The sequence below is a fragment of the Stegodyphus dumicola genome, chromosome 1 (assembly GCF_044657685.1).
Source record: "Stegodyphus dumicola isolate Sdum_Otavi_A_Nest chromosome 1, ASM4465768v1".
NCBI lineage: Eukaryota > Metazoa > Arthropoda > Arachnida > Araneae > Eresidae > Stegodyphus > Stegodyphus dumicola.
The window spans coordinates 54,410,707-54,482,795 of NC_140768.1; the positions used below are offsets into that span (position 1 = coordinate 54,410,707).

Here is a 72,089-nt window from a genome sequence, read left to right on the forward strand (position 1 = left end):
GCAGTTTTCTATTTTGTTTGCTTACAATAAATTTTAAGTTTTAAATACAGAACCTCCTAGATTTACTTCTCTCCTTTACACAAACACAGTTTCATTTTAGTTATGGGGTAAATTTTAAATCAAAGCAGTTTATTTTTTATTTCTAACACATTTCGAGGAATTTTGATGCTAAGCGATTTTAGGGGGCAACACACAGTAACCATTTTTCACCCTCTCACTATTACATAACTGGTAAATCTCATTAGTTTCACACTTGTGAATTCAAATTTTACACTTTTGAACACTACTTTTGCTTTTGAGAGGAAAAACATTTTACACTTTTAATACCACATTATCCTTCGGTATAGAAATGACACACCCTTTATTTTAAACACTTATTTTTTAAAATCTCTAAATTAACAATTATTTCAGAATGCCACATAAACAGTGCTTTACTCTCTTAAAACAATTTCAAAAATTACATTTGCTGTTCTGCCGAGTCAACCTTTTCACTTTTTGACATAGTTTTTTTTACACAGACACTTTTAATACCACATTCTACCTGACTGCTTTCAGTACGAATATTTATTTTTACCATACCTCATTTAAGATGGGTCACTCAGTTTAATCTCTAGCGACTTCCAATATTTTACGTATTTTTGCAAGGACACAGCTCGGGTAAATTGGCTATGATGTTCAGAAAGATAAATTCTAGGGGTCACACGTAGTCTTCAGGGTAAGTTATACCTCTATACATTGTTCCAATATGAAATCGACAGCTAATATAGCTTACGGAATACAAATCTTGCTGCGTTGACATTTCTTTACCAGGTAAATCTCCTAATATAATGGTCACACCTTCAATGTTATCACTGCTACACACCAGTCAACTTCTTATCTTTTCATAATATGTAAAACTATTATCATTCTTGAAAAACAACTCTATTAACCATTTTGCTACCTTAAACATTAAACTGTTTTGTTAAACAACTCTTTTCTTTCATAGGCTTAATTCTAAATATTTAATTTTAAAACTGAGGAGAACATACATTTACTTTTTTCTACTGTACACAGTACAACTAATTAATTCCTCTAATTTAAATCTTAGTTAAGGGGGTGGTTTAAACGAGGGGAATAACCACAATTTCACACACAACATTATCACGACCTTTTCTTTATTTTACAATTTCGCTAGTATTACTTCTCTGTACAGGACACTCATATCAATTTTCGTTTTTTGATTTATTTTCATATCAATTTTCGTTTTTTGATTTATTTTCATATCAATTTTCGTTTTTCTAGTTATTTTCAAAAAGATATTTTTCACAAATTTAGTATCAAATGTTAAAACACATCTTTCAGTACCGAAATACTATAATAATTTTTTAACGTTTTTCTGGAACTGCCCTTTTGGGTATTGGAAACACTTCTCGATTAAAGGTCTGCCTATAAAATGAAACACGAACCTTCTACCATTATTTCAATGCAGATAGGTCAGATATTAACTCTACGTAAACTCTACTAATTTTGCAATTCAACAGGAACACATAACAAGAAAACTTATACCTTGTTGCAGGGGGAGATTCGTTATCAGAAAAGTATCTTCTAAAACAATGGTCAAACCTTCACTGTCCAGGCCAACATAAAAGGGGTTCATTTTTACACAATGGAAAATATTTTCAGATGAAATCGAAGGGTCACACATTACAGTATTAAAAGTAAATAATACTTCTTACTCGTGATTCAAAGACTTAATATCAACAGTTTAACTTACTAAGCAATAGAGGAACACTAACTCTCTGCATGGTAGTTTAGGATAAATTAAAAGATTCACACCTTCACTGCTGCAATTTTTTCACTAAATTCATTATTATTAACGTATGGGAGGACCATCATTAATACTCTAGCAAAAATGAGGGGCTTTAAAATCTCTACTTATACAATCGGTCAACTTTTATTTTTAACTGTGCAGTTTTCTATTTCGTTTGCTTAAAATAAATTTTAAGTTTTAAATAGAGAACCTCCTAGATTTACTTCTCTCCTTTACACAACGCATTTTCATTTTAGTTATGGGGTAAATTTTAAATCGAAGCAGTTTACTTTTCACTACGTATCTTCTAAAATAATAATTCAACCTTCACTGTCCAAGCCAATATAAAAATGGTTCACTTTTACACAATGGAAAATATTTTCAGATGAAATCGAAGGGTCACACATTACAGTATTTAAAGTAATAATACTTTTTACTCATGATTCAAAGACTTAATAACAACAGTTTAACTTACCAAGCAATGGAGGAACACTAACTCTCTGCATGGTTGTTTAGGATAAATTAAAAGATTCACACCTTTACTGCTGCAATTTTTTTACTAAATTGACGATTATTAACGTATGGGAGGATAACGTATGGGAGGACCATCATTAATACTCTAGCAAAAATGAGGGGGCTTTAAAATGTCTACTTATACAATCGGTCAACTTTTATTTTTAACTGTGCAGTTTTCTATTTGGTTTGTTTAAAATAAATTTTCTTTTTAAGTTTTAAATAGAGAACCTCCTAGATTTACTTCTCTCCTTTACACAACACATTTTCATTTTAGTTATGGGGTAAATTTTAAATCGAAGCAGTTTATTTTTCACTACAGGAATTTTTCTTCATTCAGTGCAAGGTGATAAACTCTGGTTTCGTTTTCAATACATTGCAAACTACTAAATGCAGTTTTATTTACTCTCTTACAGTGCTTTTTTAACTCTCTTAAAACAATTTAAAAAATTACATTTGCTTTGTTCTGCCGAGTCAACCTTTTCACTTTTTGACACAGTTTTTTTACACAGAAACTTTTAATACAACGCTCAATATGCCATACATTACACAAATGCCAATTGCTTTTGAATTCCCTAATTGCTTTGTACGAATATTTATTTTAACCATACCTCATTTAAGATGGGTCAACCAGTTTAATCTCTAGAGAGTTCCAATATTTTACGTATTTTTGCAAGGACACAGCTCGGGTAAATTGGCTATTATGTTCAGAAAGATACATTCTAGGGGTCACACGTAGTCTTCAGGGTAAGTTATACCTTTATACATTGTTCCAATATGAAATCGACAGCTAATATAGCTTACGGAATACAAATCTTGCAGCGTTGACATTTCTTTACCAGGTAAATCTCATAATATAATGGTCACACCTTCAATGATATCACTGCTACACCAGTCAACTTCTTATCTTTTCATAATATGTAAAACTATTCATTCTTGAAAAACAACTCTATTAACCATTTCGCTACATTAAACACCAAACTGTTTTGTTAAACTCTTTTCTTTCATAGGCTTAATTCTAAATATTTAATTTTAAAACTGAGGAGAACATACGTTTACTTTTTTCTACTGTACACAGTACAACTAATTAATTCCTCTAATTTAAATCTTAGTTAAGGGGGTGGTTTAAACGAGGGGAATAACCACAATTTCACACACAACATTATCATGACCTTTTCTTTATTTTACAATTTCGCTAGTATTACTTCTCTGTACAGGACACTCATATCAATTTTCGTTTTTTGATTTATTTTCATATCAATTTTCGTTTTTTGATTTATTTTCATATCAATTTTCGTTTTTCTAGTTATTTTCAAAAAGATATTTTTCACAAATTTAGTATCAAATGTTAAAACACATCTTTCAGTACCGAAATACTATAATAATTTTTTAACGTTTTTCTGGAACTGCCCTTTTGGGTATTGGAAACACTTCTCGATTAAAGGTCTGCCTATAAAATGAAACACGAACCTTCTACCATTATTTCAATGCAGATAGGTCAGATATTAACTCTACGTAAACTCTACTAATTTTGCAATTCAACAGGAACACATAACAAGAAAACTTATACCTTGCTGCAGGTGAAGATTCGTTATCAGACCTTGCTGCAGGGGGAGATTCGTTATCAGAAAAGTATCTTCTAAAACAACGGTCAGGCCAACATAAAAGGGGTTCATTTTTACACAATGGAAAATATTTTCAGATGAAATCGAAGGGTCACACATTACAGTATTAAAAGTAAATAATACTTCTTACTCGTGATTCAAAGACTTAATATCAACAGTTTAACTTACTAAGCAATAGAGGAAAACTAACTCTCTGCATGGTAGTTTAGGATAAATTAAAAGATTCACACCTTCACTGCTGCAATTTTTTCACTAAATTCATGATTATTAACGTATGGGAGGACCATCATTAATACTCTAGCAAAAATGAGGGGCTTTAAAATCTCTACTTATACAATCGGTCAACTTTTATTTTTAACTGTGCAGTTTTCTATTTGGTTTGTTTAAAATAAATTTTCTTTTTAAGTTTTAAATAGAGAACCTCCTAGATTTACTTCTCTCCTTTACACAACGCATTTTCATTTTAGTTATGGGGTAAATTTTAAATCGAAGCAGTTTACTTTTCACTAGGTATCTTCTAAAATAATAATTCAACCTTCACTGTCCAAGCCAATATAAAAATGGTTCACTTTTACACAATGGAAAATATTTTCAGATGAAATCGAAGGGTCACACATTACAGTATTTAAAGTAAATAATACTTCTTACTCGTGATTCAAAGACTTAATATCAACAGTTTAACTTACTAAGCAATAGAGGAACACTAACTCTCTGCATGGTAGTTTAGGATAAATTAAAAGATTCACACCTTCACTGCTGCAATTTTTTCACTAAATTCATGATTATTAACGTATGGGAGGACCATCATTAATACTCTAGCAAAAATGAGGAGCTATAAAATCTCTACTTATACAATCGGTCAACTTTTATTTTTAACTGTGCAGTTTTCTATTTTGTTTGCTTAAAATAAATTTTAAGTTTTAAATAGAGAACCTCCTAGATTTTTTTCTCTCCTTTACACAACGCATTTTCATTTTAGTTATGGGGTAAATTTTAAATCGAAGCAGTTTACTTTTCACTACGTATCTTCTAAAATAATAATTCAACCTTCACTGTCCAAGCCAATATAAAAATGGTTCACTTTTACACAATGGAAAATATTTTCAGATGAAATCGAAGGGTCACACATTACAGTATTTAAAGTAATAATACTTTTTACTCATGATTCAAAGACTTAATAACAACAGTTTAACTTACCAAGCAATGGAGGAACACTAACTCTCTGCATGGTTGTTTAGGATAAATTAAAAGATTCACACCTTTACTGCTGCAATTTTTTTACTAAATTGACGATTATTAACGTATGGGAGGATAACGTATGGGAGGACCATCATTAATACTCTAGCAAAAATGAGGGGGCTTTAAAATGTCTACTTATACAATCGGTCAACTTTTATTTTTAACTGTGCAGTTTGTTTAAAATAAATTTTCTTTTTAAGTTTTAAATAGAGAACCTCCTAGATTTACTTCTCTCCTTTACACAACACATTTTCATTTTAGTTATGGGGTAAATTTTAAATCGAAGCAGTTTATTTTTCACTACAGGAATTTTTCTTCATTCAGTGCAAGGTGATAAACTCTGGTTTCGTTTTCAATACATTGCAAACTACTAAATGCAGTTTTATTTACTCTCTTACAGTGCTTTTTTAACTCTCTTAAAACAATTTCAAATGCAGTTTTATTTACTCTCTTACAGTGCTTTTTTAACTCTCTTAAAACAATTTAAAAAATTACATTTGCTTTGTTCTGCCGAGTCAACCTTTTCACTTTTTGACACAGTTTTTTTACACAGAAACTTTTAATACAACGCTCAATATGCCATACATTACACAAATGCCAATTGCTTTTGAATTCCCTAATTGCTTTGTAGGAATATTTATTTTAACCATACCTCATTTAAGATGGGTCAACCAGTTTAATCTCTAGAGAGTTCCAATATTTTACGTATTTTTGCAAGGACACAGCTCGGGTAAATTGGCTATTATGTTCAGAAAGATACATTCTAGGGGTCACACGTAGTCTTCAGGGTAAGTTATACCTCTATACATTGTTCCAATATGAAATCGACAGCTAATATAGCTTACGGAATACAAATCTTACAGCGTTGACATTTCTTTACCAGGTAAATCTCATAATATAATGGTCACACCTTCAATGTTATCACTACTACACCAGTCAACTTCTTATCTTTTCATAATATGTAAAACTATTCATTCTTGAAAAACAACTCTATTAACCATTTCGCTACATTAAACACCAAACTGTTTTGTTAAAAAACTCTTTTCTTTCATAGGCTTAATTCTAAATATTTAATTTTAAAACTGAGGAGAACATACGTTTACTTTTTTCTACTGTACACAGTACAACTAATTAATTCCTCTAATTTAAATCTTAGTTAAGGGGGTGGTTTAAACGAGGGGAATAACCACAATTTCACACACAACATTATCACGACCTTTTCTTTATTTTACAATTTCGCTAGTATTACTTCTCTGTACAGGACAATCATATCAATTTTCGTTTTTAGATTTATTTTCATATCAATTTTCGTTTTTCTAGTTATTTTCAAAAGGATATTTTTCACAAATTTAGTATCAAATGTTAAACACATCTTTCAGTACCGAAATACTATAATAATTTTTTAACGTTTTTCTGGAACTGCCCTTTTGGGTATTGGAAACACTTCTCGATTAAAGGTCTGCCTATAAAATGAAACACGAACCTTCTACCATTAATTCAATGCAGATAGGTCAGATATTAACTCTACGTAAACTCTACTAATTTGCAATTCAACAGGAACACATAACAAGAAAACTTATACCTTGTTGCAGGGGGAGATTCATTATCAGAAAAGTATCTTCTAAAACAATGGTCAAACCTTCACTGTCCAGGCCAACATAAAAGGGGTTCATTTTTACACAATGGAAAATATTTTCAGATGAAATCGAAGGGTCACACATTACAGTATTTAAAGTAAATAATACTTCTTACTCATGATTCAAAGACTTAATAAGCAATGGAGGAACACTAACTCTCTGCATGGTGGTTTAGGGTAAATTAAAAGATTCACACCTTCACTGCTGCAATTTTTTCACTAAATTCATGATTATTAACGTATGGGAGGACAATCATTAATACTCTAGCAAAAATGAGGAGCTTTAAAATCTCTACTTATACAATCGGTCAACTTTTATTTTTAACTGTGCAGTTTTCTATTTTGTTTGCTTACAATAAATTTTAAGTTTTAAATACAGAACCTCCTAGATTTACTTCTCTCCTTTACACAAACACAGTTTCATTTTAGTTATGGGGTAAATTTTAAATCAAAGCAGTTTATTTTTTATTTCTAACACATTTCGAGGAATTTTGATGCTAAGCGATTTTAGGGGGCAACACACAGTAACCATTTTTCACCCTCTCACTATTACATAACTGGTAAATCTCATTAGTTTCACACTTGTGAATTCAAATTTTACACTTTTGAACACTACTTTTGCTTTTGAGAGGAAAAACATTTTACACTTTTAATACCACATTATCCTTCGGTATAGAAATGACACACCCTTTATTTTAAACACTTATTTTTTAAAATCTCTAAATTAACAATTATTTCAGAATGCCACATAAACAGTGCTTTACTCTCTTAAAACAATTTCAAAAATTACATTTGCTGTTCTGCCGAGTCAACCTTTTCACTTTTTGACATAGTTTTTTTTACACAGACACTTTTAATACCACATTCTACCTGACTGCTTTCAGTACGAATATTTATTTTTACCATACCTCATTTAAGATGGGTCACTCAGTTTAATCTCTAGCGACTTCCAATATTTTACGTATTTTTGCAAGGACACAGCTCGGGTAAATTGGCTATGATGTTCAGAAAGATAAATTCTAGGGGTCACACGTAGTCTTCAGGGTAAGTTATACCTCTATACATTGTTCCTATATGAAATCGACAGCTAATATAGCTTACGGAATACAAATCTTGCTGCGTTGACATTTCTTTACCAGGTAAATCTCCTAATATAATGGTCACACCTTCAATGTTATCACTGCTACACCAGTCAACTTCTTATCTTTTCATAATATGTAAAACTATTATCATTCTTGAAAAAAAACTCTATTAACCATTTTGCTACCTTAAACACCAAACTGTTTTGTTAAAAAACTCTTTTCTTTCATAGGCTTAATTCTAAATATTTAATTTTAAAACTGAGGAGAACATACATTTACTTTTTTCTACTGTACACAGTACAACTAATTAATTCCTCTAATTTAAATCTTAGTTAAGGGGGTGGTTTAAACGAGGGGAATAACCACAATTTCACACACAACATTATCACGACCTTTTCTTTATTTTACAATTTCGCTAGTATTACTTCTCTGTACAGGACACTCATATCAATTTTCGTTTTTTGATTTATTTTCATATCAATTTTCGTTTTTTGATTTATTTTCATATCAATTTTCGTTTTTCTAGTTATTTTCAAAAAGATATTTTTCACAAATTTAGTATCAAATGTTAAAACACATCTTTCAGTACCGAAATACTATAATAATTTTTTAACGTTTTTCTGGAACTGCCCTTTTGGGTATTGGAAACACTTCTCGATTAAAGGTCTGCCTATAAAATGAAACACGAACCTTCTACCATTATTTCAATGCAGATAGGTCAGATATTAACTCTACGTAAACTCTACTAATTTTGCAATTCAACAGGAACACATAACAAGAAAACTTATACCTTGCTGCAGGTGAAGATTCGTTATCAGACCTTGCTGCAGGGGGAGATTCGTTATCAGAAAAGTATCTTCTAAAACAACGGTCAGGCCAACATAAAAGGGGTTCATTTTTACACAATGGAAAATATTTTCAGATGAAATCGAAGGGTCACACATTACAGTATTAAAAGTAAATAATACTTCTTACTCGTGATTCAAAGACTTAATATCAACAGTTTAACTTACTAAGCAATAGAGGAAAACTAACTCTCTGCATGGTAGTTTAGGATAAATTAAAAGATTCACACCTTCACTGCTGCAATTTTTTCACTAAATTCATGATTATTAACGTATGGGAGGACCATCATTAATACTCTAGCAAAAATGAGGGGCTTTAAAATCTCTACTTATACAATCGGTCAACTTTTATTTTTAACTGTGCAGTTTTCTATTTGGTTTGTTTAAAATAAATTTTCTTTTTAAGTTTTAAATAGAGAACCTCCTAGATTTACTTCTCTCCTTTACACAACGCATTTTCATTTTAGTTATGGGGTAAATTTTAAATCGAAGCAGTTTACTTTTCACTACGTATCTTCTAAAATAATAATTCAACCTTCACTGTCCAAGCCAATATAAAAATGGTTCACTTTTACACAATGGAAAATATTTTCAGATGAAATCGAAGGGTCACACATTACAGTATTTAAAGTAATAATACTTTTTACTCATGATTCAAAGACTTAATAACAACAGTTTAACTTACCAAGCAATGGAGGAACACTAACTCTCTGCATGGTTGTTTAGGATAAATTAAAAGATTCACACCTTTACTGCTGCAATTTTTTTACTAAATTGACGATTATTAACGTATGGGAGGATAACGTATTGGAGGACCATCATTAATACTCTAGCAAAAATGAGGGGGCTTTAAAATGTCTACTTATACAATCGGTCAACTTTTATTTTTAACTGTGCAGTTTTCTATTTGGTTTGTTTAAAATAAATTTTCTTTTTAAGTTTTAAATAGAGAACCTCCTAGATTTACTTCTCTCCTTTACACAACACATTTTCATTTTAGTTATGGGGTAAATTTTAAATCGAAGCAGTTTATTTTTCACTACAGGAATTTTTCTTCATTCAGTGCAAGGTGATAAACTCTGGTTTCGTTTTCAATACATTGCAAACTACTAAATGCAGTTTTATTTACTCTCTTACAGTGCTTTTTTAACTCTCTTAAAACAATTTCAAATGCAGTTTTATTTACTCTCTTACAGTGCTTTTTTAACTCTCTTAAAACAATTTAAAAAATTACATTTGCTTTGTTCTGCCGAGTCAACCTTTTCACTTTTTGACACAGTTTTTTTACACAGAAACTTTTAATACAACGCTCAATATGCCATACATTACACAAATGCCAATTGCTTTTGAATTCCCTAATTGCTTTGTAGGAATATTTATTTTAACCATACCTCATTTAAGATGGGTCAACCAGTTTAATCTCTAGAGAGTTCCAATATTTTACGTATTTTTGCAAGGACACAGCTCGGGTAAATTGGCTATTATGTTCAGAAAGATACATTCTAGGGGTCACACGTAGTCTTCAGGGTAAGTTATACCTCTATACATTGTTCCAATATGAAATCGACAGCTAATATAGCTTACGGAATACAAATCTTACAGCGTTGACATTTCTTTACCAGGTAAATCTCATAATATAATGGTCACACCTTCAATGTTATCACTGCTACACCAGTCAACTTCTTATCTTTTCATAATATGTAAAACTATTCATTCTTGAAAAACAACTCTATTAACCATTTCGCTACATTAAACACCAAACTGTTTTGTTAAAAAACTCTTTTCTTTCATAGGCTTAATTCTAAATATTTAATTTTAAAACTGAGGAGAACATACGTTTACTTTTTTCTACTGTACACAGTACAACTAATTAATTCCTCTAATTTAAATCTTAGTTAAGGGGGTGGTTTAAACGAGGGGAATAACCACAATTTCACACACAACATTATCACGACCTTTTCTTTATTTTACAATTTCGCTAGTATTACTTCTCTGTACAGGACAATCATATCAATTTTCGTTTTTAGATTTATTTTCATATCAATTTTCGTTTTTCTAGTTATTTTCAAAAGGATATTTTTCACAAATTTAGTATCAAATGTTAAACACATCTTTCAGTACCGAAATACTATAATAATTTTTTAACGTTTTTCTGGAACTGCCCTTTTGGGTATTGGAAACACTTCTCGATTAAAGGTCTGCCTATAAAATGAAACACGAACCTTCTACCATTAATTCAATGCAGATAGGTCAGATATTAACTCTACGTAAACTCTACTAATTTGCAATTCAACAGGAACACATAACAAGAAAACTTATACCTTGTTGCAGGGGGAGATTCATTATCAGAAAAGTATCTTCTAAAACAATGGTCAAACCTTCACTGTCCAGGCCAACATAAAAGGGGTTCATTTTTACACAATGGAAAATATTTTCAGATGAAATCGAAGGGTCACACATTACAGTATTTAAAGTAAATAATACTTCTTACTCATGATTCAAAGACTTAATAAGCAATGGAGGAACACTAACTCTCTGCATGGTGGTTTAGGGTAAATTAAAAGATTCACACCTTCACTGCTGCAATTTTTTCACTAAATTCATGATTATTAACGTATGGGAGGACAATCATTAATACTCTAGCAAAAATGAGGAGCTTTAAAATCTCTACTTATACAATCGGTCAACTTTTATTTTTAACTGTGCAGTTTTCTATTTTGTTTGCTTACAATAAATTTTAAGTTTTAAATACAGAACCTCCTAGATTTACTTCTCTCCTTTACACAAACACAGTTTCATTTTAGTTATGGGGTAAATTTTAAATCAAAGCAGTTTATTTTTTATTTCTAACACATTTCGAGGAATTTTGATGCTAAGCGATTTTAGGGGGCAACACACAGTAACCATTTTTCACCCTCTCACTATTACATAACTGGTAAATCTCATTAGTTTCACACTTGTGAATTCAAATTTTACACTTTTGAACACTACTTTTGCTTTTGAGAGGAAAAACATTTTACACTTTTAATACCACATTATCCTTCGGTATAGAAATGACACACCCTTTATTTTAAACACTTATTTTTTAAAATCTCTAAATTAACAATTATTTCAGAATGCCACATAAACAGTGCTTTACTCTCTTAAAACAATTTCAAAAATTACATTTGCTGTTCTGCCGAGTCAACCTTTTCACTTTTTGACATAGTTTTTTTTACACAGACACTTTTAATACCACATTCTACCTGACTGCTTTCAGTACGAATATTTATTTTTACCATACCTCATTTAAGATGGGTCACTCAGTTTAATCTCTAGCGACTTCCAATATTTTACGTATTTTTGCAAGGACACAGCTCGGGTAAATTGGCTATGATGTTCAGAAAGATAAATTCTAGGGGTCACACGTAGTCTTCAGGGTAAGTTATACCTCTATACATTGTTCCAATATGAAATCGACAGCTAATATAGCTTACGGAATACAAATCTTGCTGCGTTGACATTTCTTTACCAGGTAAATCTCCTAATATAATGGTCACACCTTCAATGTTATCACTGCTACACACCAGTCAACTTCTTATCTTTTCATAATATGTAAAACTATTATCATTCTTGAAAAACAACTCTATTAACCATTTTGCTACCTTAAACATTAAACTGTTTTGTTAAACAACTCTTTTCTTTCATAGGCTTAATTCTAAATATTTAATTTTAAAACTGAGGAGAACATACATTTACTTTTTTCTACTGTACACAGTACAACTAATTAATTCCTCTAATTTAAATCTTAGTTAAGGGGGTGGTTTAAACGAGGGGAATAACCACAATTTCACACACAACATTATCACGACCTTTTCTTTATTTTACAATTTCGCTAGTATTACTTCTCTGTACAGGACACTCATATCAATTTTCGTTTTTTGATTTATTTTCATATCAATTTTCGTTTTTTGATTTATTTTCATATCAATTTTCGTTTTTCTAGTTATTTTCAAAAAGATATTTTTCACAAATTTAGTATCAAATGTTAAAACACATCTTTCAGTACCGAAATACTATAATAATTTTTTAACGTTTTTCTGGAACTGCCCTTTTGGGTATTGGAAACACTTCTCGATTAAAGGTCTGCCTATAAAATGAAACACGAACCTTCTACCATTATTTCAATGCAGATAGGTCAGATATTAACTCTACGTAAACTCTACTAATTTTGCAATTCAACAGGAACACATAACAAGAAAACTTATACCTTGTTGCAGGGGGAGATTCGTTATCAGAAAAGTATCTTCTAAAACAATGGTCAAACCTTCACTGTCCAGGCCAACATAAAAGGGGTTCATTTTTACACAATGGAAAATATTTTCAGATGAAATCGAAGGGTCACACATTACAGTATTAAAAGTAAATAATACTTCTTACTCGTGATTCAAAGACTTAATATCAACAGTTTAACTTACTAAGCAATAGAGGAACACTAACTCTCTGCATGGTAGTTTAGGATAAATTAAAAGATTCACACCTTCACTGCTGCAATTTTTTCACTAAATTCATTATTATTAACGTATGGGAGGACCATCATTAATACTCTAGCAAAAATGAGGGGCTTTAAAATCTCTACTTATACAATCGGTCAACTTTTATTTTTAACTGTGCAGTTTTCTATTTCGTTTGCTTAAAATAAATTTTAAGTTTTAAATAGAGAACCTCCTAGATTTACTTCTCTCCTTTACACAACGCATTTTCATTTTAGTTATGGGGTAAATTTTAAATCGAAGCAGTTTACTTTTCACTACGTATCTTCTAAAATAATAATTCAACCTTCACTGTCCAAGCCAATATAAAAATGGTTCACTTTTACACAATGGAAAATATTTTCAGATGAAATCGAAGGGTCACACATTACAGTATTTAAAGTAATAATACTTTTTACTCATGATTCAAAGACTTAATAACAACAGTTTAACTTACCAAGCAATGGAGGAACACTAACTCTCTGCATGGTTGTTTAGGATAAATTAAAAGATTCACACCTTTACTGCTGCAATTTTTTTACTAAATTGACGATTATTAACGTATGGGAGGATAACGTATGGGAGGACCATCATTAATACTCTAGCAAAAATGAGGGGGCTTTAAAATGTCTACTTATACAATCGGTCAACTTTTATTTTTAACTGTGCAGTTTTCTATTTGGTTTGTTTAAAATAAATTTTCTTTTTAAGTTTTAAATAGAGAACCTCCTAGATTTACTTCTCTCCTTTACACAACACATTTTCATTTTAGTTATGGGGTAAATTTTAAATCGAAGCAGTTTATTTTTCACTACAGGAATTTTTCTTCATTCAGTGCAAGGTGATAAACTCTGGTTTCGTTTTCAATACATTGCAAACTACTAAATGCAGTTTTATTTACTCTCTTACAGTGCTTTTTTAACTCTCTTAAAACAATTTAAAAAATTACATTTGCTTTGTTCTGCCGAGTCAACCTTTTCACTTTTTGACACAGTTTTTTTACACAGAAACTTTTAATACAACGCTCAATATGCCATACATTACACAAATGCCAATTGCTTTTGAATTCCCTAATTGCTTTGTACGAATATTTATTTTAACCATACCTCATTTAAGATGGGTCAACCAGTTTAATCTCTAGAGAGTTCCAATATTTTACGTATTTTTGCAAGGACACAGCTCGGGTAAATTGGCTATTATGTTCAGAAAGATACATTCTAGGGGTCACACGTAGTCTTCAGGGTAAGTTATACCTTTATACATTGTTCCAATATGAAATCGACAGCTAATATAGCTTACGGAATACAAATCTTGCAGCGTTGACATTTCTTTACCAGGTAAATCTCATAATATAATGGTCACACCTTCAATGATATCACTGCTACACCAGTCAACTTCTTATCTTTTCATAATATGTAAAACTATTCATTCTTGAAAAACAACTCTATTAACCATTTCGCTACATTAAACACCAAACTGTTTTGTTAAACTCTTTTCTTTCATAGGCTTAATTCTAAATATTTAATTTTAAAACTGAGGAGAACATACGTTTACTTTTTTCTACTGTACACAGTACAACTAATTAATTCCTCTAATTTAAATCTTAGTTAAGGGGGTGGTTTAAACGAGGGGAATAACCACAATTTCACACACAACATTATCATGACCTTTTCTTTATTTTACAATTTCGCTAGTATTACTTCTCTGTACAGGACACTCATATCAATTTTCGTTTTTTGATTTATTTTCATATCAATTTTCGTTTTTTGATTTATTTTCATATCAATTTTCGTTTTTCTAGTTATTTTCAAAAAGATATTTTTCACAAATTTAGTATCAAATGTTAAAACACATCTTTCAGTACCGAAATACTATAATAATTTTTTAACGTTTTTCTGGAACTGCCCTTTTGGGTATTGGAAACACTTCTCGATTAAAGGTCTGCCTATAAAATGAAACACGAACCTTCTACCATTATTTCAATGCAGATAGGTCAGATATTAACTCTACGTAAACTCTACTAATTTTGCAATTCAACAGGAACACATAACAAGAAAACTTATACCTTGCTGCAGGTGAAGATTCGTTATCAGACCTTGCTGCAGGGGGAGATTCGTTATCAGAAAAGTATCTTCTAAAACAACGGTCAGGCCAACATAAAAGGGGTTCATTTTTACACAATGGAAAATATTTTCAGATGAAATCGAAGGGTCACACATTACAGTATTAAAAGTAAATAATACTTCTTACTCGTGATTCAAAGACTTAATATCAACAGTTTAACTTACTAAGCAATAGAGGAAAACTAACTCTCTGCATGGTAGTTTAGGATAAATTAAAAGATTCACACCTTCACTGCTGCAATTTTTTCACTAAATTCATGATTATTAACGTATGGGAGGACCATCATTACTACTCTAGCAAAAATGAGGGGCTTTAAAATCTCTACTTATACAATCGGTCAACTTTTATTTTTAACTGTGCAGTTTTCTATTTGGTTTGTTTAAAATAAATTTTCTTTTTAAGTTTTAAATAGAGAACCTCCTAGATTTACTTCTCTCCTTTACACAACGCATTTTCATTTTAGTTATGGGGTAAATTTTAAATCGAAGCAGTTTACTTTTCACTACGTATCTTCTAAAATAATAATTCAACCTTCACTGTCCAAGCCAATATAAAAATGGTTCACTTTTACACAATGGAAAATATTTTCAGATGAAATCGAAGGGTCACACATTACAGTATTTAAAGTAATAATACTTTTTACTCATGATTCAAAGACTTAATAACAACAGTTTAACTTACCAAGCAATGGAGGAACACTAACTCTCTGCATGGTTGTTTAGGATAAATTAAAAGATTCACACCTTTACTGCTGCAATTTTTTTACTAAATTGACGATTATTAACGTATGGGAGGATAACGTATTGGAGGACCATCATTAATACTCTAGCAAAAATGAGGGGGCTTTAAAATGTCTACTTATACAATCGGTCAACTTTTATTTTTAACTGTGCAGTTTTCTATTTGGTTTGTTTAAAATAAATTTTCTTTTTAAGTTTTAAATAGAGAACCTCCTAGATTTACTTCTCTCCTTTACACAACACATTTTCATTTTAGTTATGGGGTAAATTTTAAATCGAAGCAGTTTATTTTTCACTACAGGAATTTTTCTTCATTCAGTGCAAGGTGATAAACTCTGGTTTCGTTTTCAATACATTGCAAACTACTAAATGCAGTTTTATTTACTCTCTTACAGTGCTTTTTTAACTCTCTTAAAACAATTTAAAAAATTACATTTGCTTTGTTCTGCCGAGTCAACCTTTTCACTTTTTGACACAGTTTTTTTACACAGAAACTTTTAATACAACGCTCAATATGCCATACATTACACAAATGCCAATTGCTTTTGAATTCCCTAATTGCTTTGTACGAATATTTATTTTAACCATACCTCATTTAAGATGGGTCAACCAGTTTAATCTCTAGAGAGTTCCAATATTTTACGTATTTTTGCAAGGACACAGCTCGGGTAAATTGGCTATTATGTTCAGAAAGATACATTCTAGGGGTCACACGTAGTCTTCAGGGTAAGTTATACCTTTATACATTGTTCCAATATGAAATCGACAGCTAATATAGCTTACGGAATACAAATCTTGCAGCGTTGACATTTCTTTACCAGGTAAATCTCATAATATAATGGTCACACCTTCAATGATATCACTGCTACACCAGTCAACTTCTTATCTTTTCATAATATGTAAAACTATTCATTCTTGAAAAACAACTCTATTAACCATTTCGCTACATTAAACACCAAACTGTTTTGTTAAACTCTTTTCTTTCATAGGCTTAATTCTAAATATTTAATTTTAAAACTGAGGAGAACATACGTTTACTTTTTTCTACTGTACACAGTACAACTAATTAATTCCTCTAATTTAAATCTTAGTTAAGGGGGTGGTTTAAACGAGGGGAATAACCACAATTTCACACACAACATTATCATGACCTTTTCTTTATTTTACAATTTCGCTAGTATTACTTCTCTGTACAGGACACTCATATCAATTTTCGTTTTTTGATTTATTTTCATATCAATTTTCGTTTTTCTAGTTATTTTCAAAAGGATATTTTTCACAAATTTAGTATCAAATGTTAAACACATCTTTCAGTACCGAAATACTATAATAATTTTTTTAACGTTTTTCTGGAACTGCCCTTTTGGGTATTGGAAACACTTCTCGATTAAAGGTCTGCCTATAAAATGAAACACGAACCTTCTACCATTAATTCAATGCAGATAGGTCAGATATTAACTCTACGTAAACTCTACTAATTTTGCAATTCAACAGGAACACATAACAAGAAAACTTATACCTTGTTGCAGGGGGAGATTCGTTATCAGAAAAGTATCTTCTAAAACAATGGTCAAACCTTCACTGTCCAGGCCAACATAAAAGGGGTTCATTTTTACACAATGGAAAATATTTTCAGTTGAAATCGAAGGGTCACACATTACAGTATTTAAAGTAAATAATACTTCTTACTCGTGATTCAAAGACTTAATATCAACAGTTTAACTTACTAAGCAATAGAGGAACACTAACTCTCTGCATGGTAGTTTAGGATAAATTAAAAGATTCATACCTTCACTGCTGCAATTTTTTCACTAAATTCATTATTATTAACGTAAGGGAGGACCATCATTAATACTCTAGCAAAAATTAGGGGCTTTAAAATCTCTACTTATACAATCGGTCAACTTTTATTTTTAACTGTGCAGTTTTCTATTTTGTTTGCTTAAAATAAATTTTAAGTTTTAAATAGAGAACCTCCTAGATTTACTTCTCTCCTTTACACAACGCATCTTCCTTTTAGTTATGGCGTAAATTTTAAATCGAAGCAGTTTACTTTTCACTACGTATCTTCTAAAATAATAATTAAACCTTCACTGTCCAAGCCAATATAAAAATGGTTCATTTTTACACAATGGAAAATATTTTCAGATGAAATCGAAGGGTCACACATTACAGTATTAAAAGTAAATAATACTTCTTACTCGTGATTCAAAGACTTAATATCAACAGTTTAACTTACTAAGCAATAGAGGAACACTAACTCTCTGCGTAGTAGTTTAGGATAAATTAAAAGATTCACACCTTTACTGCTGCAATTTTTTTACTAAATTGACGATTATTAACGTATGGGAGGATAACGTATGTGAGGACCATCATTAATACTCTAGCAAAAATGAGGGGGCTTTAAAATGTCTACTTATACAATCGGTCAACTTTTATTTTTAACTGTGCAGTTTTCTATTTGGTTTGTTTAAAATAAATTTTCTTTTTAAGTTTTAAATAGAGAACCTCCTAGATTTACTTCTCTCCTTTACACAACACATTTTCATTTTAGTTATGGGGTAAATTTTAAATCGAAGCAGTTTATTTTTCACTACAGGAATTTTTCTTCATTCAGTGCAAGGTGATAAACTCTGGTTTCGTTTTCAATACATTGCAAACTACTAAATGCAGTTTTATTTACTCTCTTACAGTGCTTTTTTAACTCTCTTAAAACAATTTCAAATGCAGTTTTATTTACTCTCTTACAGTGCTTTTTTAACTCTCTTAAAACAATTTAAAAAATTACATTTGCTTTGTTCTGCCGAGTCAACCTTTTCACTTTTTGACACAGTTTTTTTACACAGAAACTTTTAATACAACGCTCAATATGCCATACATTACACAAATGCCAATTGCTTTTGAATTCCCTAATTGCTTTGTACGAATATTTATTTTAACCATACCTCATTTAAGATGGGTCACTCAGTTTAAACTCTAGCGACTTCCAATATTTTACGTATTTTTGCAAGGACACAGCTCGGGTAAATTGGCTATGATGTTCAGAAAGATAAATTCTAGGGGTCACACGTAGTCTTCAGGGTAAGTTATACCTCTATACATTGTTCCAATATGAAATCGACAGCTAATATAGCTTACGGAATACAAATCTTGCAGCGTTGACATTTCTTTACCAGGTAAATCTCATAATATAATGGTCACACCTTCAATGATATCACTGCTACACCAGTCAACTTCTTATCTTTTCATAATATGTAAAACTATTCATTCTTGAAAAACAACTCTATTAACCATTTCGCTACATTAAACACCAAACTGTTTTGTTAAACTCTTTTCTTTCATAGGCTTAATTCTAAATATTTAATTTTAAAACTGAGGAGAACATACGTTTACTTTTTTCTACTGTACACAGTACAACTAATTAATTCCTCTAATTTAAATCTTAGTTAAGGGGGTGGTTTAAACTAGGGTAATAACCACAATTTCACACACAACATTATCACGACCTTTTCTTTATTTTACAATTTCGCTAGTATTACTTCTCTGTACAGGACACTCATATCAATTTTCGTTTTTTGATTTATTTTCATATCAATTTTCGTTTTTCTAGTTATTTTCAAAAGGATATTTTTCACAAATTTAGTATCAAATGTTGAACACATCTTTCAGTACCGAAATACTATATTAATTTTTTAACGTTTTTCTGGAACTGCCCTTTTGGGTATTGGAAACACTTCTCGATTAAATGTCTGCCTATAAAATGAAACACGAACCTTCTACCATTATTTCAATGCAGATAGGTCAGATATTAACTCTACGTAAACTCTACTATAATTTTGCAATTCAACAGGAACACATAACAAGAAAACTTATACCTTGTTGCAGGGGGAGATTCCTTATCAGAAAAGTATCTTCTAAAACAATGGTCAAACCTTCACTGTCCAGGCCAACATAAAAGGGGTTCATTTTTACACAATGGAAAATATTTTCAGATGAAATTGAAGGGTCACACATTACAGTATTTAAAGTAAATAATACTTCTTACTCATGATTCAAAGACTTAATATCAGTTTAACTTACTAAGCAATGGAGGAACACTAACTCTCTGCATGGTGGTTTAGGGTAAATTAAAAGATTCACACCTTCACTGCTGCAATTTTTTCACTAAATTCATGATTATTAACGTATGGGAGGACCATCATTAATACTCTAGCAAAAATGAGGAGCTTTAAAATCTCTACTTATAGAATCGGTCAACTTTTATTTTTAACTGTGCAGTTTTCTATTTTGTTTGCTTACAATAAATTTTAAGTTTTAAATACAGAACCTCCTAGATTTACTTCTCTCCTTTACACAAACACAGTTTCATTTTAGTTATGGGGTAAATTTTAAATCAAAGCAGTTTATTTTTAATTTCTAACACATTTCGAGGAATTTTGATGCTAAGCGATTTTAGGGGGCAACACACAGTAACCATTTTTCACCCTCTCACTATTACATAACTGGTAAATCTCGTTAGTTTCACACTTGTGAATTCAAATTTTACACTTTTGAACACTACTTTTGCTTTTGAGAGGAAAAACATTTTACACTTTTAATACCACATTATCCTTCGGTATAGAAATGACACACCCTTTATTTTAGACACTTATTTTTTAAAATCTCTAAATTAACAATTATTTTAGAATGCCACATAAACAGTGCTTTACTCTCTTAAAACAATTTCAAAAATTACATTTGCTGTTCTGCAGAGTCAACCTTTTCACTTTTTGACATAGTTTTTTTTACACAGACACTTTTAATACCACATTCTACCAGACTGCTTTCAGTACGAATATTTATTTTTACCATACCTCATTTAAGATGGGTCACTCAGTTTAAACTCTAGCGACTTCCAATATTTTACGTATTTTTGCAAGGACACAGCTCGGGTAAATTGGCTATGATGTTCAGAAAGATAAATTCTAGGGGTCACACGTAGTCTTCAGGGTAAGTTACACCTCTATACATTGTTCCAATATGAAATCGACAGCTAATATAGTTTACGGAATACAAATCTTGCAGCGTTGACATTTCTTTACCAGGTAAATCTCATAATATAATGGTCACACCTTCAATGATATCACTGCTACACCAGTCAACTTCTTATCTTTTCATAATATGTAAAACTATTCATTCTTGAAAAACAACTCTATTAACCATTTCGCTACATTAAACACCAAACTGTTTTGTTAAACTCTTTTCTTTCATAGGCTTAATTCTAAATATTTAATTTTAAATCTGAGGAGAACATACGTTTACTTTTTTCTACTGTACACAGTACAACTAATTAATTCCTCTAATTTAAATCTTAGTTAAGGGGGTGGTTTAAACTAGGGTAATAACCACAATTTCACACACAACATTATCACGACCTTTTCTTTATTTTACAATTTCGCTAGTATTACTTCTCTGTACAGGACACTCATATATATTTTCGTTTTTTGATTTATTTTCATATCAATTTTCGTTTTTCTAGTTATTTTCAAAAGGATATTTTTCACAAATTTAGTATCAAATGTTGAACACATCTTTCAGTACCGAAATACTATATTAATTTTTTACCGTTTTTCTGGAACTGCCCTTTTGGGTATTGGAAACACTTCTCGATTAAATGTCTGCCTATAAAATGAAACACGAACCTTCTACCATTATTTCAATGCAGATAGGTCAGATATTAACTCTACGTAAACTCTACTATAATTTTGCAATTCAACAGGAACACATAACAAGAAAACTTATACCTTGCTGCAGGGGGAGATTCGTTATCAGAAAAATATCTTCTAAAACAATGGTCAAACCTTCACTGTCCAGGCCAACATAAAAGGGGTTCATTTTTACACAATGGAAAATATTTTCAGATGAAATTGAAGGGTCACACATTACAGTATTTAAAGTAAATAATACTTCTTACTCATGATTCAAAGACTTAATATCAGTTTAACTTACTAAGCAATGGAGGAACACTAACTCTCTGCATGGTGGTTTAGGATAAATTAAAAGATTCACACCTTCACTGCTGCAATTTTTTCACTAAATTCATGATTATTAACATATGGGAGGACCATCATTAATACTCTAGCAAAAATGAGGGGCTTTAAAATCTCTACTTATACAATCGGTCAACTTTTATTCTTAACTGTGCAGTTTTCCATTTGGTTTGCTTAAAATAAATTTTCTTCTTAAGTTTTAAATAGAGAACCTCCTAGATTTACTTCTCTCCTTTACACAACACAGGTTCATTTTAGTTATGGGGTAAATTTTAAATCGAAGCAGTTTATTTTTCACTATAGGAATTTTTCTTTATTCAGAGCAAAGAGATACACTCTGGTTTCGTTTTCACTACATTGCAAGCTACTAAATGCAGTTTTATTTTAAAAACTAATTTCTAACACATTTCGAGGAATTTTGATGCTAAGCGATTTTAGGAGGCAACACACAGTAACCATTTTTCACCCTCTCACTATTACATAACTCGTAAGTCTCATTAGTTTCACACTTGTGAAATCAAATTTTACACTTTTTAACACTACTTTTGCTTTTCAGAGTAAAAACATTTCACACTTTTAATACCACATTATCCTTCAGTACAGAAATGACACACCCTTTAATTTAGAGACTTATTTTCTAAAAAACTCTAAATGAAGAATTATTTTGGAATGCCACATAAACAGTGCTTTACTCTCTTAAAACAATTTGAAAAATTACATTTGCTTTGTTCTGCGGAGTCAACCTTTTCACTTTTTGACACAGTTTTTTTACACAGACACTTTTAATACCACACTCTATCTGACTGCTTTAAGTACGAATATTTATTTTTACCATACCTCATTTAAGATGGGTCACTCAGTTTAATCTCTACAGACTTCCAATACTTTACGTATTTTTCCAAGGACATAGCTCGGGTAAATTGGCTATTATGTTCAGAAGATACATTCTAGGGGTCACACACATCAGAGCCTTCAGGGTAAATAATATCTCTATGCATGGTTCGAATAGCAAATCGACGGCTAATATAGCTTACGGAATACAAATCTTACAGCGTGCAGGTTTCTTTACCAGGTAAATCTCATAATATAATGGTCACACCTTCAATGTTGTCACTGCTACACCAGACAACTTCTCATCTTTTCATAATATGTAGAACTATTATCGTTCTTTAAAAACAACTCTATTAAACATTTCGCTACCTTAAACACCAAACTGTTTTGTTAAACAACTCTTTTCTTTCATACGCTTAATTCTAAATATTTAATTTTAAAACTGAGGACAACATACGTTTTCTTTTTTCTGCTGTACACAGTACAACTAATTAATTCCTCTAAATTAAATCTTAGTTAAGGGGGTGGTTTATACGAGGGGAATAACCACAATTTCACACACAAAATTATCATAACCTTTTCTTCATTTCAAAATTTCGCTAGTATTAACTTCTCTGTACAGAACACTCATATCAATTTTCGTTTTTTTGAGTTATTTTCAAAAGGATATTTTTCACAAGTTTAATACCAAATGTTAAACACATCTTTCAGTACCGAAATACTATAGTTATTTTTTAACCTCTTCCTTGTGGTCTTTTGCGTATTGGAAACACTTCTCCATTAAAGGTCTACGTATAAAATGCAACACGAACCTTCTACCATTATTTCAATGCAGATAGGTCACACATTATTTCTACATAAAAAACTCTACTAAATTTTGCAATTCACAGGAACACATAAGCAATAGAGGAACACTTACTCTCTGCATGGTGGTTTAGGATAAATTAAAAGAGACACCTTCACTGCTGCAATTTTTTCACTAAATTCATGATTATTAACGTATGGGAGGACCATCATTAATACTCTAGCAAAAATGAGGGGCTTTAAAATCTCTACTTATACAATCGGTCAACTTTTATTTTTAACTGTGCAGTTTTCTATTTTGTTTGCTTAAAATAAATTTTAAGTTTTAAATATAGAACCTCCTAGATTTACTTCTCTCCTTTACACAACACATTTTCATTTTAGTTATGGGGTAAATTTTAAATCGAAGCAGTTTATTTTTCACTACAGGAATTTTTCTTCATTCAGTGCAAGGTGATAAACTCTGGTTTCGTTTTCAATACATTGCAAACTACTAAATGCAGTTTTATTTACTCTCTTACAGTGCCTTTTTAACTCTTAAAACAATTTAAAAAATTACATTTGCTTTGTTCTGCCGAGTCAACCTTTTCACTTTTTGACACAGTTTTTTTACACAGAAACTTTTAATACCACGCTCAATATGCCATACATTACACAAATGCCAATTGCTTTTGAATTCCCTAATTTCTTTGTACGAATATTTATTTTAACCATACCTCATTTAAGATGGGTCAACCAGTTTAATCTCTAGAGAGTTCCAATATTTTACGTATTTTTGCAAGGACACAGCTCGGGTAAATTGGCTATTATGTTCAGAAAGATACATTCTAGGGGTCACACACATCACAGCCTTCAGGGTAAATAATATCTCTATGCATGGTTCGAATATCAAATCGACAGCTAACATAGCTTACGGAATACAAATCTTACAGCGTGCAGTTTTCTTTACCAGGTAAATCTCATAATATAATGGTCACACCTTCAATGTTGTCACTGCTACACCAGTCAACTTCTCATCTTTTCATAATATGTAGAACTATTATCGTTCTTTAAAAACAACTCTTAACCATTTCGCTACCTTAAACACCAAACCTTTTTGTTAAACAACTCTTTTCTTTCATACGCTTAATTCTAAATATTTAATTTTATTACCGAGGACAATATACGTTTACTTTTTTTTCTGTACACAGTACAACTAATTAATTCCTCTAATTTAAATCTTAGTTAAGGGGGTGTTTTAAACGAGGGGAATAACCACAATTTCACACAAAATTATCCTGACCTTTTCTTCATTTCACTATTTCGCTGGTATTGTTTCTCTGTACAGGACACTCATATCATATCAATTTTTGTTATTTTCAAAAGGATTTTTTCACAAATACCAAAATGTTAAACACATCTTTTAGTACCGAAATACTATAATAATTTTTTAACGTTTTTCTGGAAGTGCTCTTTTGGGTATTGGAAACACTTCTCGATTAAAGGTCTACCTATAAAATGCAACACAAACGTTCTACCATTATTTCAATGCAGATAGGTCAGATATTAACTCTACGTAAACTCGACTAATTTTGCAATTCAACAGGAACACATAACAAGAAAACTTATACCTTACTGCAGGGGGGGATTCGTTATCAGAAAAGTATCTTCTAATAAAATAATGGTCAAACCTTCACTGTCCAAGCCAATATAAAAGGGGTTCATTTTTACACAATGGAAAATATTTTCAGATGAATTCGAAGGGTCACACATTACAGTATTTAAAGTAAATAATACTTCTTACTCATCATTCAAAGACTTAATAACAACAGTTTAACTTACTAAGCAACAGAGGACCACTTACTCTCTGCATGGTGGTTTAGGATAAATTAAAAGATTCACACCTCCACTGCTGCAATTTTTTCACTAAATTCATTATTATTAACATATGGGAGGACCATCATTAATACTCTAGCAAAAATGAGGGGCTTTAAAATCTCTACTTATACAATCGGTCAACTTTTATTCTTAACTGTGCAGTTTTCCATTTGGTTTGCTTAAAATAAATTTTCTTCTTAAATTTTAAATAGAGAACCTCCTAGATTTACTTCTGTCCTTTACACAACACAGGTTCATTTTAGTTATGGGGTAAATTTTAAATCGAAGCAGTTTATTTTTCACGATAGGAATTTTTCTTTATTCAGAGCAAAGAGATACACTCTGGTTTCGTTTTCACTACATTGCAAGCTACTAAATGCAGTTTTATTTTAAAAACTAATTTCTAACACATTTCGAGGAATTTTGATGCTAAGCGATTTTAGGGGGCAACACACAGTAACAATTTTTCACCCTCTCACTATTACATAACTCGTAAGTCTCATTAGTTTCACACTTGTGAAATCAAATTTTACACTTTTTAACACTACTTTTGCTTTTCAGAGTAAAAACATTTCACACTTTTAATACCACATTATCCTTCAGTACAGAAATGACACACCCTTTAATTTAGAGACTTATTTTCTAAAAAACTCTAAATGAAGAATTATTTTGGAATGCCACGTAAACAGTGCTTTACTCTCTTAAAACAATTTCAAAAATTACATTTGCTTTGTTCTGCGGAGTCAACCTTTTCACTTTTTGACACAGTTTTTTTACACAGACACTTTTAATACCACACTCTATCTGACTGCTTTAAGTACGAATATTTATTTTTACCATACCTCATTTAAGATGGGTCACTCAGTTTAATCTCTACAGACTTCCAATACTTTACGTATTTTTCCAAGGACATAGCTCGGGTAAATTGGCTATTATGTTCAGAAGATACATTCTAGGGGTCACACACATCAGAGCCTTCAGGGTAAATAATATCTCTATGCATGGTTCGAATATCAAATCGACAGCTAATATAGCTTACGGAATACAAATCTTACAGCGTGCAGGTTTCTTTACCAGGTAAATCTCATAATATAATGGTCACACCTTCAATGTTGTCACTGCTACACCAGTCAACTTCTCATCTTTTCATAATATGTAGAACTATTATCGTTCTTTAAAAACAACTCTATTAAACATTTCGCTACCTTAAACACCAAACTCTTTTGTTAAACAACTCTTTTCTTTCATACGCTTAATTCTAAATATTTAATTTTAAAACTGAGGACAACATACATACGTTTTCTTTTTTCTGCTGTACACAGTACAACTAATTAATTCCTCTAAATTAAATCTTAGTTAAGGGGGTGGTTTATACGAGGGGAATAACCACAATTTCACACACAAAATTATCACAACCTTTTCTTCATTTCAAAATTTCGCTAGTATTAACTTCTCTGTACAGAACACTCATATCAATTTTCGTTTTTTTGAGTTATTTTCAAAAGGATATTTTTCACAAATTTAATACCAAATGTTAAACACATCTTTCAGTACCGAAATACTATAGTTATTTTTTAACCTCTTCCTTGTGGTCTTTTGCGTATTGGAAACACTTCTCCATTAAAGGTCTACGTATAAAATGCAACACGAACCTTCTACCATTATTTCAATGCAGATAGGTCACACATTATTTAAATTTTGCAATTCACAGGAACACATAAGCAATAGAGGAACACTTACTCTCTGCATGGTGGTTTAGGATAAATTAAAAGAGACACCTTCACTGCTGCAATTTTTTCACTAAATTCATGATTATTAACGTAAGGGAGGACCATCATTAATACTCTAGCAAAAATGAGGAGCTTTAAAATCTCTACTTATACAATCGGTCAACTTTTAACTGTGCAGTTTTCTATTTTGTTTGCTTACAATAAATTTTAAGTTTTAAATACAGAACCTCCTAGATTTACTTCTCTCCTTTACACAAACACAGTTTCATTTTAGTTATGGGGTAAATTTTAAATCAAAGCAGTTTATTTTTAATTTCTAACACATTTCGAGGAATTTTGATGCTAAGCGATTTTAGGGGGCAACACACAGTAACCATTTTTCACCCTCTCACTATTACATAACTGGTAAATCTCGTTAGTTTCACACTTGTGAATTCAAATTTTACACTTTTGAACACTACTTTTGCTTTTGAGAGGAAAAACATTTTACACTTTTAATACCACATTATCCTTCGGTATAGAAATGACACACCCTTTATTTTAAACACTTATTTTTTAAAATCTCTAAATTAACAATTATTTTAGAATGCCACATAAACAGTGCTTTACTCTCTTAAAACAATTTCAAAAATTACATTTGCTGTTCTGCCGAGTCAACCTTTTCACTTTTTGACATAGTTTTTTTACACAGACACTTTTAATACCACATTCTACCTAACTGCTTTCAGTACGAATATTTATTTTTACCATACCTCATTTAAGATGGGTCACTCAGTTTAATCTCTAGCGACTTCCAATATTTTACGTATTTTTGCAAGGACACAGCTCGGGTAAATTGGCTATGATGTTCAGAAAGATAAATTCTAGGGGTCACACGTAGTCTTCAGGGTAAGTTATACCTCTATACATTGTTCCAATATGAAATTGACAGCTAATATAGCTTACGGAATACAAATCTTGCAGCGTTGACATTTCTTTACCAGGTAAATCTCATAATATAATGGTCACACCTTCAATGTTATCACTGCTACACCAGTCAACTTCTTATCTTTTCATAATATGTAAAACCATTATCATTCTTGAAAAACAACTATTAACCATTTCGCTACCTTAAACACCAAACTGTTTTGTTAAACAACTCTTTTCTTTCATAGGCTTAATTCTAAATATTTAATTTTAAAACTGAGGAATTTTAAAACTGAGGAGAACATACATTTACTTTTTTCTACTGTACACAGTACAACTAATTAATTCCTCTAATTTAAATCTTAGTTAAGGGGGTGGTTTAAACGAGGGGAATAACCACAATTTCACACACAACATTATCACGACCATTTCTTTATTTCACAATTTCGCTAGTATTACTTCTCTGTACAGGACACTCATATCAATTTTCGTTTTTTGATTTATTTTCATATCAATTTTCGTTTTTCTAGTTATTTTCAAAAGGATATTTTTCACAAATTTAGTATCAAATGTTAAACACATCTTTCAGTACCGAAATACTATATTAATTTTTTAACGTTTTTCTGGAACTGCCCTTTTGGGTATTGGAAACACTTCTCTATTAAATGTCTGCCTATAAAATGAAACACGAACCTTCTACCATTATTTCAATGGAGATAGGTCAGATATTAACTCTACGTAAACTCTACTAATTTTGCAATTCAACAGGAACACATAACAAGAAAACTTATACCTTGCTGCAGGGGGAGATTCGTTATCAGAAAAGTATCTTCTAAAACAATGGTCAAACCTTACTGTCCAGGCCAACATAAAAGGGGTTCATTTTTACACAATGGAAAACATTTTCAGATGAAATCGAAGGGTCACACATTACAGTATTTAAAGTAAATAATACTTCTTACTCATGATTCAAAGACTTAATATCAGTTTAACTTACTAAGCAATGGAGGAACACTAACTCTCTGCATGGTGGTTTAGGGTAAATTAAAAGATTCACACCTTCACTGCTGCAATTTTTTCACTAAATTCATGATTATTAACATATGGGAGGACCATCATTAATACTCTAGCAATAATGAGGGGCTTTAAAATCTACATATACAATCGGTCAACTTTTATTTTTAACTGTGCTGTTTTCTATTTTGTTTGCTTACAATAAATTTTAAGTTTTAAATACAGAACCTCCTAGATTTACTTCTCTCCTTTACACAACACAAGTTTCATTTTAGTTATGGGGTAAATTTTAAATCAAAGCAGTTAATTTTTAATTTCTAACACATTTCGAGGAATTTTGATGCTAAGCGATTTTAGGGGGCAACACACAGTAACCATTTTTCACCCTCTCACTATTACATAACTGGATCTCAGTTTCACACTTGTGAATTCAAATTTTACACTTTTGAACACTACTTTTGCTTTTGAGAGGAAAAACATTTTACACTTTTAATACCACATTATCCTTCGGTATAGAAATGACACACCCTTTATTTTAGACACTTATTTTTTAAAATCTCTAAATTAACAATTATTTTAGAATGCCACATAAACAGTGCTTTACTCTCTTAAAACAATTTCAAAAATTACATTTGCTGTTCTGCCGAGTCAACCTTTTCACTTTTTGACATAGTTTTTTTTTTTTACACAGACACTTTTAATACCACATTCTACCTGACTGCTTTCAGTACGAATATTTATTTTTACCATACCTCATTTAAGATGGGTCACTCAGTTCAATCTCTAGCGACTTCCAATATTTTACGTATTTTTGCAAGGACACAGCTCGGGTAAATTGGCTATTATGTTCAGAAGATACATTCTAGGGGTCACACACATCACAGCCTTCAGGGTAAATAATATCTCTATGCATGGTTCGAATATTAAATCGACAGCTAACATAGCTTACGGAATACAAATCTTACAGCGTGCAGTTTTCTTTACCAGGTAAATCTCATAATATAATGGTCACACCTTCAATGTTGTCACTGCTACACCAGTCAACTTCTCATCTTTTCATAATATGTAGAACTATTATCATTCTTTAAAAACAACTCTATTAACCATTTCGCTACCTTAAACACCAAACCTTTTTGTTAAACAACTCTTTTCTTTCATACGCTTAATTCTAAATATTTAATTTTATTACCGAGGACAATATACGTTTACTTTTTTTTCTGTACACAGTACAACTAATTAATTCCTCTAATTTAAATCTTAGTTAAGAGGGTGTTTTAAACGAGGGGAATAACCACAATTTCACACACAAAATTATCACAACCTTTTCTTCATTTCAAAATTTCGCTAGTATTAACTTCTCTGTACAGAACACTCATATCAATTTTCGTTTTTTTGAGTTATTTTCAAAAGGATATTTTTCACAAATTTAATACCAAATGTTAAACACATCTTTCAGTACCGAAATACTATAGTTATTTTTTAACCTCTTCCTTGTGGTCTTTTGCGTATTGGAAACACTTCTCCATTAAAGGTCTACGTATAAAATGCAACACGAACCTTCTACCATTATTTCAATGCAGATAGGTCACACATTATTTCTACATAAAAAACTCTACTAAATTTTGCAATTCACAGGAACACATAAGCAATAGAGGAACACTTACTCTCTGCATGGTGGTTTAGGATAAATTAAAAGAGACACCTTCACTGCTGCAATTTTTTCACTAAATTCATGATTATTAACGTAAGGGAGGACCATCATTAATACTCTAGCAAAAATGAGGAGCTTTAAAATCTCTACTTATACAATCGGTCAACTTTTATTTTTAACTGTGCAGTTTTCTATTTTGTTTGCTTACAATAAATTTTAAGTTTTAAATACAGAACCTCCTAGATTTACTTCTCTCCTTTACACAAACACAGTTTCATTTTAGTTATGGGGTAAATTTTAAATCAAAGCAGTTTACTTTTAATTTCTAACACATTTCGAGGAATTTTGATGCTAAGCGATTTTAGGGGGCAACACACAGTAACCATTTTTCACCCTCTCACTATTACATAACTGGTAAATCTCGTTAGTTTCACACTTGTGAATTCAAATTTTACACTTTTGAACACTACTTTTGCTTTTGAGAGGAAAAACATTTTACACTTTTAATACCACATTATCCTTCGGTATAGAAATGACACACCCTTTATTTTAGACACTTATTTTTTAAAATCTCTAAATTAACAATTATTTTAGAATGCCACATAAACAGTGCTTTACTCTCTTAAAACAATTTCAAAAATTACATTTGCTGTTCTGCCGAGTCAACCTTTTCACTTTTTGACAGTTTTTTTTTTTTACACAGACACTTTTAATACCACATTCTACCTGACTGCTTTCAGTACGAATATTTATTTTTACCATACCTCATTTAAGATGGGTCACTCAGTTCAATCTCTAGCGACTTCCAATATTTTACGTATTTTTGCAAGGACACAGCTCGGGTAAATTGGCTATTATGTTCAGAAGATACATTCTAGGGGTCACACACATCACAGCCTTCAGGGTAAATAATATCTCTATGCATGGTTCGAATATTAATTTGACAGCTAACATAGCTTACGGAATACAAATCTTACAGCGTGCAGTTTTCTTTACCAGGTAAATCTCATAATATAATGGTCACACCTTCAATGTTGTCACTGCTACACCAGTCAACTTCTCATCTTTTCATAATATGTAGAACTATTATCATTCTTTAAAAACAACTCTATTAACCATTTCGCTACCTTAAACACCAAACCTTTTTGTTAAACAACTCTTTTCTTTCATACGCTTAATTCTAAATATTTAATTTTATTACCGAGGACAATATATGTTTACTTTTTTTTCTGTACACAGTACAACTAATTAATTCCTCTAATTTAAATCTTAGTTAAGAGGGTGTTTTAAACGAGGGGAATAACCACAATTTCACACAAAATTATCCTGACCTTTTCTTCATTTCACTATTTCGCTGGTATTGTTTCTCTGTACAGGACACTCATATCATATCAATTTTTGTTATTTTCAAAAGGATTTTTTCACAAATACCAAAATGTTAAACACATCTTTTAGTACCGAAATACTATAATAATTTTTTAACGTTTTTCTGGAAGTGCTCTTTTGGGTATTGGAAACACTTCTCGATTAAAGGTCTACCTATAAAATGCAACACAAACGTTCTACCATTATTTCAATGCAGATAGGTCAGATATTAACTCTACGTAAACTCGACTAATTTTGCAATTCAACAGGAACACATAACAAGAAAACTTATACCTTACTGCAGGGGGGGATTCGTTATCAGAAAAGTATCTTCTAAAATAATGGTCAAACCTTCACTGTCCAAGCCAATATAAAAGGGGTTCATTTTTACACAATGGAAAATATTTTCAGATGAATTCGAAGGGTCACACATTACACTCATCATTCAAAGACTTAATAACAACAGTTTAACTTACTAAGCAACAGAGGAACACTAACTCTCTGCATGGTGGTTTAGGGTAAATTAAAAGATTCACACCTTCACTGCTGCAATTTTTTCACTAAATTCATGATTATTAAAGTAAGGGAGGACCATCATTAATACTCTAGCAAAAATGAGGGGCTTTAAAATCTCTACTTATACAATCGGTCAACTTTTATTCTTAACTGTGCAGTTTTCTATTTGGTTTGCTTAAAATAAATTTTCTTCTTAAGTTTTAAATAGAGAACCTCCTAGATTTACTTCTCTCCTTTACACTACACAGGTTCATTTTAGTTATGGGGTAAATTTTAAATCGAAGCAGTTTATTTTTCTCTATAGGAATTTTTCTTCATTCAGAGCAAAGAGATACACTCTGGTTTCGTTTTCACTACATTGCAAGCTACTAAATGCAGTTTTATTTTAAAAACTAATTTCTAACACATTTCGAGGAATTTTGATGCTAAGCGATTTTAGGGGGCAACACACAGTAACCATTTTTCACCCTCTCACTATTACATAACTCGTAAGTCTCATTAGTTTCACACTTGTGAATTCAAATTTTACACTTTTCAACACTACTTTTGCTTTTCAGAGTAAAAACATTTCACACTTTTAATACCACATTATCCTTCGCTTCAGAAATGACACACCCTTTAATTGAGACTTATTTTCTAAAAAACTTTAAATTAAGAATTATTTTGGAATGCCACGTAAACAGTGCCTTACTCTCTTAAAACAATTTCAAAAATTACATTTGCTTTGTTCTGCGGAGTCAACCTTTTCACTTTTTCACATCGTTTTTTTACAGACACTTTCAATACCACGATCTACCTAACTGCTTTCAGTAGGAATGTTTTTTTTACCGTACCTCATTTAAGATGGGTCACTCAGTTTAATATCTACCGACTTCCAATATTTTACGTATTTTTGCAAGGACACAGCTCGGGTAAATTGGCTATTATGTTCAGAAGATACATTCTAGTTGTCACACATCACCGTCTTCAGGGTAAATACCTCTATGCATGATTCGAATATCAAATCGACAGCTAATATAGCTTACGGAATACAGATCTTACAGCGTGCAAATTTCTTTACCAGGTAAATCTCATAATATAATGGTGTCACTGCTACACCAGTCAACTTATCGTTTCATAATATGTAAAACTATTATCGTTCTTTAAAAACTATTAACCATTCCGCTACCTTAAACACCAAACTGTTTTGTTAAACAATTTCATACGCTTAATTCTAAATATTTAATTTTATTTCTGAGGACAACATACATTTACTTTTTTCTGCTGTACACAGTACAACTAATTAATTCCTCTAATTTAAATCTTAGTTAAGGGGGTGGTTTAAACGAGGGGAATAACCACTATTTCACACACAAAATTATCATGACCAATTCTTCATTTCACAATTTCGCTAGTATTACTTCTCTGTACAGGACACTCATATCAATTTTCGTTTTTTAATTTATTTTCATATAGAGCTCACCACCTGCATTTGCCATACAACTCACTGAGCCTGCCTACATGCTTCAATTTAATGCCATTGCTTACTTACCACTGCACAATTTTTATGATAAACGCCTACTTTCGTAAGTATTAAGATATGCCTGCTCACGCAGCTGAATTTTCTTCGCCCACGGGTGTTGGTACTTCCCTAGTACCATTTATTTGAAAATATCTTTGCCTAGTGCACTTTAATGCGATCTACTGGCAAAAACTCTTTAGTAGTTAATGACCAGAAAAAAGTAAGTCATAAGTCAATTTATTTTCATATCAATTTTCGTTTTTTGAGTTATTTCTAAAAGGATATTTTTCACAAATTTAATACCAAATGTTAAACGCACTTTCAGTACAGAAATACTATAGTAATTTTTTAACGTTTTTCTGGAACTGCTCTTTTGGGTATTGGAAACACTTTTCGGTTAAAGGTCTACCTATAAAACGCAACACGAACCTTCTACCATTATTTCAATGCAGATAGGTCAGACATTATCTCTACGTAAACTCTAATTTTGCAATTCACAGGAACACAAGTTTTAAACAGAGAATCTCCTAGATATACTTCTCTCTTTTACACAACACAGTTTCATTTTAGTTACGGGGTAAATTTTAAATCAAAGCAGTTTAAGGACTTTTATTTTTCATTTCAGGAATTCTGAGTGCAAGGTAGTAAACTCTGGTTTCGTTTTCAATACATTGCAAGCTACTAAATGCAGTTTTATTTGGAACACTAATTTCTAACACATTTCGAGGAATTTTGATGCTTAACGTTTTTAGGGGTCAACACACAGTAACCATTTTTCACCCTCCCATTAGTTTCACACTTGTAAATTCAAATTTTACACTTTTCAACACTATATTTACAAAAAAACTCATTCCATTAGTGCACTTTTTTGAAAACATACCTCACTCATCTTGAATGACAGTTTTTTCTCTTAGAAATTATAACACTGTTTTTGGCACTACCTATTACTAATGTCACTGCTTTGGCAATAGGTAACAGATTTCAGTTATACAGTAAATTTGACTTTCTCATCTTCGAAGCCATTTTAATTACATGTTTACAGTAATTTCCATCCGACACACAATACAACAGGAGCTAAAAAAGTAGCCTTGAAAAGTCACATGCCCTATGAATACGTTTTTATATTTATTTAGGTTTTAAATATTCATATTTTAGTCAATTTTTATTGGTTTAAATGAAATTATTTAAGGTTTTAAATTAGTCGTTTTTAAATAATTCAGTCAATTTTATTAGTTTAATTCAATCATTCATGATTGAATTAACATGAAATTCAAATTGTTTTTTAACATGAAATTTAAAGAACTATTTGTTTAGCATCTTATTACCTTTTACAAGTTTTCAATTGAAATCAAATAAGTCATATTTTTTATTAGTTACATTTATCACATTCCTTTAACCTGTTAATCTACGTATTTTTTTTTTTTTTTACAGGGACAATTATCTCCACACCAAATTCTTCTCTATATTTATATTAAAAATATTCACCTACCTTTTCTAGCACTTCTTTTCTAAGAGGAGGGCTCAATTCAAGCTCAAATTATTCAAACCAAGACAGTAAATGGACATTTTAGTATCTTTATTAACACATTTTTCATATATGTATTTTACATAATGCAAGAATTGAATTTATCAGTGCCTAGTTTATTTCACAGATTAGCAAAATATTTTACATATGAATTATTTCATACAATTATAGTTAAAATCCAATTATAACATCATTCAACTTCACACACATGATTTAGTCCATTAGTCCTGTGTATTTAAATTCTGTTGTGGAGAGGCAATTGTGCAGAATATACTAATAGTTTTACCACACATCTATCACGTTACTGTTGCAGTGGGAGTTCTGGAGCGAATTTTCACTAAACTTGCAAATAGGGACACATTTGAAAAATAGGAAATAACACAGCTCCTAAGATCCAGATGGGTCAAATAACTTATCTACAGATACTACCAATGAAAAGAAAAGACACTAATAGATAAAGCACACTTATTAGACTCCATGTTGTTTTAACTTGATTAAAAATTTTAGTTAACTAAAAATTTTATTCAGTTAAATGCAAGACCTTTCACTCTTCCAGAAATAGAACTTTTTAAGTTATGCTTTTCTTACTGGTGTTAAGATTCCCCTGAAAAAACCAAACCATCTCATTTCTGCAATCAATTTTAAAAACATCTATTAACTCAATACTTTTTTTATAGGCATAACTTAAGCTATTTCTTTCCGGAATTTGAACATTCAATTTGCTTTCTTATAAAAGTGCTATTTTCATATATATTTAAAGAAAATATATTTCCTTCAACTAGATTTAAGTGATTAACATCAGAAATATTTCAGGTTGTCCCGATTGATTTCAGTAAACAGAATTTCTGTTCAAAATACTGTACTACAGAGGAAGCATCAAGATAAAAATTAAATTTCAGTTATGAAAGTATCAGCTTCTTTATCAAAACTATTTTTTTTAATTCTTCCATTATGATGCAACCAATGCCTACAATTTTAAAATTTAGCAAATAATTAAAACAACTTGTTATAATCCATGCATTAACTGCAAATAACTGAAACAACTTTTTTTTTATTATTCATACACTGAAGCAGCTTTCCTGTTTCAAACTAGTGTATGCAGTTCTCATACTAATAGCACTTTTTTTTTTCATCTTACTACATAAGACATTTAAACCTATTTAACAAATTGACTGTTCTTAAATAGGTATAAACAAATTGACTGTTCTTGAACAGGTATTGTTTTAAACTTTAAACTGTTAAAACTCTCTTTTCTAAATAAGGTAGTCTTCAAATTAGATTTTAGCACAAAATCTGTCAAGTAAATTAATAATTACTTAAAATTTTTTAATACAAACACATAATTGTTACCTCCAGCTAATACTGCTTTTCACTTATTTGTACTAAGGATCTACAGTTGTCAACATAGCTCTCTTATACACAGGTCTTTTCTAAATAAGGTAGTCTTCAAATTTTATTTTAGCACAAAATCTGTTAAGTTAATAATTAATTACTTTAAATTCAATACAAACATATAATTGTAACCTTCAGCTACTTCTAAACGAGATTGCTTTTCACTTATTTGTACTAATGGAGTTACAGTTGTCAACATAGCTCTCACAGTCAACAAACAGCTCATGGCACATATTTCTTGGGTTTAAGAGATTCGATTTCCTGCAACAGGGCATGTTTCTTGGGTTTAAGAGATTTGATTTCCTGCAACAGCTGACAACTTGTTGGGATAACTCTTCTAAATGTAAAAGCAGACAGGACAATCGAGAACATTTCCCTGCTGAGAAAGTAGGGCATTTTGTCTCCAGAATTCAAAGAGGCAGAAGAGAAAAAGGAATGCAATTTTATCACTCGTGGGATGTACCTTGGGAAATACAGAGCCTGTTGAATAACATAAAAAATTTGGCTGCTAAATGTATGCAAGTTTTAATCAAACTAAAAATAAAAATTATTCTTCTTTAGAAACTAATAGGAAAATTTATTAAAACAAGCTAACTTCACATTCTGTTATTTGCTTCAGACTAACTTTTACTGTAGAAATCTACCATCTCCCATGGCCAAAAGAACACATTTTTCCAAAAACAAAATCTGAAAAGAAAGAGGAAGACATTTCGACTGGGCCAAGCCCAGTATATCCCATTTTTAACACTTAAATATAGTTTAGTTTAACTACTTTAATAAAAACATTTACATAGTCTAGTTATTTTTAGGCACACCTCAGTTAATTGTGCAAAACATTCATATTACAAATGAATTTTTATTATTAAGAGCATTAATTAAAATTCAATATCCTTAGAATATAAAATGACAAGAATCCTGCCAAATTTTAGCAATTTTAAAAACAAATTTTTTACTTCTAAGCATTCAGAAGAAAATATGCAACTGCTCAATTCACATTCCTATACCTTCACATGCAAAAAAAATGTGAAAAGCTTTGCAAACTCTTCCTAGCCTTCATACAACTGCAGATAAAAAAACATAACTGGTAAGAAAATTTGAGATCTGCAGGTATGCTAGAATGTGCTTACATAGCTTAATTCTTTAAATAATCAATTTCTTTTAAGAAAATTAAGATCTACATATTTTTTTACTTTTTTTTTACTTTAAAAGATGAGTTATTTTGCAAGATCTATTAGTATTTGCAAGATCTATTAGTAATTGAATATTCACAAGTATTATAAATTTTACTCCGATTAACTTTAGAAAGAATAAAAATTCCAAAATTTTACCACACATTTGAAATTTAAGATATGCTCCTACAGTTTAACAGCCAATTTCATTTCCGATGACCACCAGCAGTACGTCTTCTAACAGTCATAACAAAAGACCGAGTTGGTCCCTCTCGCATTACCCGTGTGTCTGTAGAAAACTTGCTAACTGATGTTCCTATTCAACAGTGTTAAAAATTTTGGTAACTTGGCATCTAAATGATAACTATCTAAATGATTTAAAATAAAATGAATGAATACAAGCTAACAAACTTTGTCGATTCCCGATTTTCTTTTCCTTCAATATCATCAAGTTAATCTTACCACCTAATGGGGTAGTTTTATTTTTCCAACTTTTTGACCATTCTTGATTATGCTTTACACAGTCGATAGGCGTCTGGAAAAAAAAAAAAAAACACATTTTCCTGGGCTGTTCTCAGGTATATCGCACTCTTAATTTCACATGAAAAATCTTCGATGTAACACAGTATAAAATAATTACAGTATTAACACTCCCATACCTCACAATTCTTACAAAAAATCAGAAGTTCTGCCAATGCTCAATTCAGATCAAAAATCCCTACCGGGACAAATTTGATATCTGCAAGTATAAGAAAGTACTTAAGCAGGCAACTTAGCTTTTTTTTTTCCAATATTTATGAAGCTCCCCCGAAATTCGCAATTGCTAAAATTAATATTTAACATCTTGAAAGCTTTGCAGATTGTTTTAGCTTCCATACTACTGCTGACAAAAAAAAAATCCGAACTAGGGGGAAAACTTTTGATATCAGCAGGTATATTAAAATGTGCTTTCACAGCAAAAAATCCTAACTAGGGGGAAAACTTTGATATCAGCAGGTAATTAGAATGTGCTTTCACAGCTAAGACCATTTTTTTTCAGCTAGAACCATTTTTTTAATTATTTGCCTTTCAGAAACGAAAATCTTCATATTTTCCCCTTTAAAAAAATTTTTTATAATATATTTTAGTTACTGAATATTCCATATAAAAATTTAGATTAATATTTCATTCTTTTACTCTGGTAACTATAGGAAGAAAAAATTCCAAGATTTTACCAAACATTTGAAAATTAAGATATGCTCCTACAGCTCAGCAGCCAGTGTCATTTTCCAGAACAACCAGGAATATGTCTTCTAACCAGTCAATAACAGACAAGAGTCGGAGTCGATCCAAGTACGCCTCTTATTGCGACTTGCTGTATTCATTCCTATTCAACAGCGTTAAAAAAATGGCTAACGTACGTTAAGTAATTCAAGCATCTAAACTTAAAAAAACGAATCAAAACAAGCTAACAAACTTTGTTTTTTAATTGCCAGTTTCCGTGTTCCATCCAATATGATCAAGTCAATCTTACCACGAAACGGGGCAGTTTATAGTTTCAACATTCTGACCACCTTCATTGTGATTTTCAGTCGAAAGATGTCTGGAAAAAAAAAGAAAAACGAAAACATTTCCCTGGGCTTTGCCCAGTATATCTTAATTTTACACCAAAAAAAAATCGATGCTACACAGTTAAAGATAATTACAGTATTTATTAGCACTTCTTATATCTTATAATTCTTACAAAAAAAATCAAAAATTTTGTCAATACTTGATGAAAAACATGAAAATTACCAAATGGGGAAAATTAGACCTCTGCAAGTACTAGAATATGCATAAACAGCCACCTTACAGCTCAATTTTTTTCAATAATACTTTTTCTTTAAGAAACTAGTTTCTTTCACCTGAAAATCAAAAACCTAATTTTATAACCTTTGATTTATCACAAGAAATGGAAAGCTCTTCAAATTCTTTTAGCCTTCATACTGCAGATCTGAAATACCCAATGGGAAAATTTTAAGATCGGCAGGTCTAGAATGTGCTAGGACTCATTTTCACTTTCACAAATAAATTTTTGTGACCAATTATTAATTGGAATATTCACGATAGCATATTTCATATAATACCTAATTCTTTCATCTGATAAATATGTAAAGAATGAAAAATTCTTAAATTTTACCAAGCATTTGCAAATTGAAATATGCTCCCACAGGTCAGCCAACGTCTTTTCCCAGGACCACGAAGAATATGTCCTCTAAACGGTCAAAACAAAACTTTTATGCATGGGACAGAGTTGGTCTTTCTCCAAGTACTCCTCTGTATATTAACTCACTTTGGTTTTCAATTGTCAGTTCCCAATTTTTTCTTCAACAATCGTAATTTTATAAGTTTTTTATAAGTTTAGCTTACCACCGAACAGGTTAGTTTTCAACATTCTGATTTCTTGATTGCTTTACACGGTCGAAAAGTATCTGCAAAAAAGAGAAACGAAAACATTTTGCTGGGCTTACGCTCAGTACATCGCACTCATAATTTCACGTTTTAACATTCGATGCTTTACAGTATAATTATAGTTAATTCAACTACGACACGGGTTTTTCTGCAAGCACATATTTTCAACAATAATGGAAATTTAACTTTTGTTAAAATTAATAAAAAGGCATCAAGAAAAATATAACTGCAAACATAAGACATCATTAAATACTCGCTTTAATTAATAAAAATTTAACATTCAATAAAAAATCAGATAAAAATGAGACTCGCTTTAGCAACGTTTATTTAAAAATAAATATTAAGACGAAAAAAATAGATACCGGCAGCAATACCTTACTCCAACATCGCACACTGCAACAAATGAAACAGCACAGGGTAAACTGCACACGCCAGAAACTGGTCATAAACAATTTTTAAAACAAATAAACAATTTTTAAAACAAAGTTTAAATTCATTTCATAATTGTTTCATTAAACAAATAAAAATTTATACTTATTTTGCCACTAATCATAGTTTTCGGATAACACGCTTAATACAAATCTAGATGCCTATATCCCTTCCCGCAAAAGTGCGTAGAACAAAGGAAGATAATTTACATATTACACGTTCGACACTTCGGTTACACCATTTATATCCTGTAATGAAACGAAATTGTTATGCAAATTCGGTTCACTCATGTAACAAATATTTAATTTACAGGTAGATAAAAAATGTCATGTTACGATTTCTGGGCTATTACTCATTACCGCATTCTCCACCGCACAATTTCGAAACGCAGTCTCATTTAACCGCACTACAATCTGAAACAAACAAACAAACAAAAAAACCAGATCTACCCAAGCTTACGCTCGGGATTTACATAAAATAGATTACATAAAAAAAAAATTAGAAATAGACACGCATTTTTTTTCACAAAATTAGATATAGTTGAAGACATACGTATTTTTTTTTTTTTTTTTACATTCTCATCACATTCCAATCGTGAAATGCTTCTATTCTTCATTCAATTACTGGTCAAAATTGTCTGAAAAATTCCAATCAAAAGAAATTTCCCGGTTTGCACCGGCACATATACTCATACACTAAAACATTTAGAATCAAAATTTTAAAAAATAAAGACTCCACTCATCATACTACATGCAATTACTATCGAAACGTTTATCATCTGTAATTATAATATTGTCCCTCAAAATTTATACCCAACAGCCGACGATCAGGTATTTCTTCAGTTTGCTAGTTTACCACTCTTTCCCCTTGGTCAAAAATGTTCCCTTTCTTAATTGCACTTAAAAACGTAGCACAATTGCCATCCACTACTAGCACCACGAGTCCTGTATTAACGAAAGAAAGTATCAATTAAATATACGCCACACTACTTATTCGCAAAGTCGTCTCTTACTCGGAAACAAACTTACCTCTACCATTATACATACTTACCACCGCTGACAACAAACAGGGAGCACATTCAGCGAGATTTTGGTGCAGAGAGTCACTTACAGCCTATATTTATAACCTATATTTGAATACAACTAGACTTACCACTGTATTCTTGAGCAAATCTAAGACATTAAGTTCCAAAAATACATTGTATTTTTTCCTTTCAGAATAACTATCAACATTTTTATCTAAAATAATGATTTAGAGATCAACTTTCTTTTTCTTTTCTTTATATGTTTTATTTAAATAATAAAACTGAAATTAAAATTTATTCCCTTTCCTGAAAACACAAGTTTTCTTCAGCGGATGCTTACAAAGGTAAAGTAGCAATAAGGCAATCTATGACGTCAGAGCAAATGCGCATTGCGAATGCGGTAGTTCAATCGATTCGCAAGACTGCGGAATATTCGAGAAAATTACTGCGCACTGCAGATGCAAAATATTATTTTATTAACCTTCGTCGTAATTTTGTCTTTGCATGAAAATTTTCAGTGATAAAATTATTTTTCGTATGAATCTTAACTTAAAAAAATAAACCGTCGTTTTGTAATTTTACTCATCATAAGTATAATAAGAATAAAACATAGCTATATGTAAGTCAACTAACTATATATGTCTTTGAGCATAGTATCTGTAAGTATCTATAATACCCCTCAAAAAAGGTTATATGGGTAATTGTTTTCTCTTTGGATATCATATACAGTTCTTTGAAACTTTCAAAAATTGCAATGGTATAATTTCATAGCATTACCTGCATCAAAAATTTTAAAGAAAGAAAGAAGAAAATGTTATTATCAAAATGTAGAATTGAAAAAAAAAAACTAAGATAAAATTGAACTATTTTAGTATTCTCACTTTACATTAAATTTCAGAGTTTTTATATGTAAAGTATATATAGTTGTATTTAAACGGTGGCAAGAAAATCCTCTACTCCAATGCCAGCATCTATTTTTTCCCCCTTTCTTTTTCCTTCCTTATTTAAAGCGTAAGTCGTAAAAAATCTAAAAATCTGAAAGATTTAAGATTTTAAATTACGTCCAAAGGGCCCTTTTTTAAACGTTTTATGTGTTACCTTTATTTATTAAATATCATATTCTCCGTACTCAAACTATAAAATTCAGTTCAACAGAAATATCGCAAATTAATTTAAAACTGAGCATATCTTTAGAATTTCCGATATAGAGTCTCCCATGCTGTGGATAAGAAAAAAAAAAAAAAAAAATTCGTACAGTGTTGCCATTGCTCGCTTTGAAATATTTTAGTTTTTTAATCAAAAATTCATTGAGGTATTACAAAATATGACATCGATAATAAAACAAATTTCAAATTCAAATTAGGTCTTCCACATATTCATTTTCTATGGAAGATTACAGTATTCAAATTTTAATGGCTCTAGCTGCCGTTGTTTTATCACAATGCGAGAAACGCATATACATTTATGTAGATTCTTCATTATTTTCTTCAAATATAATACAGGGCGATAGTATTTAGTGCCAACGATTTGAAAAATTGACACAACCTTTTACAGTTTTCAACGCAAAATGCCAAAACGAAATTAATAGTTCTTCAGGGCAAATGCCCATTTGGAACTAAAAATAAAATTACTTTTTTTTTTTTAGTTCAAAGGGGCTTTGTCCCTGAAGGACTATTGTTTTCGTTTCGCGATTTTGCGTTGAAAACTTTAAAAGGCTGTATCATTTTTCAAATCGTTGGCACTAAATACTATCGGCTTTTATTATATTTGAAGAAATTAAATAATGAAGAATCTACATAAATGTATGTACACCGCTCAAAAAAAAAAAATGAGACAGTGCTATATTTTCTGTTAGTATATATATTAGATTTATGTATAGCACTATTCTAACATAGGTATTTTGACACAAAATCGGACTTTTTCTGAAATAACAGACCAATTTTTTTTTCATATTTCAATTCTACGACTCAAATTATGCCAGAATGCCAAGTTTTGTAAAAATCGTACGAGTGGTTTTTAAAATATTAGCTGTAAAAATTTTAGCTCCTCAATGTTAATTGAATTTAGCAAATATTTATTAATATCTCTTTTTTTATTAAACTTTTTTGATTTTTACTTTCACATTTCGAAATTTAGGTTCATTCCAAATAAAATTTACTCATTTTTTGTGTTTTATTTTTTAAATTTCTATTTTTAAATAATTTTTATAAATTTTTCGAAAAAAAATTTTGAATTATAACCAATAAAATTTTTACCATCATCTTAAAGTAGGTGTATTTCTAAGCATACCTGCAGAAAATTAAACTTTTTATTCAAAAATTTCTAAGATATACACGAATTTACATATTTTTGCGTTGTGAAATTTGGCATCTTTTATTTGAGCAATAAAAACGCCAAATTGGTTTATGGATTTTTGTTACAGTGAATTGCCACCCACGTTGCATCAAATGCAATATTTCGGCATAATTTGTAATGAATGAATGAATGAATTGCCACAGCTATTTTTAACTTTAAATTTCAAATAAAATTTTACTTAGAATTAATTATATGAATTTTTTTCCCTGAATGATGCGTAATAAATATTTATTAATACTATATGAAAAGCTATTTTTTTTTTTTCATTTTTAACTATTTTTTTTAATTTCTTCCTTTTTTAAAAAAAATATTTGTAGGAGTAAATTTTTATCTTCGGCGTTTTCTCGTCAGCTACTTTACTTTAACTTCGTTTAAACCGAAGTGTCTAAAACTGAGAACTTTCGTTTGATGCTTATTTGAATTTTACGAAAATAATTTTATGACATTAACTACATAATTAATTTCTAAACAAGCTGTTGCTTATGAAGTGGCTGAAAGAGCGGTGATATAAGCATACAACCCTCTAGAGACCGAATTAATGGAAGTTCAATGGTTATGTAGAAATGATCTGCAGCTACTTAATAGTTGGAAGTCAGCAGATTCTGTGGACAAGTAAGAATAATTATATAAACGACACCCAACTTTCTGGATTCAATTAACAACGAGGGTACGATGTTTATTAAATGAATTCTAAAATGCATTTTTATGCTTAGCGTATTTTCATTATACCCTTAAAATTCTAATTTAGAATGTAATTGTTAAGACCTGAATTCTAATTATCAGTAATATAAGTAATTATTAAGTAATTGCAAATATTTCAAAAAACTTTCTGTCTGAATGCAAATATTTTTCTATGCGAATATTTCTAATTTTATATTAATCAAGATTGCACACGATATTATATAATTACACTTCAGTTCTTACCGTCAGCTCTAGTAGAAGTTACAAATCAATTATATTTAATTAAGGAATGAACTAGAAGCAGCGTACCGTAACAGCAATTCAATTATTGGCGCCGTATCTTTCATGTTACGCCCGATCGGCAAGCTACATGATTTTTAATGAGTATTCGGGTTTTGCTAGTAACTTCACTTGGAAATCGCGCTTAAATTAGGTTAGTTGCCTATTTAAACATAGAAAGAATATTGGAGCTATTTGGTTAAGATGCTTTCATAGAGAACATTTGTAAAGAGAACCGAGAAAACTACGAAAACCAACCATGCAAGCCTGGGTTAGACTTCGCAACAAACAATTAGTATTTAACAATCTTCAAATGCTAGGCAACTGGTGAAGCTCCAATTTAATATTTTATTTGTAAATATTTAAAATATTGTATTCTTAGACACAAAAAGCAGAATTTAAGTTTTGTTAACTCGTTAGTAAACTACCAAGCCTAGTGCAAATGAATATTAAATTTCTTTTGCAATAATTGTATTCACTTAATATTCTTGGAATATGAGCTAAAGAAGGAATGTTCTCGGAAAATTAAAGAAGTGTTTAAATCCAGTGATAATTAGGTTTGTCTTACAAGTTCAGGATCAAAAACGATTCTGCAATTGCCCGAGTAGTTGAATTGTAAATGGCTGTGAATTAAGCAAATGACTTTTAATCTTACGTTATTCAGTCAGAAAACTTATTCCAAAAGTTTTGTATTGCATGACAATTCATCTTTTCGTTACTCAATAACCAATCGGAGAACCGCTTGTGTTCCGAAAATAAGTATGTGTACTCAATCGTCCTGCATGTCCTACAAATTTGTCTTCTTGGGATTTTTTTTTTTTTTTTTTTTTTTTTTTGTTGTTGTTGTTGTTTTGTTTTCTAAAAACTATAGTTGCCTCTCAAAGGAAAGTTTTTTGACATTGAAGAGACAATCTACTTTTAGAATTGGATTGGATTATTCAGTTACGGCAAAGCACACGAGGGCTATCTGCCTAAAGAGAGAGATGCCTTCGTGGAGGAATTTCTAAGGGTAACGGGCTCGTATACACGTTACACATGGAGAAAACCACGAAAACGCCCATGCATCCAGCCCGTTTGCGGGATTCGAACCTCGGACCGAACTACCAGTGTTCAGCGTCTTTACCGCTCGGCCGCTGGTAGGCCATCTACTTTTAGAGGCATGTCAAAAACAGATCTCTACAAGCCTTCTCTTCCATTCCATGTTGTGCATTCGGACAAAAATTTGCATCAGCATAAATTCTATAACCTATTTTTATAACACTCTGATTACTTTTATTAACATATAGTGAATATATACTAAACCTTTTACTTCAGCCTCAGTAATTCGGAATTTTTGACGGAATTGTTGTCGGAACTAGGACTTAGAAGATAAGTCAAATTGAATATTTCGATAATCCAATAAATTCAAGGTCGAATTTTCAATATTTTGTTTTCGGAGGTAGAGGAAATTTTTTCAGTTTTGGTCCATTATCCTAAGTATATTTGATTCGATTCTTTATTTTTTCCATAAAAGCGAAAATCTTACGCATGGTATACATATAACGCATAGCTTGAAATTAAAATTTAATAATATACAGGGTGGTTCTAATTAAAGTTTCACTTTGAAACGGTCATAAAAGGAAACTACTGGATCAAATGTTATCAAACTTGGTAACCGTGTAAAGGAGGTCATGGGAATTTAATTTCCGCGAAAAAACGAAAGTTCGAAACCTCACCACCAGGGGGAAATGGCGCTGTATGCAATATTGTTAAACGAAATATGGGTCGGAATCTAACTTAACCTTTTGTTACGGGTTTAATAAGTTGTATACCCTTAAGAAACTTTGAAGTAAGCAAATTATCATTTAAAGGCGTTAAAATCGACAAAAGTCGAGTGCGCCATCCGTGTAAGGAAGAAATTCGTCTGTGAAAACCACGAATTAGCGGTTAGAAAATGTGAGATCGCAAATACTCGCACGAGTGCGTACAATCTGGAAATCGTTTTCTTACAGATCGATAATTTGTAATTTTTGAAGCCTGAATTCGGCTTTAAAACATGAAGATACTAATTCAAAACGCTTTTAATCGATTTGGGCCAAAGAAATCCCTCATGTTATCTACTTAGTTCCATTGCATTTTTCTACTGCATTCGATTGCATAGCAGTCATTCCACACCGTTTAGTGTGAAATGACAGCAAGTTTCATGACTGTTTGATATAAAATGCTATGAGTTACGAGAGATAATTGGCGCTGGTTCCAAAATAAAACTAACTAAGTTAGGCCACACAAATATTTAATTACTTACATAATGTACAAGGTTACAAGTTAGGTGCACAGACAAAGTGGAACGAACGAACGCACCATAGGTCCGTTGCGTACCTTCTTCAACAACCAACTCAACTAAATTTGGCTCCTCTCACAAGAGGGCGCTGATCCTAGAGGGCGCTATATTAAACCGAACATTCCGGCCGCCATTGAAACAAGTTTCAATAATGCCATAAAATTTTTACAATCAAATTCAAATTTAGACATACATATGAAATGCACAATGAAATGCAATTTAACACAAATTATTCCAATTACAATTAAATTCAGTAGCATATAATAAGAAAATACAAATATTATACTTGCACTAAATGAATACTGTAATAATGTCCATTCATAATATAAAAATTTTATATCTGACAGTTGTCTGAGTAAAATACTTAATTTTGTGACAGGCCTTTTAAAGAGACCCTTTGCCGTGCGTACACTAACTACTCTAACTCTTTTATCCAATTCGGGTATAACTTCTTCAACTCGGCTTAAAATCCAGTGACAAATAGGCAAATTGTCTTCCTTCGCGAGCACCATACTTCCTGATTTAACGTTATCTTTTTTAAACTGCCATTTTTTTCGCTCATGAAGTTGCGGTAAATAATCCCGTTGCCACCTTTTCCAAATATTGTGAGTCATTTTGGTGACTCTTTTCCATCTAGACAATCTGTTGTCAGACTTATTTATAATCTCTGGATCTACAGGGGCTGTTATAGAACGGCCAATTAAAAATTGTCCAGGCTTTAACGCATTTAAATCCCTTGCATCTGAAGAGAGAGGAGAAATTGGTCTGGAGTTTAATATTCCCTCTATTTGTGTTGCTAAAGTTAAAAATTCTTCCATAGTTAATTTTGAATTCCCAACCGTTTTTTTAAAATGCGTTTTGAACGATTTAACGCCCGTCTCCCAAAGCCCACCGAAATGTGGAGCTCTAGGGGGTATAAATTTACACTCAATCTCCTATGACAACAAATAGTCGGATAATCCTTGTTCTGGTACTTTGGCTAATTTAAACAGCTTGATTAACTCATTTCGAGCTCCACGAAAGTTTGTAGCGTTATCGCTAAATATAGTTGAGCTTTTCCCTCTCCTAGCAAAAAATCTCTTTAGGTGTAGCAATTAATGCTTCCGAAGATAAGTCTGAGACAATTTCTAAGTGAATTGCTTTTGTATCAAGGCACACAAATACTGCAACATACATTTTTTGAAAAACTCTTTTTCTTTGATTTTTTGCCTTTATAAGAAACGGACCACAAATCGAGTCCACATTTGTTAAAGGTTGATTTAACTGACACTCGTTCAGCAGGCAGATCACCCATTATCTGATTTACTGGTACAGGTCTGTGTTTGAAACACTGTACGCATTCATGTACTATTTTTCTAGCAAGATTCCTGCCGCTGATGGGCCAAAATTTTTGTCTAACAGTACTCAATAGAGCTTCTGGTCCAAGATGCAAATATTTCAGATGATAATAGTACATGATCAAATAAGTCAACCTATCCCTAGCGGGCAAAATGATTGGATATTTACAATCATAACTTACCTGAGATTGCGCAAGTCTGCTACCGACGCGTAAGATTCCATCATTATCGATGAATGGATTTAACGACTTAAGCTTGCTCCTACGAGGTACTTGGTTATCCCTCTTAAGTAACTCAATATCAGAATAAAACTCACCTTTCTGCACTTCCCGAATCAATGTTAACTCAGCCCCTCTCCGTTCCTCTAAGGATATAGGCCTTAAAACCCTTTCCTTATTCTTAATGATTCTGAAGAACCTAAAAATAAAACGACAAATTTTGATTAATTTCATATAATTATTTGTTCGATTTAAGAGAGAGGTTAAACTAGAATTATTTTCTAATATTTCAAAATTAGAGTCTGATAAACATTTTAGTTCCTTGACATAGTCATTATCAGTGGTAGGCTCAATAGGTTGTTCTGGATAATGCATGTCCTCACGGAGAAGGTCTGGTCTATTCCACCAGATATCACACGTAAGAATGTCACTGGCATACAGTCCACGCGATATGACATCAGCTGGGTTACATTCAGATGGCACATATTTCCATTAGTATGACCCCGTAAGCTCTTGTATTAAAGCGACTCTGTTACTCACGAAAGTTTTTAGTAAGGTGTGGTGATTTTCTAATCCAAGCAAGAGAAATCGTAGAATCAAACCAAAGAATTACTTTTTCTACTTTAACATTCAACGAAGATATCGCTTTATCCATCAATCTGGATAATAGAAGGCAACCTGACAGTTTCAATCTAGGAGTTGATAAGGTTTTTATAGGTGCAACTCACGACTTGCTACACAAAAGTCGAACGGTTAGCAATCCCGAAACTGGTAAAGCTTGAACATAGATTGCAGCTCCGTATGCCGAAGATGACGCATCTGCAAATCCATGGAGCACTATGTGATTTTTCTGGAATACAAATCTAGGAATCTTAAGATTACTTAGTTCAGAGAGCGTGGATACGAAATTAATCCACTCCTCCTTGGCCATAGAATCTGGCAATGTGACATTCCAATCGAATTTAGCAAGCCAGAGCCTTTGCATGAATATTTTGGCCTTTGTGACCACTGGCCCAATTAAACCAAGTGAATCGAACATTTTCGGAATTAGTGACAGAACATCTCGTTTACTATACAGTGTCTCAAAAAAGTGATGGGACACTTGTGCTTTACAAAAGGAAACTGCAATAAAATAAATTTAAAAAACATGTAAAATTATTGTGGGTGTGTTTCATACTTAAATTTAGTAACAATTATTACATAACATACATTTTCTCAAAATATTAAAATATTAATTTAATAAAAATACAATTGTTTAGAACGGAGCAGAAAATGGCTCACTTAAGTCATGGGACACTACGTACTATGCAACAAAAATCGTCTGAAGTAAGCAATAATTGGATTGGATCATATCTTTACTGCTGGCTTTAGCTACTAGGAGCTCTTACCAGTATATTATCATTTTACCATAGACCATAAAGTTAAAAATTTAAGAGGTGTATTTAAAATACACCGCGCCCGAAGGCGAGATCAATAAATGAGAGAACTCATAAAATAAGTTTTGCTAAGTTGCATATCATGGCATAGCATGGGTGATTATATACGTAAATGGTGGCGATAAGCGAAATGAAATTCTAAGCTTCTGCGTGAGTCAAGAAGAGCAGGAGCACGTGATCAGCGTCCGGCATTTAGATTGGTCGAGGAGTCAGAGTTCGAAAAATGAAGTTTTTGTAGTTTTTGGCAATAAATAAAGTTCGAACATAGTAAAAGCAACATCTATTTGTGAATTTAAGAGTCTTATGTCTTTTGAAACACTTGAAAATCTTCTAAACTTGCGATATAATCATTAAATGAATAGGAAACTGTAAAAGGTGAAAATGAGGTCAAGTAGCTCACTAGGGCTAATGAGTGAGAGTAAGCACTTGGTGTTACCACGAACTTTGATTTTAAAACACACGATACGAAATATTAAAAATAAAAAGTAAACATCTTGGTTAAATAAGTAGTAAAACGAAGAATTCATCGATGAAAAATAAAGTCCTAATTTTGCAAAGTTCATCTTTCTTGAATAGTAACGTAAGCAATAAAATTATCTTTTGGGGTATTTATTTTTACTCAAAAGCAATTACCAATAATTTATAAAATCGTCTGCAGTATTTCTTTCCAGTTTGTTTTGGAATTTTTTGTGTTTTTTAGCTCTGTGCAGCCATGAATGCTAAACGAAAAGAAACTTTGCCCGAAGTTCGAAAATTAGTTATTAATTTGCATATTGAACGTCGAAAATCTATTAGAGAAACTACTGAAACAGTTAACTTCAGTCATTCAACAGTTTTCAATATCATTAAACGATATAAAAAGAATCATATGATTCAGGATAAAAGAAGACCTGGCCGACCATCAAAAGCTATCCAATGGAATAATACGAATTATCGTTCAACATATTTAAAAAAAAATCCAAGAATGAGTGCTCCTAAAGTTGCCGCTAATTTACAAGCATTATATGGAGTAATTGTTAATTCTGAGACTATTAGAAGAGTAATTCGATCTACTGGATATCACGGTAGAGCAGCCAGGAAAAAATTCTTCGTAAGTGAAAAGAATAGAAAACTCAGACTGGCTTTCGCAAAATCCAACATAAATAAGAATTCTGATTACTGGAATGAAGTTATATTTGCTGATGAGAGTAAATTTAATATATTTGGTTCTGACGGTAGAATCTTGGTGTGGAGAAAACCCAGGGAAGAATTTTGCAAACAGAACTCGGTGCCAACAGTAAAACATGGTGGAGGAGGAGTTATGGTATGGGGGTGTATGTCGTCCGCTGGAGTTGGTATTGGCTGGAGTTGGTATTTTTACTGACAGTATAATGGATCAGTACAAGTATATTGACATTTTGAAACAAAATTTGAAATCTTCAGCACGAAAATTGAACCTTCATAACGATTTTAAATTCTACCAGGACAATGACCCCAAGCACAGTGCTTTGAACGTTAGACTCTGGCTGCTGTATAACTGTCCTGAAATAATAAAAACACCCCCACAATCTCCACAATTAAATCCCATAGAGAATATTTGACAAGAATTGGAATCAAGAATTCGCAAACACACCATTTCTTCAAAACAACAATTAAAATCGGTGCTTCAAGAAGAATGGGGTAAAATCACTCCAGAAATCACAAAATAATTAGTCGAATCCATCCCAAGAAGATTAAATCATGTTTTAAAAGTAAAAGGAAATCCAACAAAATATTAAAACCTTTTAAAAAGTAAAATTTTTCGATAAATATTTGATGGAAAAGTAAGTGTCCCATCACTTAAGTGAGCCATTTTCTGCTCCGTTCTAAACAATTGTATTTTTATTAAATTAATATTTTAATATTTTGAGAAAATGTATGTTATGTAATAATTGTTACTAAATTTAAGTATGAAACACACCCACAAAAAATTTTACATGTTTTTTAAATTTATTTTATTGCAGTTTCCTTTTGTAAAGCACAAGTGTCCCATCACTTTTTTGAGACACTGTAACTGTTAGAGTGAGGAATGGTCATTGTAAACAAAAAAACAGTCAGTCTGCGGATTCCATAGGACACCAAGAGTTTTTAAGGACGAAGATTCTTGTTGCTCTTCAAAAGTGTATTCTGAATGAGTGGTAACCTTAATTTCAGACACAAGCAGATCTGGATGATTTGCACGCCATTTATGGAATTCCATTTTTCCTAATTTTAACAAATCTATTAATTGGAATTGTAGAATTCTAGCCTTTTCAAGTGATGATTCTCCGGAAAGTATGTCGTCAACCTAGAAGTCAGTAAGAGCGACGGACGATGTTAGAGGTAAGTTTTGGCTTTCATCTATAGCTAACTGTTTAAGAGCTCGATCATTTTGCGTAATCAGACCACAGTATTGTGATTCAAGTTGTGAATTATGCACAATACCACTGACTACGAATCCAAAAACCGTTTCCTGGAACAATAAGTCTTTTGTCGCGCTGCGAACTTGACCCGATTTTAATAAGTCAAAGAAACATTCTGCACCCAATAATAAATCAATTTCCTCAGGTGTGTTAAATCTGTAATCAGCTAAGGAAATATCCCTGGGGATATCAATATTTTCAATAGGTATGGGGGTAAGGGGAGTCATTTCTGTAATTTTGGGAACAATAAAAAAATTAAGTTCTCTAGAGAATGTTTTTTCCTTATTTGGCAATTGAAGTCCTCAACTTATAATTTAAAGTAATATCAGTTCCATTTAATCCTGAAATCGGAGCGAAAACCTTTGTTTTTTTAATCCCTAATTGTTTTGCAAAATGATCAGACACGCAGTTAATCTGTGAGCAGCTGTCAAGAAGAGCCTTTCCTTTGATGAATGTCCCCTTCGAAGTTTTCATCATAACAATCGCAAATGGCAAGATAACAAACACTTTTATTCGTAGCTAATAAACAATTTCAAAGACTCGTCGCCTTCCCATTAGGCGCCGGAGAAATATCCTTCTCACAGGCTGTCTTCTGCTCTATCGTCTGCGGATGTTTATTTGAAACAGAATCCGAATTCGATGACTCATCCTTATGAAGCAATGCATGATGTTTTGAATGGCAAATATTGCAAAAATGATACGATCGACATTGAGAAGCAATGTGTTTTTTTCCCAAGCAGTTTAGACATAAGTTATTTTGTTTTACTAGCGTAAATCTTTCACCAAAATTCATATCAAGGAATTTACTACATTTAAAAAGAGAATGTGGCGAATTACATATAACGCAGTTTCTTTCCGAATTATTTGAATGAACAAGAAGGTTTTTTGGTTTTATTTCATTCGTTTGTTTAGATTTTATTGTTTTTTTTTTTTTTTTTTTTTTTTTTTTTTTATATATACTTTCCAAACTTTGACTTCTTTTTTCTAAGAATGTCATCAAGTTATCGAAATAAGGAACATCTGAAGCATTTACCGATAATTCGAATTCTTTTCGAGTTTCCTTGTCTATTTTGCCTAAAATGACAGTAGTAATTAAAATATCAGAGAATTTGTTTCGTTCCGTCGATCGAAACCCAAATTATTTAAAAGCTCTAATGTTTTTATTCACAGCATCTACTAGACACCTTAAATCTTTCGATGATTTATGAATAATTTTTTCGAATTCTAAAATAGGTTTAATGTGAATATTAACAAGAATTCTCTTACTAATTCAGAAGACAAACAACAAAAATCAGCGTTATATTTACAAAATTTCCACAGGACTAGTTTCGATGGTTTTACCGAACCACCATCCTCAGCTGCAAAACCGCAAATGAACAAGATAGGAAAAAATGATTAGATAAGATAAGAAAGCCTGGACAAGAATAAGCAAGTGGCGCCATCTGTTGGTGAAACCAGAACTGAAACATAATTTCTTTAAAGGCCGAAGGCAAATTTGGATTGGAATTAGGATCGTTAACTAGAACAGAAAGATTTTTATGAATGTGAAATGCCTCTAGAAAATCCAGTTCTCCAATGGAAGATGATTTTTGAATAATTTTGGCAGCAGAAAAATTGAAAGTGTGATTTTCGGACCAACAATGTTGCGCAACAGAAGACTTCTGTGTTTCCTTTTTTCTAACATATGCCTCATGTTCCTTGACGCGAAATTTTAAGGCTCTCTTAGTTTGGCCAATGTAAATTAAACCACACTGGCAAGGAATCCTATAAATACCCCAGGAATTCATATCCGGAATGGGGTCCTTAGGTATGGAACTCGGAATTTTATTGATGGGAGAATAAACAACCCGAAAGTTAAATTTCTGCAAAATATGTGCAACTTTATAGCTAATTGATGGAAAGAAGGGAATGACAACAGAATTTTTATAATCTCCTAAAACAAGAGTGTGCCTTTTAGTGTGTTGTGATGAGAATTTTTTAACTGCTTGATTAATAATGTTGGGTGAAAAGCCCCTGTCAATAGCTATTGCTTTTAAATAATTTAGTTCTTCATTAAGGGCTAGTTTGGAGGAGCAAACTTGAAGAGCACGGAAAACATAGGAATAAAATGAAGCTAACTTTTGTTTAGTCGGATGACATGATTTAAAGTGTGGTGGAAGGCAAACCGATGAAGGTTTACGGTAAACTGTAATACTGAAGTTGGATGTGTTACGTGTGACCAGAATGTCGAGAAATAGAAGAGAATTGCAAGTCTCAAGTTCAAAAGTGAACTGAATAGCAGGATCAATAGAATTCATTGTTGAAAGAACTTTATTTAAATCATCTTTATTACCTTCAAACAGGGTAAAAGTATCGTCTACGTAGCGGAACCATGTCGGGAAGTTTAAAGTTTCAAATAATTTTGATTCATAATAATGCATGTAGATATCAGCCAGGATGGGACTGAGGGGGCTTCCCATGGCTAATCCCTCAGTTTGCTTGTAATATTTATATTGGAAAACAAAATGTGTTTGTTTCAAACAGAGTTGAGTGAGAGAAATTAGCTCATCAATTTCGATGCAAGAGAAATGAAATTCGCGAAGTCTGGTTTCTAGACATCTTAATGCACCCTCCACTGGGACATTGGTGAATAATGATTTTACATCAAAAGAAACCATGAGTAAATTACTAGGAGAAATGTTTTTAACCTTTTTTACAAACTCTATTGAATTTTTTATGGTGTAAATGTTATTGTCTAAGAGAGTGGAAAATCTAGAAACCAAATATTTAGCTAATGGATTCGAAGCAGTACCTAAATTTGATACAATAGGGTGGAAAGGAATACCACTTTTATGAATTTTGGGAAGAGCATATAATCTGGCACAATTCGCAACAGATGGGATAAGCGAATGTTTTAAGTTGCTTGAAATGATTTGCGAAGATTTCATCGCAGTTTTTATTTTTGACAAGTCGGAAGGTGATGGATCTTTAGGGATCGGATTATATGGTCCTTCGTTTAAGAGTTTAGTGACACCATCGATGTAAGTGTTCTTATCCATGACGACTATCTGGCCACCTTTGTCGGCCTTTGAAATGATAATATCCGGGTTAGAATGAATTTCGCGCATTGTAGCTCTTTCTCTCGCAGTTAGATTTGGTTTCAAAGGTTTATTATTGAATTTCACATTATGAGCGATAAGATGCCTAATCATTTCTTTCTGTGAATCTGAAACTTTACTGAACTTGAAAGCTTTTTCGATAGGAGCCAAAATCTTTGGAATCGAGGGTTTACAGGTTTGTGAGAAGTTAAAATTATATTTTTTTTTATTATTAATTAATTTAATTATATATAAATATATAATTCAAATCTTCAAATATATATATCTTCAAATATAAATATATAATTCAAATCTGCGATCAAATCTTCGCAAATCATTTCAAGCAACTTAAAACATTCGCTTATCCCATCTGTTGCGAATTGTGCCAGATTATATGCTCTTCCCAAAATTCATAAAAGTGGTATTCCTTTCCACCCTATTGTATCAATTTAGGTACTGCTTCGTATCCATTAGCTAAATATTTGGTTTCTAGATTTTCCACTCTCTTAGACAATAACATTTACACCATAAAAAATTCAATAGAGTTTGTAAAAAAGGTTAAAAACATTTCTCCTAGTAATTTACTCATGGTTTCTTTTGATGTAAAATCATTATTCACCAATGTCCCGGTGGAGGGTGCATTAAGATGTCTAGAAACCAGAATTCGCGAATTTCATTTCTCTTGCATCGAAATTGATGAGCTAATTTCTCTCACTCAACTCTGTTTGAAACAAACATATTTTGTTTTCCAAAATAAATATTACAAGCAAACTGAGGGATTAGCCATGGGAAGCCCCCTCAGTCCCATCCTGGCTGATATCTACATGCATTATTATGAATCGAAATTATTTGAAACTTTAAACTTCCCGATATGATTCCGCTACGTAGACGATACTTTTACCCTGTTTGAAGGTAATAAAGATGATTTAAACAAAGTTCTTTCAACAATGAATTCTATTGATCCTGCTATTCAGTTCACTTTTGAACTTGAGACTTGCAATTCTCTTCCGTTTCTCGACATTCTGGTCACACGTAACACATCCAACTTCAGTACTACAGTTTACCGTAAACCTTCATCGGTTTGCCTTCCACCACACTTTAAATCATGTCATCCGACTAAACAAAAGTTAGCTTCATTTTATTCCTATGTTTTCCGTGCTCTTCAAGTTTGCTCCTCCAAACTAGCCCTTAATGAAGAACTAAATTATTTAAAAGCAATAGCTATTGACAGGGGCTTTTCACCCAACATTATTAATCAAGCAGTTAAAAAATTCTCATCACAACACACTAAAAGGCGCACTCTTGTTTTAGGAGATTATAAAAATTCTGTTGTCATTCCCTTCTTTCCATCAATTAGCTATAAAGTTGCACATATTTTGCAGAAATTTAACTTTCGGGTTGTTTATTCTCCCATCAATAAAATTCCGAGTTCCATACTTAAGGACCCCATTCCGGATATGAATTCCTGGGGTATTTATAGAATTCCTTGCCTGTGTGGTTTAATTTACATTGGCCAAACTAAGAGAGCCTTAAAATTTCGCGTCAAGGAACATGAGGCTTCTGTGGCGCAACATTGTTGGTCCGAAAATCACACTTTCAATTTTTCTGCTGCCAAAATTATTCAAAAAACATCTTCCATTGGAGAACTGGATTTTCTAGAGGCATTTCATATTCATAAAAATCTTTCTGTTCTAGTTAACGATCCTAATTCCAATCCAAATTTGCCTTCTACCTTTAAAGAAATTATGTTTTAGTTCTGGTTTCACCAATAGATGGCGCCACTTGCTTATTCTTGTCCAGGCTTTCTTATCTAATCATTTTTTCCTATCTTGTTCATTTGCGGGTTTGCAGCTGAGGATGGTGGTTCGGTAAAACCATCGAAACTAGTCCTGTGGAAATTTTGTAAATATAACGCTGATTTTTGTTGTTTGTCTTCTGAATTAGTATTTATTCGGCGTGTTATTGTGTCTTAAGAATTCTCTTGTTTTTGAAGCGATTTTCTAAAGCCCTAAATAATGATTCAAAAGTATCTTCCTGAGTTTGCAACAATTTTTCTTCTCCCTTAACACCGGCATGCAGATAATGTAGCTTTTGTGCATCTGTTAATTGAGTATTCGAGGTAACAATATTATTAAATTCAATTTTAAACATGCTCCATTCTTTATACTTTCCGCTAAATTGCGGAAGTGGAATAACTACTCTTTGCGATATCAAACTTATTAATATTAGCAACATTATCAATTAACATTTGATTGAAACTTAACTCTAGATCGTCGATTCTTGCTTCTAGATCTAATAATTCTTCTTCTAATTCAGAAGTATCATTTTCAGGCACAGCAATATAATATTCCGATTGAAGTGCATCCAAAGCAACAGACATCTTTTCCAAGACCTTGAGCTTGGCATCTATTTTGATTTTTGTCCCTGTGCTGGTACTATCCGCTATGACAGTCTCTATTCTAGTTAGCTGGGCTTTCAGTGAGCCCTTCTTTCGATTTAAAGCAACTATAGTGGCCATTCTATTCTAATACGAACTTAGTTAACAAAAACAAAACAACTCCGGCTCGACGGAACATTAATTGAACCATTTTTCTCTGAAGAGCAGTCGACAGCTGGACCACTGTGATTGCAGCTCTCTTAATAGGCCGAAACTTCCCACTTCCCACCAGACCTCAACCTCTGTGACTTGGGGTTATCTCAAAAGCACTGTTTATGGTGATAATCTAAACAATTTGGCAGAAATGAAAAATGTGATACACCGACATGTCTGTAACATTCCTCCTGATATGCTAAGAGCTGCTGTTGAGAATGCAGTAACAGGATTTAACTTCGGAAAATGCTGAACGCTACTTTGAACATGCTTTGTAACACGTTTCAGAAATGTTTAAACACATTTTAAACCGATGTTTTCATGTCTTATTTCATTTAACAATATTGCATACAGCGCCATTTCCCCCCTGGTAGTGAGTTTTTAAACTCTTTGTTTTTTTTTTTTTTTTTTTTTTTTTTTTTTTTTTTTTTTTTCCGCGGAAAATAAATTCCCATAACCTCCTTTACACGATTCCTAAGTTTGATAACGTTTGGTCCGGTAGTTTTCCTTTTATTACCATTTCAAAGTGGAACTTTAATTATAACCACCATGTAAATAAAACTTTACTAGTTTGACGGTTTGGTTCAAGTCCTAACTTTAAAAATATATATATAAATATAAATTTTTACATTAATTCTCTTAGAAAGAATGTTTAAAGAAGCTAATTTTTCTCTCGCGTTATAGATTGTATAAAAAACATGATCTTTAATATGATTTAGATTGTTTCAGCCGATCTAAGAATCGGGCCACTCGAAAGTACAGAATAAACACTGCTGGACTGTTTTAGTTCTTTGTCATTTAGCAAAAAATCTTTTTATTAAAATATTTATGCTTTGGACTTCGCTTTAAAGTTTATTTCTAGTTAAAATGACTAGAAAATGAAAAGCTGCCTTCAGCTGAAACGCAATTTATGTAATTGATATTTTTAAAAAATTGAAAAAGAATGCAAAATTTATGGTATCGAAAAATCTTAATTTTCTTGCGTGAGCACTAAAAATAACTGTAGAAGGAAAGAAGAAAATTAGGGGGGGGGTAAGCAAAAATTTGAAGGGAAATTTGGCTGTCAGACATACCAAGATGTTTAAAAACGTTGGACGCTTTTGAATATACTTTCAGGATACTTTAAAGAATTTAGGTGTTCAAAGAGAAAACACTTGGACGTGTACACCAGCAAATACCCTCAATTCAGCTTGTGTTAACAGGAAAGACAAAAACGATATCATTGCAGATTAAAGTGAAGAACGACTGGTTTTAGACTATATGATTCGGTCTTAGACTGGTAGTTCTGTCCGAGGTTCGAATCCGCGAGCGGGCTGGCTGCATAGGCGTTTTGGTGGTTTTCCCCATGTGTAACGTGTATACGAACCAGTTTCCCTTAGAAAGTCCTCCACGAAGGCATCCGTCCCCTTAGGCAGATAGCCCTGGTGTGCTTTGTCATAATTAAATAAACCAAAAATTCTTGATGAAACCAGCCTTTCCTTTCATCTCATACCTTCAAAATGCTAACTTCTAAAGATTGATAAAGGCTCTGACTTAAATACTGATAATGAATTGAACTGGATTATTAAATTACGGCAAAGCAGGGCTATCTGCCTAAAAGGAGGGATGCCTTCGTGAAGAACTTTCTAAGGGAAACCAGCTGGCATACACGTTACACATGAGAAAATCTACGAAAACGCCCATGCAACCAGCCTGTTTACCGGGATTCGAACCTCGGAGTGAACTACCAGTATTCAGCGACTTTACCACTAGGCCGTTTGTGGGTCTTTGTGAAATGGAAGGAGATAACTTTATTTAAAATGATTGTCAGAAATACCAAGATGTTTCGAAAAGTTGGATGCTTTTTAATATACTTGCAGAATGCCTGAAGAAAAAGAGTAAGAATAAAGCAGAATGCCTGAAGAAAAACTGTTTAAAGCAGTGTATGCAAGTCATCCTAAGTTAAAATGTCGGTTATACATCTCTCTTATTGGTATACCTTTTCTGAACGGAACATTGTAAGGCTTGCTAAGTGTGCTTTACTGTATTTTCTCTTTTAATATATGCAGTTTTCAAACGCATCGTAGTCTGGGTTACAAAGCATTCTTCCGGAAGAAACCCAATTCAAATAAATAAAATCAAATTCTTTAAAATTGATATTAATAAATATATTTAAAATGCTCGGTGCGAATGAATAAATAGAAAATTTTTAAATAATTATCTGAAGTGACAATGCAACACTAACAATTAAAATAAAAGTCTAAAAATTTAAAAATTACCTAAAATAGTAATTATGACTAAAAATATAGTATAAAGAAAAGTATTTGAAAAAAAAATAAATAAACGATGCACCTTTGATTTAAACTACGCAGTTCGAATGAGTAAATAGAAATTTTTAAAACAGTTATTCGAAAGAAACTATGCAACGTAAGCAATTAAAATGAAATTCGAAAAAGAAAAAAATTGCTTAAAATTAATAGCAATTATAATTAAAAATATAATATAAAGAACATTATTTGAAAGAAAGAACGATTGAGACTTTTTTTTTCCTCTCACGCGCTATGCAAAAATGGAAATGAAAATAGGTTGCCACATATTAAGAAGTTTGCCAAGTGAACTTATTTTGGCGCAAACTGAATAAAAAGCGCCAACATAAATTGTTGAACTTCTCCGTAAATTTCACACCAAATTTTACAAAATTTAATATTTAGGCATAATTTGGGTCGTTGAATCGAAATATGCAAAAAAATTGGTATGTTATTTCAGAAAAAGTCTGATTTTGTGTCAAAATACCTATGTTAGAATAGTATATATATATATCCTAAGTCTTTCGAGACATAAAGAACGCAATTTGAATTTCGTGAATAGGCCCAGTAGAACGGGAGATATAGAACTGTCCCCCCCCCTTTTTTTTTTTTTTAAGCAGTGTACGTTTTTCGCATTGTGATAAAACAACGGTAGCTGGAGCCGTCCAGTTTTGAGTGACGTAATTCGACTGCGAATATGGGCATCTTAAAGCCCAAATTTGAAATTTGGAATTTGTTTTGTTATCGATTTAAGATTTGTTATCGATTTGTTTTGTTATCGATGTGCAAAACTTTAACGAATTTTTGATTAACAAACTCAGCGATTTCGAAGCGAGCAATGGCAATATTGTACAGAAAAAAAAACATTTTTATTTCCAGCGCGTGATAATTGTAAGGATATGCTCATTGAACTGAATTTTATGGTTTAAGTGAGAACATGATATTTAATAAATAAAGGTAACACACAAAACGTTTAAAAAACGCCCCTTTGGATGTAATTTAAAATCTGAAACCTTTCAGATTTATTATTTATTTTCTATATTTTTTTACATATTTTTATCTTGTATATTTATGTAAGATAAAAAATATATAAATCAAAATTAATTTAAACTAGCAATCCCCCATTTATTCCTCATTTTGAATAAGACTTATGCTAAGCTGAAAACTATTTATCAATCTCTTAATACTAAAAAGAAGAGCAATGTATTCCATTGATGATATCTCTGTTAATTTATATCTAAAACTGAAGCAGACGAAAATTATTTGGCCTGATCCTTGAAAACTGACTACTGTATTATAAACATCAGGATTGAAATTTTAAGCACTATTACATCGCAGTAAAACGAATGGAATGTTGGAGTATGTTTTATTCTTTCCATTTCTAGATATTGCCACTGAGCATTTTAAGGGAGGATTTGAATAGATAGTCAAAATATTGTTGAGGCATAAAATAAGTTACTAATTTTGTATTTAGATAGCAATGTTAGTAGAATTATAATTAAAATTGTTTTATTTCCCCATGCAATGCAGCGCGAGACGAATTTTGAGAGGTGCCGGAAAAGTAAAAATACAGGAGCACGTACATTTAACATTGAATAAAAGTTTATCTCGGTAATTTATATTTAATTTGAATAAATGTAATATACTACTATGTTAGCTGTAACCATAATTCTACTGATTAAAAGCTATACAAAGCCTGACAGAGAACATTCCAGCTCAGCTGTTTAGTTAGTTGCTGTTGTTACTGTTGCGACTTCGCGGTGAGATCGGATTAGCTTTCTCTTTAAATGCTCTGTGAATTGCGTTGTATTTAACGTAATTGTGTTCTACTTATTAATATTGCCCGATATATTGAACATATGTATATCTCTGAGGAAAATTCCAGAGTTTTGTTATATTTCTTATAAGAATAAATTTTTTAACCTTTTATCGGACTTGCATTCAGTCTATTACAAACCCGTACGCACGCAACAATAATGTTTAGTACGACGAAAAGCTAAACAGATTGGCTTCAGTGTATAAGTTATTGAGTAATGACAATACTTTGAACATCCATTCATCCATTTTGTAGGTGCATTTCGTATTGAAGAATGGAGCATTAATTTCATCTTGATACACAGTAACTTTTTGCTGAGACAAATAAATTTTTTCCATTGGTGTATCCGTGCTTATTCGACGTCCTGCCCGACTTATGAAGCAAACTTAACAAAACTGATGGAGTACAGTTTTGATCCATTTTGAAAAGCAAGGTGGGTAGCCAAGGCAGATTATATATTCATCTGTATTTCAACTGACATTTTCGGCCACAATTCACTTGGCATTCTAATCGTTCCTATTCAAGAACGTTAAATATCTGATACTGTTGCGACAGGAAGAGAGCACCGTCTTAGCGAGAAAGCAATTAGAATGCTAAAGTGCTCAGCTATCCAATGTGCAAAGTGCGCAGCTATGGAAGCTGTCCAAGAGAAAGGAATCATTTTTCGAAATTTTGAGTTCATGTTCCTAATTAGCCACGTCATCAGCGTTATGGAAATCATATGATATGTGCTGATTTAGAAATGGCGCAATCCAGAAAAAGTTATTACTGTTTTATAATAGAGAGGAGAAATACCCAAATTAAAATGAGGAAATAAGGCTGTTTCAGGCTCGACAGGGACCGTATGGTACTGGTTGTGGTGAAGCTATATAGTCACATAGTCATGGTAGTCCGGGAGAAACACCCCCTACGATGGAGTTGGAGAATTCAGCGAGTCTTTAAACTGTTTGAAGTTTCCAGTGGGCTCCTGGAGCCTCAAAAGTGCATATTCATATGCTTCCTTGGTTTTCCCCTGCGAGCGCCTAAAGCCGACATCTGTATACCATGACGTAGCGTTAGCAGGCCGGATTGGTGGTCTGATCTGTCTGGCAGTGTTTAACTGACTTCGTTCTGCTGTCTGCAGTTGGAGCATCTGTTAATAGCAGATGTTTTTATCATCCTTTCAGAACGGGAACGTAGAATGTGAGTTGCTGAGTATTCCTGTCGACTCAGGTTAGACTTGGCTCGTCGGCTCGACCGATAGGTTAGCGGCTTTTTGGATCGCCTTTAAGGGTTGAGCTGTCTAACTGTGTTAAGGCAGCTTCGAGCTTGCCAAGTCTGAGTGCCCCTTCCTCCTAGCACATCGTCTTATTTGACCGAAAGGGTTATGACCAGGAGTTCGTCTCTGGTCTTCTCTTCTGTCTTATTTGAACGTGAAAATACTTAAAGCGCGCGCACTGGGTCCAAAAGAACCGATTCGGGATTTTTGAAGGAAAAAATTGTAAATCTTCAGAAAACGTGTTACATCTGTGCCAACAGTAAATTTTAGGATCAACCATGAGAAATATGCACATTAAAATTTTTAATTTCTGAAAATGCTTTTATGAAATAAAATTTCTTAAAGGACATTTATATTATATATTAGCTTAGGGGGAAAAATATCTCTGTTTAATTCTTTATTTTCTTTATTAGCTCTGTTGTTTACGCTGCATCGATTCTTTATTTTCTTTATTAGCACTATAGACACCGAGAAAAAATGCAACAACAAATGTTAGCAGTACTTTATACAAAGTGATGTGTGTTCCGCATACAAATATTTTTCACATTCTGCGCAGCGCGTTCTCGTTTTTGTGTGCATTTTCGCTGGTCAAAATCTTTTTTTTTTTTTTTTTTTTTTTTTTTTTTTTTAATCGTTCCTGATAATTTTCTTCCGATAAACCAATTTGTGCCATTCTCACTTTCGTTTTCAGAATCTATATCAGTTTTTGAGAATCATTGTTATATGAACTGAACATTCATGATCAGTTCCATCCTCATTTTCTTCAATATATTTACTCCAGAGGATGCTTAAACCAGCTAAAAAAACATCTTTCGAGTAATTATGCTCAAATCGTCGCTTTTCTGAATTATAAAGCTAACCCAAGTTTAACATAATATGTAACTGCACTTGTCTGGTATATGTATGCCTTCTCTGGGATTCGAACCCGAGATCTTCAGCAAAGAAGTCAGCAACGCTAACCGCTCTACTGGTTGGGCGGCTTTTTGTAACGTAAGTGTATGTATGATTCTTCAACAAATATGTTTGAGTGTGGGTTTTAACAAAGCACAAAATGTTTGCATATTTAGATAAAAGATAAGATGTAATTTTTTTTGTTTTTCATATTATTATGTTACTAGTGCTTCATTTTAAAAGTTAAACATAAGCAATGTCTCTTTAATATCGTCTACGTTAAGGCGCGCGCTAGATATTTCCACGACGGCACCGATTAGGCTTGGCGCGGGCCTGTACCCTACTTGGGTCTCCGCCTTTTCGCCGTAGCCGTTTCGCCATCGCTCTTCCGCCGACGGGACAATCCGTCGGCGGCAGCTGATTCGTCGAAAGCCGTTTCGCTGTCAGGTAGAAAGTGAAGTACGTAATAAAGGTTGCTTATAATATACATAATTGTTTGCAAATATGAGATGTAAAGATACGCATAATAGGTAGAAAAATTATGTCAGTATTCAACAAAACAAATTTATAACATTTCATAATTACAGGCTAAATCTCTGATATAATAGAAGTTTTGTTATCGTTTCTAAAATTATGCAGCTACAATATTTACACAATTTATCTAAGTTTCTTGTAATTTTAATCAGCTGGTTCAGAGATGTCACTCATGCAAGCAGGAAATTCACATTTTTATGGAATCTTAATTGAAAACGGAATTACTTTGGAATCTTAAAACACATTACTCTCTCAAAATTAATAAATATGTAGACTTATATAAATAACTTTTCATGCGTAATGGCATTTTTGTATAAAACTGTATATAAAAACATTTTATATATTATTCAGTATACAAAAACATTTTATATATTATTCAGTATACAAAAACATTTTATATATTATTCAGTATACAAAAACATTTTATATATTATTCAAAAGCTTGTAATACGAGGAATTCGCTGAAATGTAAATGTTAATAAATCATCTGGCTCTTAAAAAGGCAAAAGTTTAGAAAGATGTTTACCATGACTTACCTGTATAGCAAATTTTTGCATGCGATTTGTTTTAAAATAATTGCAAGAAATCGAGTTTTAATGCAATTTTTTTTAAAAAAAATCAACGTTTTAAATTTTTTAAAGCTATGAATGATACTCATCAAATGTTGTATTGTTGTTGTTGTTGTCTTGTCCATATTACTTGGAACAATGGTTGCCAGATCCTACTCCTAAGAGAGGTTGGACTTTTATTTTTCACCCCCAGTTTTGAGGGAGAGCACCCCGGGGGGATCCGGGAGTCTCCCAACACTCTTCCCTTTACCAATCCACACCAGAGGACTTTCGGCTCGCCGCATATTTAGAGTGCCGCCATGCCGCACCGACACTATACATTTGCAAACATCCGTGTGTTCTCCGGGGTTTCAAATCGGGCCCTTCGGTACCGTAGTAGGCTCCCATATTGGGCGACAAATGCTGTATTAAAAATGTTGATTTACTTTGGAATCTAAAAATTATTTTCTTTTTACTATGTCTCAAAATAATTTCTCTTTTATTATGAATGTTACATTATATTATGTTTAATTTTAATACCATGCTTTATTTTAATATATATATTATTTTATAATTATATTTAATCTTAAATATAATTTGAATTTAACTAAACACTGCATCTCATTACTGAATTTATTATTTTAATATATTTTAATAATTCTAAATGTGTTTAATTGCAAAAGCTTTTAAAATTTAGCCAGAAATATGCAATAAGTAAAGAAAATTAGCCAGAGCTATACAGTAGGTAAACAAAATTAATTTAATAATACATTACGGAAGATATGCTGATTAGCAAAATCATGTCAGTATTCAACAGAACAAATTTATCAGGTTTCATAATTATGTCTTAAACTTCTGATGTAACAGTAGTTATGCTATGGTTTCTGAATTTCTTGGAATTTTTATCATCTAGTTCAGAGAAATCACTCATGTAATGTTGTTGATAGCCTCATAAAGAAATATATGTCTTGGCTAAACAATAGGTTAAAAAAAAAAAGTAATCTTAATATAATATGGCAAGATATCGGCCCGACGCCGAAATGGCATGACGGGGAAACCGCCGCGTCAAAACAGCGGCAGCAAACAGTATCCTACTGAATCAGTAAGTGTTACCACAGTATTCATTGTTCAAAGATAATTAAGTAGTATTAAATTATTTTTTGATAATTTGGAGATATAAAAATTGTGATTTGGAAATTCTGTTAAGATGAGTAAACAATAGATGAAAGTTGCTGATTATTAAAACGTTGTTGATTAGTGAACGTTGTTAATTATTGTTATATTAAAATTTTCGGTATTGGCTGGCTGAGTTTTCAGTTTAAAAATTATCTGCGTCTCCAGAGAACATATCATTTACATTTTTGATGCTATTGTGGTAGGAAGAAAGCAATGAAAGAGTGTCTTAGTGGCAACAAATACATACAGAAGCAAAGTGCCATGTCTTCAGGATGAAATCTTAATTAAGAATGGATTAGTTTCGGTTTTAATGCATTTGACTGGATAATTATTAACAATACTCCAAAATTATTATTGGCTGTCTGAGTTTTAGTTCACTTTATGTAAAAGTTATATGGTATGGATTAATTTTGAAATGACATAATCCAGAAATGCTACTATAAACAATTATAATTTTTTTTAAATAGAGAAGGGAAATATCGTAATGAAATGAAGATTAAAGGATTATTGCTAATTTAAGTTATAATTTTTATAATTTGGATTTACGTATGTTTTCCTTACACATATATTATACATATATAAAAATTGTAATATATCTTATATACGGGTGAGTCCATAAGTTCGTGCGCATTAAGAGTATGCGTGGAATTCACTATGAAGCATTTACTAAAACAATACAAATTTGAACCTGTTGGAACTTGTCATCGTTTGGCTAACATATTATTCAGTTCATCACCAACTTTCATAAATATCGAACGCATTTGAGTACCCACAGAAGATGAATATCGATAATCAGTACAAACATGCTGTGCTACATTTTTTTTATTTTCGTGTAGTGAATCTGCCAGGTTTGCAGCGATAAAAATTAATAGTGTACATGGTGAACACACTATTAGTGTAAGGACTGCCCAGAAATGGTTTAAAAAATTTAAAGTTGGAAAAAGCAGCATTGATGATGAATCCCGTTTCAGGACGTTTTGAACTGTTAGAACCAAATTAAACTATTAATTCAGAAGTTTATAGTGAACAACTTTGCCGTCTAAACTCAAAATTGATCAAAAAACGCCCACGATTGGTGAATATCAAGAAAGTGTTGTTTCATCATGATAACGCTAGACCGCATATGGCTCGAACAATGCTTCAAAAAATGAGTGAATTTAATTGGGAGCTTTTGCCACATCCTGCTTACTCCCCAGATATTGCTCCAAGTGATTTTCACTTATTTCGTGCCTTACAAATTTTTTACTGGGAAAAAAATTAAATTCTAAACAGGATGTACACAATGAACGTTCAAGTTTTTTTTGCATCAAAACCAGAGTCTTTCTTCAACAATGGCATAAAAAAGCTGCCTGTAAGATGGCAAGACATTGTAGATAATGGAGGAATATATATAATTAATTAAAATGTTAAATTGTGTTTTTTTATATTATTTAAAAATTTACCAAAAATTGCGCGCGAAATTATGGACTGACCTAATATATATAATAAGTAAACTTTCCATATACGATCTCCAAGGAACACAAATTCAATTTAAAACCACGAATGAAAAAAACATTTTTTTTATTCAGAATTTAACTTAGTATTTTAAATAGTAATTGCAGTCTCCTTGTTTAAAAAATTTTTGCAAAAAAAAAATCTTTAATCGCAAATATACCAAAAACCAAAAGTAAATTTTAAGTATTGAAAAAGTAGCTATTGTGTTTGACCGCAGATTAATCGACTTATCAAGGGGATAAACCAATCTACCATTAATTAACAACAACTAGAACAACTAGATTGTTTCATCTTACTTCCAAGTAAAAGCATCAAATTATTTGCTAGATGCAAACCATAAGTCACAATAAATACTCAATTCAGATAAAGACATTAGTGTATTTAAGTGACGGAAGTAAAAGGGTTGCTATAAAGTACAGTTTTCTACTTAAGAAAATTTAGCCTAAATTGGCGAGAAAATTGGAATGCTTGGAGATAATACATAAAGATTAATTATGTTCTTAATGAGAAACTTTAATTTATAGATTATTTGCTGTTTTGTTTAACAAGATTCTTTTGGCTTAATACAGTCAAAAGTCGTTAATCCGGACTCGTCGGGACTTCGGCGATTCCGGATTATCGATTTTTCCGGATTATAGATCATCAGTTTAAATCTCGTAAGATGGCATGCAGAAATTATAAAATTAAAAATATGAAACCGTAATTTATGAAATAAAGAACAATTATGATCTAAAGGGTATCAAAATTTGCAAAAAGAAAAAGCTTAATATTTATTTGTTTACTTTATTAAACATTTCTTTCAATGTAAGTTGTTTAAGTTTTGCTTCGTTTCATGTGATAATACTTTCTCTTTAATTCTATTAAACAGACATAATTTCCTTTTCAGTTACAAAGTTCCGCCGTTCAAGTCCTATAATTGCTGTGTCAAGAATACCGACTAATTTGTCAATCGAAATTTTTTTGTTTTCAATAACCTCTGTCACTTTTCTTCGCTATCGGAAGCGAATTATAATGACGAGGAACTTGTTTTAAATCATATCAAAGACGAAGCATATCGAGATGAAATACTACATTTGGTAAGGAATTATAAGCCAAATAAAATAAAAACATCTGCGCTGAAGATAAGGATAGTGCTGACAAATCAACTTCCAATTCATTACGCGCCCGCCGCCGAGCAGCGTGAAATTGATAAACAGATTTCGGATTTCAAAACATACTTTCGCTTTAGATCCTTTACATATTAACAAATATATATCGGAAATTCTATTTGATATAATCGAAAGTTTAAGCTTACTTTTATAAAATTGCTCTTACAGTCTGCAAAAAATAATAAGCCGGATGCAATTCGAAAATTAAGGAACAACGCAATCATCAACATTAACTGAAATAGATTATTATTTAGCTTATACGTCCATTATACATAAAATGCGCGCGCGAAAACGTATTCTGCACTTGCGCACACTCATATGCGCAGTCGTAAAAGGTCTTACGCGCACGCGTGAACGCCTCTGCGCATGTGTCAACGCGGCGCATGCGCAGAAAGTTTTTAGTTTTGATGTCCGGATTATAGATCATTCCGAATTATGGGTGTCCGAATTAACGACTTTTGACTGTACTTGAATTTCCAGCCATTTGGTAAAAAAATTTTGAAGGCAAATTTGTTAATTTTAATTTACTAGTTTGATCTTTAAATTACTAATTAACTACTTGTTTTAAACTTTAATTTTAAGATTGCATCTTTTTTTATCTTATTATGATTTTGAATTAACTTTTAATGTTCACTTCTGTTTTTGTGTTTGAAAACTAGAGTGTAGGGGATATGTCTTCGAAAGTAAGCATCTTGTTTAGATTAATTCTGTTCTTAATGAGAAACTTTGGTTATTTGCTGTTTTGTTTAACAAGATTCTTTTTGGCTTAAATGGACTAATGCCTTTATTTGGATTGAGTATTTATTGTGGATTGAGTATTTATTATGGTTTGAATCTAGCAAATAATTTGATGCTTACTTGGAAGTAAGATGAAACGCTCTTAATTTAGTTGTTGTTAATTGATGGTAGATTGGTTTATCCCTTTGATAAGTCGATTATCTGCGGTCAATGAGTCTGCGGTCAACTTTTTCAATACTTCAAATTTACTTTTGAATTTTGGTATTTTTGCGATTAAAGATTTTTTTAAACAAGGAGATTGCAATTGCTATTTAAAATACTAAGTTAAATTCTGAGTAATAGTTTTAAATTGAATTTGTGTTCCTTGGAGATGGTATATGGAAAGTTTACTTATTATAAATTATTATGAATTATTGGTTTATTATTTTGCAGCTTTAGCGCAAGTCATATATAAATATAATAAAGGAGTTTTTAAAAAACAAGAAGAAAACGAAAATTCAACCTGCCAATAAATTTGCGCAATGTGCAGGAAAATTTTGAAAATAATTAAATAAATTTCATAACTCTGTACAAAAAAGAAAAAGGCGGCATAAATATTTATGCGGCTTTTACTTTCTCGTATATAGAGTTTTGAAATTTTATTTAATTATATATAGTATACTGTATGTATATTGCAGTTCCTTGATTTCCACAATAGTGCACTTTTACTTACTATCTAAATTTTCTCTCATTTCTTAGGAGATAATCTAATCATATATTCTCTCTGTCTTATATCTATATATATAAAGAAGAAAGCTTATGAGTTTGTCCTCTAATAACTTAGTCACTACTGTAGCTATCGTCGCCAAACTTTCTACGATTCTTTTCTGGGTTCTGGAAAAAAGCGACGTCCACTTTTTTCAAAAAAAAAAAAAAAAAATGCTAAAATTAGAGATATTAATTAAAAACTCGGAAAACGATAATTTTCGACCTCATATTTTCGAGTGGCAACAGTCTTGCAAGCTGGAATGTATGACTATGAATCGTATTTTTTGCGTCGTTATTAGAGAAGGATTACAGCGGTATCGTTCTCTCTATTGTTAGATGCGTTACTCTCAATCTAACTTAACTGGCATCGGGTACTTCTGCTAGTATATAATAATAATAATGTTGTAGATAAGTTGATTGCGTAGATGGGTGATCCACAACTAATACCAAATTTGGCAGCCAAG

The 72,089-nt window shown here is 31.7% G+C and overlaps 1 long non-coding RNA gene across 1 annotated transcript; it reads right to left on the reverse strand.

Moving 5' to 3' along the window:
- Window positions 1–22,525: 22,525 nt before the first annotated feature.
- Window positions 22,526–43,039, reverse strand: LOC118187571 (uncharacterized). The gene is made up of 2 exons (XR_015040589.1): window positions 33,550–43,039; window positions 22,526–22,876 (listed from the first exon to the last, which is right to left on the reverse strand). It is a non-coding gene; the product is annotated as an uncharacterized LOC118187571 (long non-coding RNA).
- Between the last annotated feature and the right edge of the window lie 29,050 nt (window positions 43,040–72,089).